The following is a 72089-nucleotide window of genomic DNA, read 5'->3' as shown; positions in this document are numbered from 1 at the left end:
CCCATCCCAAGGTTAGGTAGATGCAGGTTGAAGAAAGAAAGGTCTATCGTTAGACGAGGCTCAAAGTGGTTTATGAAGAAAGGATTGTATATTTGAAAGGTGAAATGTGATATGATGTGGCTACAAGGGGTGCCTCAAATCATTGGTATACCTTGTACTTAATTCGACATTTTTTTTTGTTTTTTTTTGTTTTTTTTTTGTTTTTTTATTTTTTTATTTATGCAATGCAATGAAATGATCATATGCAAGGAAATAAATGCTCATTTTTATTAAAAGAAAAATAAATAATGATCCTACAAAATAAATCTAAGGAGAATAAAAAGGTGCCTATGCTAGACTTATTGGGGAAAGGAAAGAATGAAAAAGAAATAGAAAATAGAGGTCACGAAATCTTGTCGTTGAAGCTCGCCTCTTGTCTTGTGTCATTCGCTTCATCATCACCCAGTCTTCTCGTTAGCTAGAGGCAATAGGATCTTATTTGCCTCTATGAGATCTTGAATGAGGTTTTGAAACCTGTAGCATTCATCAGTAGTATGACCGCGCCCTCGATGGTACTTGCAGTAGGAGTTTGGATTCCATCTCGAAGATCGATTTTCTGGTGTTGGATCCTCGGTAGGGCCAATAGGTTTGATTAATCCTCGATCATAGAGACGATCGAAAGCAACATCGTAGGTCATTCCAATGGGTGTGAACTCTCGCCTGGGTTTCCTTTTAGATCCTTGATTGTCCATGGCTAAGACATCATTATGGTCAAAGGTACTAACATTATTACTAGAGTGGGCGTTTTCGGAAGAAGAAGGATTGTCAATCTTCTTTCCTTTCCAGCCACCGTGGTTACTATTGCTAGTAGCTTTTTGCTTTGCGAGGTCGTCTTCGATCTCGATACCTATGTCATAGATGGATCTGAAAGTATTCAAGTTGTGTTGATATTTTAAGTGCTTTGAATACTTTTCTTGGAGATTCTTAATAAACATCATCACAGACTCCTTTTCGGTGGGGACCTCAATCATCTTGGCGGAAGTTTCCCTCCATTTATTAAAGAAAGAAGTAAAGCCTTCATTCTCTTTTTGTCTTAGCATCTCAAGTTGTCTATGGTCGGTTTCAACTTGGATATTGCGCTTGTACCTATCAATGAAAGCATAACTATCAATTCCCAGGTAGAGGTTTTCTCCTTGTCAAGGGAGAAGTACCATTGTTAGCAAACGATTTCGAGAGATAGTGGGAACAGAGAGGGGAAAACCTTCTTATCGATACCCTTAATGCTCATTATAGTTTTAAAAGCTCTTAGATGGAAGTAAGGGTTATCTGTTGCCTTGAATTTAGGGATATCAGTGGCGTTGAACTTATGTGGAAGAAGTTCCTTGTCCAGCGAGACCCCTTGTGAACTCATTCCCTGAAATTTGTAGTCATTAGATAGCTTGCTCAAGCTTTCTTGCATGAGGTTCATTTGTTGTTGCTTCACATCATCATCGATCTTGAGTGCGAGTAGCTTCAGTGCCTCAGTCACGTTAGTCAATTGACTCCTAAGTTCATTAACTTCCTCTTGAGTTGCCATTATCTTCTTAGCCTTCCTCTTTTAACGAATTGGTTTATCAAAAAGTAAGACTTGAACAAAGGAGTTGTCCTTGATTAATCGCCCTTCTCTCCTCGACCAAGTACTGTGGAAAAGGAATTTGGGGATATTCATTGTTAATTATTTAACTCAGACTCTATTCAACATGCAATGGAAGGAGGATGTGAAGAAAAATGGAATAGAATGTGAAAAAGAATGATGGAGGTGGAGGGATATGAAGAATTAGGAATAGAATATACCCCCAACTTAAATGACGGAAAAAAACCGACTCATGCATGAACCTAAGACATGGTCATGGTGATGTGTACTCAAAGTGTGTGCTAAGAATAGTGAGTGTAGGTGACATGTTAGGACTCTTGTCGTGACCATGTGGCTAGACTATGTGACTAGACTCAAGCAAAGACTGAGTTAAGACTTCACGTATATGCATTAAACTGAACAGACTGTTGTATTTTAGTCATAACTTTTTATCTGTGACTCTGATTTAGATGAACCAACGCTAAATTAAAGAAACAACTCGGGGCTACAGATCCATAGGTTGTACGACTCGTAGTTCTTTCTAGAACTCCAACTATGACCAAAACAAGTTGACGCTTGTGCAGTATACGGGAATAAAAATCCGGGTTGACTTAAAGGAACTATAACTCGATTTTAAGTTTATTTTTTAGCTCAAATTAATTAATTAATTAATTATACAAAGTCCTTTAGTCATTAATCAGTTTATTAAGCCTTAACACAAGTCAAACAAACGGTTAGGAAAAAACCACATAGAGTATGCAAAACAAATAATGCATAATTAGTCAAGTAGACACAATATGGTGCAATGAATTTGCAACCTAACCATGGCTCTAGTTCTCTAAAGTTCAGGATATGGTTTAGTCAATAGAGGGTCCATGGTTAATTGTCCGGATGCACCGCGCGGAAGCCTAACCGTGAAGGGTTGGCGCGAGTGGATGGGACACCGCGAGTTTTAGAAAAAACTCGCTTCCATGGTTTGGTGAATTCAACATCTCGGATGTACCCTTTGTTGCACAGAGCGTTCAATCGGGTAGATGGAGCATGAATTCCCAGAGGGTTATGTCCATATGTAGAACACATATGGGTTTCAGAAAAGTGAGAAAAAATTCAATCAGGAAGTAGGATCGAGCAAACAATACGAAAAACCGATCGAAATTAGAACGCATATTTCTGGCTCGGCATTGGGGGAGGTTGGCGCCAGCAAACAGAGACTGGCGCCAGCTTTTAGCTGTAGCGCCTGGCGCCAATACTGGAGTCTGGCGCTACGGTTAAAATACTGGGGCCAATGCTCTGGCCCCTGACGCTACTTTCCACATGCCTCAGCAGCTTTCTGTGCTCGATAAAATTTTCCAGTTTCGCGCAGTGATATTTCAGTCCTAGTTGTGAAAGATATTTCTCAAATTTCCTACGTGTAAAATCCTATGTTTTTAACTCATTACGGATGGTCTTTCCAATGAGATCTTTTTTATGCATATGACAATAATGTTAATCAAAATTACGCACATGAAATACTTAGAAAGTTTCGAGTCTCATCCACTCATTCTAAATCATTGCCGAAACAAATTCAGGAATTAAAATAGAAATCCTCCCCAGTGGAGTCGCCAAAAAAATGTAGGGAATATTTTCAAGCTTTAATCCCACTAGCTTGAACCCCACTGTGATCATACACTAAAGTACGGTGGCGTCCAAAAGGGAAGAAGATAGAGCAAAAGAGTTGCCAACAAGTTTTTAGGAACTTGTAAAACGTTCATAGGATGAAGGTTACACCCCTTAACGATCCAAGAGATCGTCAACTCCATAAGGTCTAGAACCAAATAAGGGTTCGGGGATGAAGGTACAAATCCAACCTAAAAGAGATTGAACCTGCCCTAATAATAGGCCTCTACTTTATTCTGATCGTATTCATGTGCGCTTTCTGACTAACATGCAATCAATAAGTTTAACCCTAAACCTGTTTATCTATGTTGGTTGAATTTAAATGCACAAATGAATCTATTATTGGCGATCACTTAAATTATAATCACGTTAACCCTAAACAAGATTATTAATTATCTTATTAAGCGTGATTACAAGTACCAAATTCCCTTTAAACATGCAATAAAAGGCGTGATCAAGCAATAACAATAAATAAGCATCAAGCAACATAATAATAATCAATCATGAATAATAATTATAATAATCATAATAATAAATTATAATAATGATAATATCATCATAAATAAAATAATCATCATCAAAATAATAATAATAATAATAATAATAATAATAATAATAATAATAATAATAATAAATTATAACAATTATAATCATAATCATGTTCATGTTAATATTAAAGCATAATAATAGCAAGATCCTAGGCATGATACTAACAAGATTAATTACAAACCCTAGCACGTCACTAAGCAATAAAAATCAAATCTTTAGCCCTAACATGATACTAACAATCACAAATATTAGGAAGAACATAGGAAGCATCATAGCAATCATATTTAATATTAAAGTTACCCTAGACATGATACTAGGAATATCATAATAACAATATAAACATGATGTCTACATCATAATATCAATTAAAACCATTAAAGTACTTACTTTGATGCCTCGTACCTCTTTCTAATAACAAAATACACACGTTAGTAACTTCAAGGAAAATAATAAATCAAACAATTAAATTAAATAATTGAAATAGAGATTTGGGACCAAACCCTCAGAAATTAAAACCTTTCACGTCTAGGGCAAAGGCAACTTCGAATATGGCTAGGTGTTTCTAGATCTTGCGAATGCGGAATTTTGTATATGAAAACAAAGTTTAGAGAAAGAAAGAAAGAAAGATGAAATAATCAAGAAAACTTGATGAGAATTGGTGATGAATCATTCCAGAAAACGGAGTTTTTAATACGATATTTATAGAGAAAATCAGCCAAAAAGATAAATTAAACAAAACAGAGTCTGACGCACAAAAAAACAGAGCTTGCGCCAACCCTAGCTAGCTGGCGCCAGGCACCAACACTAGCGCCAGGCGCCAATGGCTAGCGCTAGGCGCCAGGCCTGGTTCCAGGCGCCAAGCCTAAATTTTAACGCGTTTTCGAAAATCCGATAAGTTTGTCGTACTGGAGGATAAAATCATATAATTTCCTCGAAAATGCTATTTGATTTTGATTAAAACTCTGAAAAGTCAACAAAAGTCAATTTATCAATGCTAATTGAATTAGGAATGAAAAGAACCTTCTAGAAGAATCTAGAAGACTAAAACCATTCCTAATTGCATTAGGAATGATAAATCATATTAGGCCCTCCCCTAGATCATTGGGCCGTGCATAAAGCTCAAACCGGGCCTAGTTTAGTAAATTGGCCATAACTTCCTCAATATTCATCGGAATTGGGCTCATAATATATCGTTGGAAAGGTCTTTGCAAGCCCCATCCAACTACACTAATATTGGACCCATATCATGAACCAACCAAACTGGATTGGCTGTTTTCTTAAAATAAGTTTTCAAAAACAGAGAGAAGAGAAAAGAAAATAAAAAACTTTCCGCAACACTAGACTTTCCACACTTTCACTTCATTCGATTATGATTCGACGTGAAAGGTACTCATCACCGGGTTTGGTTTTGGGGAGACACATTTGGGTGTCTACACATATGCACCAGAAAATTTTGAACAATTAGCACTTAGCCTTTTCCACTGACATCTAAGTGGATCCAAAGCCCTTATTCTTAGCAAGTCATCCTTATTAATTTAATCTCTTCAGTACCTTTTTCAAATTTCCTCTCTCTCTATATAATCTAACATTATTAAACATCGCCTCAACTTTTGCCCAGAATTCATTCCCCTTTTGGTTGGTATTAGTTTTTTTTTATCTTTACTTACCTCAAGCCAAGCTCTCACAAGGACCTCATCTTCAGCGTGCGACCAAAAATTCCTTCGATATGTATTGCCTCTACCTCCGCCTCCTACATCCCCACCTTCATTTTCTTCAGCTTCGTCATCATTATCGTCATCAGAGGCAGCAGTTGATCTATATGACCAATTGAAATTTGAATTTGCACATTCACCTTCTGACATGTCAAAGTGTTGTGATATAGGGAAGGATGTTTCATTTTAAGCAAATTGACAATTTTGAAAAGGTGAGTGTCCTTTATGGAAGAACATTTTAAGAATAGGAGAAGTTAAGAACTTGTTGTGGTCGTAAAGGGAATAGTGAGATAGAACTTGGATTTGTGAAATTGATGTTATTCATTCCATAATTTGGAAACTGTGGAAAATTTTGTGAGTTTGGTTCCACTTGAGGGTTGAAATCTATTTGATAATCAGAAAATGAAGGTTTAGTATTTGAATCTTTTTTCGATTTTGAAGAATTTTTTTTCCCGATTGGATTTATCCATATTCAATAGTCTTTTGTATTTATCCATATACAATACTTTAAAGGAATGCATTGAGCTAAATGGAGAAATTGAGCTACATGAAGGAATTGAGCTTAATGAGAAGTTGTTCAAAAATACCTCAATATTGGTCTCTTTTTATAGAGAAGAAAAAAAAAGACATTGGTGATTTTTTTATTTATTATTTGTATTTTTCAAATTATTACCGTTGCAAAAATTTACAACGATAATAATTCTAGCCGTTGAATTGCATGCGTGGTCATCCAACAATATTATTATTGGTGCCTTTCATTTGTTTCTAATACATGCAAGTTTGTCTTTTTCTTCTTCCAATAATACACTTCCACTCGTCATTTACATCTTCATGACCAAATTTTCAGCTTGGTCATCTTCAAGACTAGGTCATTAATCTTCATCCAATTTTTTCTTTGTTTAATTTTTTAAATATAAAAACTCCTCTCTCTCTCTCCTCATGACCAATGACTTGGTCATCCAATGGCCACACTCTAAGAGATTTGTCAACAAACTTCAAAATTGTTCCCACAAACCCAATGACAAACCTCTTATTGTGGATGCCCTTATATATCATAATCCTTACATGTAAGATTATCTAGATATACAAATTTGTTTATTTCTTTAATTATAATTGGTTAAGAATGACACTCTTACGTGGTCTAACACCCTTACATGACATGACTAATGTGCGTGTATTTAGTACTCTTAAATTTGTAATTTATAAAGAGTTCAACTTGATTAGGAGCACTTGTTATTGTTATTATTATAATTACTCTTCTTTTTTTAAGTGTTACCTTTAAATTCTTTTCCAATTTTTACGTAGGGTGTAATATTTTCACGGTATTGGACTTGAACTTATTAGAACTTATTAGACCTTATTGAACTTATTAGACCTAATTGAACTTATTAGAACTTATTGGATCTTATTATTAGACTTGATTAGAACTTATTAGATTTTAATTTGACTTATTGGAACTTATTAAATTAATTTATTAGACCTTATTAAACTTATTGGACCTTATAAGCTTATAGTAACTTATTTGTACTAATCTGAATTTATTTGAAGTTATTAGATCTCAAACTTATTTTTATAAGGTGAAGTCGTTAAAAGAACAAGCTTGAACTAATTTGAATTTTTGACTAATTAATCAATGGTAGGAATTATATATATGAAACAATAATATTATAATAACTCTTGGCAATAATAACAATGATGTTGACACATAGATTTATACGAAGTATTTCTTATTAAAAACAATAGTAATAATAATAATAACAATAATAAATTTCACTATTTGTGATGCCTTGACCCAAAGTTTCGACCCAAATATGACCCGACTATAACTTGACTCAAAAACTGTACTTGAAGATTGACCCGACCCAAATTGACCCGACTTGAACTTGACCCAACATTTGGACCCAAAGTTGACCCAACCTGAACTAACCCAACCCAAAGTGACTCGACTTTTATTTTGACTACTAAATTAATTACTCTACTTGTTTATAAGAGTCATCTCATATTTCTATTGTGGTAACCCACTAACCCCTTATCCAAAAAAAAAAAAAAAAACACTTGATCATTAAAGTGACCACATTACTTATTGTAGACACCCATTTGTGTATCCCCAAAACCAAACCCAGTGATGAGTACCTTTCACCTCGAATCATAATCGAATGAAACGAAAGTGTGGAAAGGTCTAGTGTTGCGGAAAGTTTTAATTTCTTTTCTCTTCTCTCTGTTTTTGAAAACTTATTTTAAGAAAACAGCCAATCCAGTTTGGTTGGTCCATGATATGGGTCCAATAGTAGTATAGTTGGATGGGGCTTGCAAAGACCTTTCTAACGACATATTATAAGCCCAATTTCGATGAATATTGAGGAAGTTATGGCCAATTTACCAAACTGGGCCCGGTTTGAGCTCTATGTACGGCCCAATGATCTAGGGGAGGGCCTAATATGATTTATCATTCCTAATGCAATTAGGAATGGTTTTAGTCTTCTAGAATCTTCTAGAAGGTTCTTTTCATTCCTAATCCAATTAGCATTGATAAATTGACTTTTGTTGACTTTTCAGAGTTTTAATCAAAATCAAATATCATTTTTGAGGAAATTATATTATTTTATCCTCCAGTACGGTAAACTTATCGGATTTTCGAAAACGCGTTGGTATTAGGCTTGGCGCCTAACCCCAGGCCTTGGCGCCTGGAACCAGGCCTGGCGCCTGGCGCTAGTGGTGGTGCTTGACGCCAGCTAGCCAGGGTTGGCGCCAACCCTGTTTTCTGAGCGTCAGACTCTGTTTTGTTAATTTATCTTTTTAGGCTGATTTTCTCTATAAATATCGTATTAAAAACTCCGTTTTCATTCACCAATTCTCATCATTCACGAGTTCTCATCTACAATCAGTTTTAATTAGCATTCTTTAATCTTTCAATTCTTTCTTTCTAAACCTTTGTTTTTTCATACAAAATTCCGCATTCACAAGATCTAGAAACACCTAGCCATATTCGAAGTTGCCTTCGCCCTAGGCGTGAAAGGTTTAATTTCTGAGGGTTTGGTCCCAAATCTCTCTTTCAATTATTTAATTTAATTGTTTTATTTTATTATTTTCCTTGAAGTTACTAACGTGTGTATTTTGTTATTAGAAAGAGGTACGAGGCATCAAAGTAAGTACTTTAATTGATTAATTGATGTTATGATGTAGAGATCGTGTTTATATTGTTATTATGATATTCCTAGTATCATGTCTAGGGTAATTTTAATATTAAATATTATTGTTGCGATGCTTCCTATGTTCTTCCTAATATTTATGATTGTTAGTATCATGTTAGGATTAAAGATTTGATTTTTATTGCTTAGTGACATGCTAGGGTTTGTTATTAATCTTGTTAGTATCATGCCTAGGATATTGCTTTTATTATGCTTTAATATTAACATGAACATGATTATGATTATAATCATTATTATTATGATCTGATGATTATTTTTATTATGATTATTATAATTATTATTCATGATTATTTATTGTGTTGCTTGATGCTTATTTATAATTATTGCTTGATCACACCTTTTATTGCATGTTTAAAAGGAATTTGGTACTTGTAATCACGCTTAATAAGATATTTAATAATCTTGTTAAGGATAATTGTGATTATAATTCAAGTGATCGCCAATAATAGATTTATTTGTGCATTAATATTCAACCAACATAGATAAACAGGTTTAGGGTTAATCCTATTGATTGCATATTAGTCAAAAAGCGCACATGAATACGATCAAAATAAAGTAGAGGCCTATTATTAGGGCAGGTTCAATCTCTTTTAGGTTGGATTTGTACATTCATCCCCGAACCCTTATTTGGTTCTAGACCTTATGGAGTTGACGATCTCTTGGATCGTTAAGGGGTGTAACCTTCACCCTGTGAACGGTTTACAAGTTCTTAAAACTTGTTGGCGACTCTTTTGCTCTATCTTCTTCCCTTTTGGACGCCACCGTACTTTAGTGTATGATCACAGTGGGGTTCAAGCTAGTGGGATTTAAAGGCTTGAAATTTATTCCCTACACTTATCTTATTGCTTATACTTTCTTTATATTTTCTTTACTTGCATCACTTTAGTTTTTACAACTCGTAGGCAATTTTCGGAGTAGGGAGAGGAGATAAATAGAGCCCGTGTGAATGTCATACGAGAGATAGAGATGGAGAGAATTTATTAGTTAAAAATAAAAGTAGTGCAACTAATTTGAAACTTTAATTTAAGAAAAGTGATGTAACTTGAATAAAGGATAAAGTATGTGAATTGGCTACACCATGTATAGCCTCATACTACATAAGGTTACATATTATTTTTGGGGGATAGGTCATGCCAAGCATTCTATACATTATTAGTTATTTTTTCACTTTTTTGGCCAGAAAATCCTCTTAGATCTATTCAAGTATCTCAAAATTTATGCTTTTGGAAAATAGACATCCCTCCTAAACTCTAAATTTTCTTTGGCAAATATTTCATAACAGTGTAGATGTTCGAGACACTCTTCACAAAAGAAACATTATCCTGTTCAACATATGCCCTTTGTGCAATCAGAAGGATGAAACAGTTGATCATCTTTTTCTCAACTGCACTAGAACCAAAGAAGTTTGGAACCTCCCATTATAAAAAAAAGTAGTTAGATTGCTCAACCTCGTTTCTAAAACTAACAGATACATTATTGTGCTTAAGAAAACACACAAACACTTTAAGGAAATTTATCTTCCTCATTTGGAGTATTTGGAAAGATCGACGGAATGCTATTATCTTCCATAGTGAAACCTTCGACGTCTTTAGGTTTTACCACCGAGAAAAATTTATGAGTAGCACCAAAGAAGTCTCATAGATATCTTTCCCTCCATGATATGGGATCTCCTATCCTGAAATCCACTTCGCATATTGCATATTGTAGAAGACACTCGTTCTCTCCTTTCTCAGTTTCGCAATTGGAGTATCTAGGACGTCTACCATGAGGCAAATCATGCAGCGGATTGGATAGCTAATGTGCGTCATTTAGTATGTAGTAGTATGGATATTGATGTTTGTAACAACTCTATTTTGTTTACTATTCTTTTTTCTAATACATTAAAAATTCCCCTAGTGAGGACTCTGAGTAAATTTACATCGTATACATGGTACACCTGGATAAAAATTGTCATTAAAAAAAAAGTCAGCTTCCTAAATTTATGCTCCTTAAATAAAGGATTTTTGCTATTTCCTTTCCATAATGTTAGATTCTCATATCCATAATTGTTCATAATCAATGTTTAGAAAATAGAGAATTTTTAGAGAGAAAATAAAATTTCAAGTGAAAGAAAAAAGTTTTTTAGAGAGGAAATGAAGGCTCATGGTGAATTTCGTCATGATCAATGATTGTCGATTTGCACTTGATGATCAACATAGTGATTTTTGACAATTGATATTTAATTATTTTTTTCAATTTATATTTCATAATTTTGTTGGTGATAATGATGTTTTTAGATTATTATATTTGTTCATGGATCATTGTTAACGAATTCATCACTGAAAGAAAATGTTTTTTTTTAGTTTTTTTTTTTTAAAAAAAAAATTGTGTTATTTTTGGAGGTTGAAGATGAAGTTCCTTTGAATATGTTCATTGGGTTTAATTAATTTCTGTTTTTTGGTCTAAACTATATGTTCTTTATAATCATAAATTATGTTCTTTGGATTTGAACTATGCGTTCTTTACGTTACAAAAACTATGTTCATCTAATTGCATATTTTTTCAAAAAAAAAAATCATCTAATTGTGCATATGTAAATGTTTGAAATTAGGATCATAAATGTCTACATACTTTTGGGACCTCTTCTATTGATGATTGATTTTCCGATAGATCTAAACAACATTTGCTATATTAAAAAAGAACATGGTAATATTATTTACCCAACATATTAAAATATAATTCAAAAAACATTTCACAATAAGTAATGAACATTATTTGACAATAAAGGTACATTAAAATTACAATCAAAGAACATGGACATTTAAAAATCATATAATGAACATCATAATTGATACAAATGACCAAGATGAATATTATAACAAAATATAAAAATATACAATTGGTTATTTAGAAAAAAATTTAAAAATGAAAGAGAATAGATTAAAACATATTGGAATTTGAATATGAATTTTAAATTTTACAAATTAAAATTTGAAAATGAAATCTTGACACAAATACTTTTAGAGAGAGAAATTATAGAAAACTTAATATTTTGAAATGATTTGACATTAAATGCGTGGTAAAATCAATTGGTAAATATCTTTTACCTTTTTAAAAAACTGTTTCACCAAAATTATCACGTTCTTTATATTTCAAGATTGTGCTCTTTTATAAAGTTGTGATGTTCTAGTATTTGTTATATACACCCGGGCGTACCATACATCTAACTAACCTAAGGTTAGTTTTTGCTCTTTATTTGATGATAAAATGAAAAACAATTATCAAAATAGGAAAAATTGCTTAGAATAATCCCACCTTTGCCTTATCCGCCCAAAATAATCCCACCTTTCGATTATTTTCTAATAATGCGACCTTTATATCCTATTCGCCCCCAATGGTCTCAAGTGAGTAGATACCGGCTAAAAAAGTTACCATTTGTGACTTGGAACTATTTGCACACGTGTCACCACTCAATTAGTCTAAAATTAAAAAAAATAATAACAATAAAAAAATAATTATTGAATTTTTTTTTACAAAAAAAAAAAAAACCCAACAGCCACCTTCTCTCTGGCAGAACCACCACCGAAGCCACCTCCTCTACCAATCCCACCCACCGAAATTGTCCCTCTCCCCTAAGAATGGCAATTGAGAGGGGTTTATTTTGCGATTTTGGGGTTGATTTGTGGGCATCGAAGCGGCTGCTCTAATGATGTCCTCTGGCGGTTGATGGTGCAGTTGTGGTGGGTGGAGACTGAGTGTGGTGGTGAGTTTGTTTGGTGTTTCCTGCGGGGAGAATGGTTGTGATGTTGTGGGTTTGTGGCCTGGGCGGTGCATTAGCGAAGGAGTAGCAGTAGCACTGCTATTTGGTGGTTTACGGGCTGCTGAAGTTGGGTTGGCCGGAAACTTGGAGGGAGTGGCCGGAATCGAGAAGGGGAAGGGAGTTGGTGGTCCGATTCGGGGAGGAGAAGAGAGATGGTGGCCGGAAATCCGGTGGCTGGGGCTGCCGGATTCTAGGTTTGGGATTTTTTTTATTTTTTCATTTTAAAATTTTTTTTACCAATCCTATACTGAAACGTGTTTAGTAACTTGTAAAAACAAGTTAGATGACCAGTTTGGACCATTTAAAGCGGAAGATGTATAAAGGTCGGATTATTAAAAAATAATCGACGGGTGGGATTATTTTGGGCGGATGAGGCAAAGGTCAGATTATTGAAGGCTATTTTCCCATAAAAATATGAATAAATACTCATGGGTGTACTGTACACCGGGTGTATATAACAACATCTTGTGATGTTCATTACAAATATAAGTAATATTCTTTGCGTTTTTTTTTAAAACTAGTTTTGATCCGGGTGTACCATGCGCATGGTACACCTAGGTGTACCAACCAACGATGAGGGTTTCTCAATGTTTATTTTTCTTATCTTTTCAAAAAAAAAAAAAAAAAAAAAAAAAAAACACAAAACAAAAGTTCAGCCCAATTTTTTAGCTATACCCCACAGCAAGGAACACTGCCTACACCCTCTCCACCCACTGCGCATGTTCTGCCCTCGCCTCTTTTCATTTACGAATTTTTTGCAAATTTTTATAAAATATTCATTTATGTAATGGTAAATGTTCATTTGTGTATCAAAAGATGTTCATTTTTATAACAAGAAGTTTGTTGTTCAAATTATTATATACTTTGAATTGAATTTTAAGAATTTTAAATAAAATTGAGAGCAAATTTATTTATAAGGATTACTGGGTTCAAATCATTTTTATTATAAGAAGTATTGCATCATCCAATGTTCATTTTTGTTTATTCTTGTTTTAACATATGTTCATTTTTGTATCATCAAATGTTCTTTTCAAGAGTTATATGTAAGTTTCATAGTAAGATGTATGCAAATACATATGTTTTAGATTTCTATTTATTTAAATAAAACGTTGTTAACAAATAATTTTCAATATAAAATAAATTTAACTAAATTGCATTAATTACACATTTCTATACAGCTATACTATTACATGTAATTGTTCCAGGACATAAACATGAAATTGAACTAAATGTATGTATGTGTATTGCTAAATGAACATTATTTGTTACATTTGATATAATAAAGTGTGTATATATATATCCTCTTTGTTGTTGCAACTCTAATCATACACGTGTGAGTTTCCCATGAAAAATATAATCTAAGCACAATGTATATATTGCCTTCAACCTCCTTACTTGATTATCTTGCACAATGAGATATCGATCAAGTTTTTCAAAAAATAATACGAGTAGTAGTAGTAGTAGTAGTAGTAGTAATAGTAGTAGTAGTAGTAGTAGTAGTAGTAGTAGTAGTAGTAGTAGTAGTAGTAGTAGTATAACCTATAGAAAATTAGTGGAAAGCCGAGATACAATCTGGGCCCCCACTCCTCTAGCTATAGAAAAGCCGATCCTAGTAAAGATATGAGCTGCAGCACGCGCCCCAATGTCCTGAGTCTTCGAGAACCTCTGGATCCGCTTCAGCAATGCAACAACTTCCTTTTCTAACTCCCCAAGAGAAGAGAAAGAGAAAGGAAGAAAGTCATATCCAATCGCACGACAACTGGATTCGTACTTGACCCGCTTCCGATTGGCCGCATCAGTCACTACCCGTCCAGGAACAAAGTGAGATAGTCCAGACTATGTCAATGGAGAAAACCCTGTCAAGTCAACACAGACATCGCAACCACGATCCCATGAATAAAGTAACACATCTGCAGGTCTGAGAGCTTCATCATTCCCTCCAGACAACCTAATAATAATAATAATAATAACACATACCAATCAAAAATTTGTGAAATTTAAGGATTCAAAATTGAATATTTACTCATGAATAACAATTAAAATTCAGAAATGAACACACTATAAAGATATAAAAAATCTATAAATACATGAGAATGAAAATTTATAAAATCTAAATGAACACGTTTTGTATTCTAATTGAACATTCAAATCACTTCCATTAAACAAAATATGACAATTAAATTATTCTTAAAAATAAATTTGAACGCATTGCTAGAAAATGAACAAATATTAATATCTAAATGAACATCTTTTAGCACAAAAATGAACATACACTAAAAGTCAAATGAACATCTTCAATACGAGAATGGACAAATAAAAAAAAAAATTGATTTAGCATTTTTTAATATATAATTACAAACAAGTAAGAGTATTAAAGAATGAAACAAATATCTATCTTTTAATATGAGAATGAAAAAGTATAAAACTAATGAATATGCTTAGATATAAAAATAAATATTGTATTATGCAAATGAACATCTTTCCATATGAGAACTAACATGTAATGCAAAGAGAATGAACATGTACCAAATTTAAATGAACATATATTAATACTAAAATGATCCTAAATGAATAGACAAATATTTAATAACATCCGATTTACACTAAATTAGTGTAAATCGGGATGGGCATGCAACTTCATCAACTCTAAGCAATGGAGTCACCGTCGAAATCAGCCGCACCAACGCCGAGAAAAATACTCACCGCCAAACCACCAACCTGTCGCCACTCTCAGTTGCCGACCGTCGAACTTCCTTAGCTTCTCCCAAGAATTCGGCGTCCCCCCCCCCCCGATTTCGACCTTGCTGACCACCTCCATCCCTCGATTCCGGCGTCGCTGACCTCCTTCAACCCCTGATTTGCGTCGAACTCCAATCCCTGCCACGATTTCGCGTCGAACCCAATGTCGGGTTGGGTAGGTTTTCGAATAGTCTTGATGTTGGCTTGGGTTAATGGGGTTTTGGCCGGGTTGGCTGGGTGGGTGGATGGGATTCCGATCTGAAAATTGAATTTTCAACAATGGTTAGGTGTCGTTGGTGATTTAATTAAATTGAAAGTTGACCAATATTTACATAATTTATTCATCATTAAGCATTATGTACTCTACCCAGCAAGTAAAAAGAAGGAGGAACTCCCTATTCAAGCCCCAATTTCAGAAACAAGCTAAGCTAATTGTTTGTTAAGCATACGACATCAATCAAGTATACTTTTGCATGCATTTGTGTTTATTTTTGTTGATTTTGATACTCTGTTTTTGGGAAAAAAAGGTCACTTTTGTGAAAAAATGGTCACTTTTGTGAAAAAAGGAGTCACTTTTGTGAAAAAAAAGGGTTACTTTTGTGAAAAAAAGGAGTCACTTTTGTGAAAAAAAAGGGTCACTTTTGTGAAAATAAGGGTCACGTTTGTATAAAAAAAGGGGTCACTTTTGTAAGAAAAAAGGGTCACTTTTGTGAAAAAAAAGGGTCACTTTTGTGAAAAATATGGGTCACTTTAGTAAAAAAAAAAAAAAGTCACTTTTGTAAGAAAAAAGGGTCACTTTAGTAAAAAAAAAAAAAGAGTTACTTTTGTAAGAAAAAAGGGTCACTTTTCGCAAAATGTTCGATGTACAATAAAATTATTGTAAACCGGGGGCATGCAAAAGTTTTTGAAATGAATATGAATTCCATTTTAAAATGTTGTATTTTTCCATCTAAAAGGAACATTTATGATGGATACTGGCCAAAATTTGTCAAATAACACTTTTTAGTGACAAAATAAGTAACATGGAGTATAAAGGGCATGTTCACGTTTACTGAACTGAGTTGAACTGAACTGAACTGATTGGAGCTGAACTGAACTGATTGGATCTGAACTGAACCTGAAATTAAGTAAATGTGAACAGACCCTAAATAATATTTGATGCTTCAATTTCATAAATCAAATTGATAATTTGTCTTTAACTTTAGTTATTATAAATTTATAATTTGTATTTTTTTTTGCACTTATAATTTGAACATTAATTGTTCTACAATTGAACATAAAGTCCATCTAAAATAAATTGTAACACCCCCGATTTACTAGCTAATAATAACCAATAAATAAAGGAAATATAGACAACCTTTAAATAAAATTTGCGGAAGCATACACTTAAATCGGAGGTATTACCGCCACACTCGACAATCTGTCAAGTGTTAAGGCTTACAAAATCCCAATAATTACAACCCAATAAACTAGGTGAGCTATTTATACAACTTTATAAAATCGTTATAGCATACTAATCGATCACTTAAGCTCCTCTAGCTACGATCACTTGATTAACCTGCTTAGACAAACTTGACTGCTCACCATTAAGGACAAATTCCAAAATAGATCGTCGCAGGGCCACCATAAGAAAAAGACATGGCCTCAAACACAAGTAGCACACCAAAACAACACACACGTCAGCAAAAGCTGAGTAATCACCACATATCAGAATATAGAGTATAATATAATAATTAACATTACTAGACCAATTAAACAATGTAGTTCGAAACTACATTACACATTGTACTCTGAAAATAACCTTTAACAACTCAACCTCGAATAATAGTACGAACCTTTACTCAACTTATAGCCAATAGTGTGCCATGCTCTTTGTTTTATACCTAGCCTTGGACATGGGTAATTCGAATAAAACCAACAAGTATAAAAACTTGAATACTCCCAATAACTAGAAAACACCTTGAACCAGACCACATACGGGTCAATTTCCACTGTAGGGGACCATAAAAAAAATAAATAATAAAGATTGTACCTAATTCTTAACTCATGATTACCATCTCCTTACCAACATGCCAAGGACTAAGGTTTATAACGCCGAGCCTCAAACCAAGAATAAAATAATAATTCTCAACCTTTTGATCTCATACTTGATCAAATAATCATAAACTTGATAATAAATAGTATCTCAATAATGGCACGAGTTCCCAAATAACATGACAATTCGATCACAATATCTCAACTCTTAAAAAAAATACTAATAACCCAAATATAATCAAATCTCAACCCAAAAACAATACTCTGCATTAACAACCTAAAACCTTGATAAAACAATACTCCCTATAACAACAACATTAAAACCCTAGCAATAATTGTACAATCAATATATACAACAAAAATAAATAATACGATATTCAAATCTAATCAAATCATATAATACCATAATAATTAATCATATATACAAAGAGTACAAATAATAAATCATATCACACATAACAATACGAAAATACAAACATCTCAAAAATATAGTGTGATTACCTTTCCGACGAATACCAAAACAATGAGACACAATTGAGAACGAAATATAAGACAAATACTCCAACACTTCAAGTAGAATGACACGCAAATTCCACAGTGAGTGACGAGCAAAATAATTGAATCAAATAGTTGTACGCTACTCGAAACTCACGTCCAACAATTGATGAGTAAATAAAAGGCTTGATGATAAAAGTTTGGGTGAAATCATAAATCATGATGATAATCACTATAGCTTGAGGTATTTTTTGATAATAAAATCAAGATTCTGAATGTTCAAAAGTGACGAGATGAGCAAGCACAAAAAAAAAAAAAAAAAAAAAAAAAAAAAAACAAAAGTGACGAGCAAACGGCAAAAGAATAAAAACAATTAAAATAATAAGGGTTTATTAATATTTATAGGTGTTAATAAAAGAGTCTATTTAAACAATATCGGGTTTTAAAACTTTCCGAACTCTAAAATAAAAAAAAATATGAGATTAGGAAAGTTATTTAATAAATAAAAATAACTATTTTTTTATAAAATATAATATATAAAATTACAAAATATTCGGGTATTACAATCTACCCTCCTTAAAACAAGTTTCGTCCTCGAAACTTAAAATAGAAAAATTTTAGGGTATTACAATCTACCCTCCTTAAAACAAGTTTCGTTCTCGAAACTTAAAGTAGAAAAATAATTTGTAAATTTGAAAGAGAGTAAAACTAAACAAAACTTTTCTTTGTAAAATATATAGATAGAGTACTAAAATATTAGGGGTATTACATATTTTCGACAGAATAAATGTACTAGTTGAAATTCACCAAATAACAATTTCAATTAAATTATAATATAATTATGGAAAATTCTTATAACATAATTCAATTATTATAATAAGAATCATTTCTACTAAAAACTATGAGAAATCACAAAATCTAATTGAAATTCTTATTAGATATGTGAAGAATTCTAATGATTGTTTATTAATAAGTAAATGATCATATACTAGTATATAAATGAACATTTAGTAAAATAAAAATGAACATTCATTAAAAAAAATCCATTACGAACGAAATTTACATTTCTATAATTCTACGAAATAAATCAAATTTATATGGGAAATTCTCTTTGGTAACATTGCAGTTTTTAATTTTCTTAGTGGAAATTGCAAACTTTTTTATTATCCTTGGTAAACTCCAATTAGCTATAATAGTCAAATGGTAACATCAATGATGTTTATATGCAATTATAAGCCTAACCATGGTTAATTATTTATTTTTAAATAAAATTATTAAAAAATTTAAAAAATTTCCTTTCCCCCACTCACCCAGCCACCACCTGACCCCCTCTTCGGCCGGCGACACCAAGCTCCGACGATCCCCTACCCCTCAACTCCCTCCCTTCCGACGACCCCCAACCCTCCCTCACTCTCGATTCCCACCTTCCCTCTCCCACTCCCACTCCCCCACCCCGATTCCCATCCCTTCTCACTCGATCCCTAACGAAAATTCGACCACTCCGGCCTCCCTTTCCCCGAAAACGCTCGCTTCTCCTGTTCCCTACCACCTTGAATGGTTGAATGCCACAAATCTGCCCATTTCACGCACAAAATTCCTACAAAACAACCTCTTTTCTTGTGAAATTATTTGAACAACCTTAATATAATGTAGTGAAATTGAGATGGTCTTGGGGTTCAAAGGCAAAAAGAACTGATTCCTAGGAAAATTAGGAAGGAGGAGATGAAGGTAAAGGTTGAAAACGACGTCGACGAAATTGAAGGTGAAGGTGTAGGCGAGGGTGAAGGTTAAAATTGCAGAGCTGAGTTTTGGAGGTTCAAATTCGGGAAATTTCTAGGGATTGTTTGGGGAAGGGGATTCGAGGCTGAATTGAGGCCGACGGTGGGCGGTGGTGGCTGCTGTCGGATTGGGGGAGTGGGAGGTCGGTGCGCCGGTGACAGAGAGGTTGAGCATCGGTGTCAGTGGGGCCGATAGTGGTGGGCGGTTGGAGGGGTAAAAGGTGGGTTTTTTAAAAAAAAATTTTGTATAATTTTTTTTTAAAAGTAATAAATCTATAGTAACATATAAAGTGAAAGGGGGTTTTGGGTGATAAATTTGTATTTTCCCAAAATGCCCTTCTCTATTTCCTAATTTACTTTTTTTTTTATTTAGATTTTTTTAAAAAAATTGACCAGTAAAACCACGTTTTAGTTGGTTACTTGAAAAAAAAATGGATTTTTTTTAACTTATCCACATTTTACTTCATTGACTGTTGTCAAAAACAAAACAAAATTGTTGCGATAATAAAGTCCTACGTAGTCTATTGCTCCCAGTACATCTTCATACAGTTTGAATGAAATTATACTCCACTTACAAAAAAAGTTAAGCCTATTGCTCAATCTTTTATGGTTAAAACTCAACGATTATATTTTTGAGGTTTACCTACAATATGTCTACACCATATGCACCTTTTATATATTTACATCCATATTCTCGAAAGTGGAATGTGAAAGCCCGGCTTATCAGATCGTTTGACATTCAAAATACGAAACATGGTCGAAAAATATGGAAAATGATTTTAATTGACGCTACGGTAAACCATTATTTCTCTATACTTTTTGTGTTAATCATACTTTTTATTACTGACAAAACTTACTAACTCCTATAATTTTATTTTATTTTATTTTATTTTTTTTCCTGTTGTTAGGGAGAGCCAATTCAATGTGTCATATTCTCAAATGATGTCGATCAGTTTGTTGGAAAATTACAGGAGGGATTGGTATATTTGTTTGAAGGTGCACATGTAATTGATGCCGATGATTGGTTAAGGTTAATACCAAATCAATACCAATTGAATATAACTTGAGAAACAAAGGTGTCAGTTATTGATACAAATGATGACGAATTCCCAAAAAGTTTCTACAATTTAGTTTCCCTACATGGTGTAAATTCCTTAAAAAATTTCGCAAAAAATTTGATAGGTATTTTATTCTTCTTATAATACTACTTAAAATTTGATGTTTTTTAAGTAGTCAGTTGATGATTATATAGATTCTTTTTCTTAAATGTATTACTTTAACTCTACAATTTTTTGTTTATTTATAATGTAGATGTCATGGGAATTATTATTTATTCAACTGGAACTATCGCGATTGACAATGGAGAAAGTATTAAACAAGACATTGTTATACTCGACCAAAGGTAATTATAGATTTTTATTTTAATCTATCCAAATATTGTATATATTCATTACTAACATAATAAATTTTATTTTAGCAGTTGCTTTGCTATGAGATTGACCATATGGAATTATTTTGTGAATGAAATCGGCAAACACCTTTTGGAAAACATTCACCAAAATAACATCTTGCTAGGGTGTGGGCTACAAATTAAATACTTTAATGGTGATTTATTTATTTTACATTTTTCTTTGTGTTGTCTACTGTATCATTGTTACTTTTTACCTTAACTTCATTATATTTTTCAGGGTCATTATTTTTAACAACAGGAAAATACACAAGGTTGTATATAAACCACAATGATCCTACTTCTTCTAGCTTGATGCAGTGGTGAGTATTTTTTCTTTACTTTTAAAAACTTTCGTTTCTTTGATGAGCATTTTTTTTTCTTTAGCGTGTGAGTGTGTGACTCTTAAAATTTAATGTTTTTAATTTTATTTATTTTTGACAGAAAAATTTGTTGTTTATTAATATTACTATACATAATTATAGTGTAGTCCAATAATTTCCTATTGCCTCTCCATTATAAATTGTTTACGTTTGTTCATGTGATTAAGATTATTAATGTAGTAGTTATTTTTCCTTTTCCTTTTTCTATTTTATCAAAAAAAAAATTTAAAACCACAGTCATCCCAAAAACGTGTAGATAATTATATACTTTAATTATTTGATATATGTTATCACCTACAAAATTATTTGACATTAAAAAGGATAAGAATTGAAATGTCACCATAACAACTAGATACTCTTGATAGGCTTAAAATGATGACACCCATTACATAATATAAAGTAAACGTAATGTATGTGATACTATCCTTCTTTTTTTTCCACTCACTACTGTATCATATGTATTTATCTCAGGTTTCACAATGATCATTTTGCACAATTAAAAGTCAAGTGGATACAAACATGTGACCTTTCACTGGATAAGACACTTACAACATCAAATGCATGACGTACAACAATATCTCAATTTCCATCAATGCCAAAAGTAATTTCATCTCAATTTTACCTACATTTTTATTATGATTTTTACCTTACATTACTATATCACTTAGCTATTTTTAAATGTCTATTAAATATTTTTTTTAAACGTGTCATTTATTTCAGGGGAAAATTTACAGAATAATTGGAATGTTGATAGATATAAATTAAAAAAAATTTCAATTGGTATGATGTGTGCTCTATTTGCAACAATAAGGTGTACTACAATGTTGGTCAAGTAATATGTTATAAGTGTCACAAAAATGATGTTCAAATTATTCAAGGGTGAGTTATTTATTTAATTTTTATTTAAAGTTTTTGCAACATTATATTTTTTTAGTCGTAGGTTTCTTATTCATTTATATTTTGTTTGGGTTGCTCTTACAATTACTATCAGAGACTCAAGTGGGTCAATGCGTCTAATATTGTTCAACAAACAAATTGAGTATCTTCTTCGTTCTACAATATCTGAAGTTAAGGAATGGATTGAATCGGTATACACTAATACATTTACATGAATATTTACAATATTTATTATTGATTTCAACTATTTTAATTTATATATTTAATTTAATTCATTTTTTAACTATTGTCCCACTATATCATTATAGGTAAATGAGGGATCAAAACTTAAGGAGAAGTGTCAATTGAGTTTGTACAATGCATATGTTTTCACAATAATTTCTCCAAGTACGCATTCTCCTCTACTACCCTACAAAGTCAATTTTGTGACATCCGTCAGTTGGAAAGAAGAATGTGCACATTTACTCCAAAGGTTTGTACTACCTTTATCATTTAATTATTAATAATTTTTACATTGTAGAATACATAATAATTTTTTTTTTCTAAATTTTCACTACCTCTAATTCAATCTTCTACATTGCAGGATACATAATGATATCAACAACTCAGTGGAAAAATCATAAGATGGGCGAAAGTCTATCTTCAACAATTTCTTAGGAACTTTTTATGTGTATATGTGTTTGCTTACTTAGATTGTACATATTTTAGAAAATCTCCACACTTTTTCTATTAGTACTCTTTTAAGTACTTTAGTTGATGAGTTCCTTTATGTAAATATTATATTCTAAAGGTTTTAACAGATATATGTGTATTGTATAGATTTTATTAGATATATATGTATAGTACTTTATTAGATGAATTTTAAATACTTTATTTATTTTATTTTATTTTTAAATAAGATGACAAAAAACAAAGATTGTACATAATCCATAAAAAAAAAAAAGAAAAGAAAAACATGACAACAAATCTCTTTGCTCTACGCTTTTAAAAAAAAAAAAATTAAATTAATTAATAAGTATATGAATGTGAGTTTTAGAGTATGCAGCTATAATACAACTTATATTGTTCTTAATAGTTTAAGCATAATAATTTGGACTATCTTACATTATAAGAGGATTAAGTTAATACTATACAAATAAAGAATTAAGTTAATAATGTATACGGAGTATTAAAAAAAATTCCAGCTTGGCAAAAAGTTATCTTATTCCTATTGAGGCGACTAATAGATGATTATCGATCAGACTATATGTAAATTAACTTTCTATACTCAAATAGATTTTAATTCTTTCTCCCTTAATTCATCTCCATAGTCATTACCACCTTAACATTTGTTTCTTTTATTTTGACAAGGGTGTAAGGTCATATAAATGAGAGATGGCATTGATTTGTTTGATGACATAATATCAAGAAATAGATAAGAGGACAGAAAATGAAATTTGATTAACTTAGTGCATTTAATTGAAGTACATACGAGTTCTATAAATATCTTGAAGTCATAAACTATACAAAGTTTTTTTTTTTTTTTTTTTTTTTTTTTTTTGGAAGAAATAAAAAATACAATTTTTTTTTTTTGGAGAGAATAAAATATACAAAGTTAAACATTGTAAACCTATTCAAAAAAAAAATTAAAAATTGTAAACCACTTCCTTATTTCATGAAACAACTAACGACAACATGATAATAAGATACTTTGACTAAGCAAAACTCCACTAAAACAAAAGTGTATGTGTATCGTGGTTTATGTGGAATTATTTTTAAAGTAAAAATAAATAATTTACTCTTTTTAATTTTTTTTTAATGTATTAACTACTATAATTTATCCTTTTTAAAGGCTATTTAAAATCTACTGTAAAACATTAAAAATCCTTCAGTTATCTTTTTTCAAAACAAAGTCTGCAAGGGTACTATAGTAAAGTTAAATAAACATTAAAAAAAATGAAAAAAGGATACTAAACTAACATGTAAGCAGTTACGTTTAAGATTTGATCATCTAACTTGATGGTTACATTTTCCTTTTTTTCAACCTCTTTCTTTTCTATCTCATTATCTATTCGCAAAAGATACCATAGTTAATTTATTGCATTGATAAACTTATAGAAAAAGTTGATTGACATTAATATTACCAACAAAAACATACTATCATAATGCTTAAAAAGGACCACTACATGGCTTGATTGGTGTTGACAGTAAACAAAAGTGGGCAATCTCGGCTAGCGGCCAAGTACTACGAGTATACCTTGGGGTTGTGATTTTTTAGGTCCCGCTCGATCGACTGCATCAATTTATTTGTAGATCCTTTCTTTCTTTCTTCTTTTTTACTTTTATTAACTATTGTTAATCATCTAATTGAAAGAGTAAAGTGTTTTTCATATATTCAAGAAGTTAAGAGTACAATATTTATACACAAGAGTTCTCCTAAATTAAAGAATGAAATAATATCTAATGTAATAATATCTTTGACAAGATATTGAGAAAAGGTAATTATACAATATTAGAAGATCACAAAGTAATTGCATGATCAAAAGATATGATATTGATGTGTCTATTTTATATAGTATTTTACCCCCATCCCTTGGTCGTAATTAGTAGTATTTTTGGCTCTTTAGAGCCACTTTTATTACTAATTGGTGTTTTCTAGTGTTTTCGTAGATTTGGTTAACTTTTGCAGGGATTTATGCTTTTGGAGTATTTTCCCGAGATATTTTGGAGCAATCACGAACATTGGAGAAGCACGACCAGATTCTATAGCCCAGGCCGGTTAGAGCCATCGAACCGGTGATTAAGGGCTCGGTATAGGTGATACCGGGGCATTTGGTCCGAGTATTCAAGACCGGAAGAGGAAACTCAGATTGGCCCGAAGAATTGGAGCCCAATCGTAGACCAAATAGTGGCCCAAGTGAGCCGCCCGGCCAAAGAGGCTGGCGCCCGGAAGCGTGCCCGGCCGGGAGAAGCTAATTTTGGCGCCCGGTGACGCGCCCGGCCGGGCGCGAGATTAGTATTAGGGAGAAAAAAAAGGCGCCTCCGATCGGGCGGTGCCTCGCCCGATCGGGCGCGTGTATTTATTAGGAGACGATTAACGTCGTTTTAGTTTGTTTTAGTTTAGGATTTGTACGGAGTATAAATACTCCTCCGTAATACGATTTTATCTCTCTCTCTTCTTCCTTTTACTCTTTCTTTTACTCCCTTAATTGTTTTCTTAGATTCTCTCCCTCTTAAAACCTTTACTCTTAATCCATTCTTAATTCCAGATTTGTTTGGTAACTATTTCTTTTCTCTTTATCTTAGTTATTTATTCTATTCCTTTAATTATGTCTTTCTTTATTGCTTTGATTAATTTAGTTTCTATTATGTGTGAGTAGTATTATTTCTAAGGTTTATGGGGATCCTTAAATAATATGAAGGGGTAATTTATTGTTGTTGATTGTCAATGCTAGATTAATTTCCTATTGATTGATTTAATGCTCTGTGACTAGATTAGGCCTGATCTTTTATGCATGAGTTTGACAATATTGATTCGAGATTCGACAGATGAGAATTGATGTTTAGGTCTAGTTTCAATAGGCAGATTAATTTATAAATGGTTAAGTCGAGATTCGAGAGATGAGATCTAATACCGGTAGATTAATTATGTGATTGTAATACGTAGCGAAATCCCTTTACAATCTGGTTAATTGATGCATTGATGATTGACTATTATTGGTTTTTGATATTGCATGATAATTTCTTATTGAATTTTTTTAACGCTTTACAATTATGGCTTGTAAAAGTATAGCAATATTGAATTGATGAATCGAGCAGATGTTAATTTGATATTAAAGGTTATTTTCAATAGGAACTTAGATCTAATAAATTGCGAGAGCCTGTTAGATCTATGTTGATTAATAAATTGCGAGAGCCTGTTAATCATGTTATTTATGCAATGTCAATGATTGATTATTATGTTTTACCCTGGAGTATTATTTATTGGTGAACCTATCCCCTAGATCCTTTTATATATTGTTTTCTCTTTATTCTCATTCTTCGTAGTTTAGTTTCATATTCAACTTATATATTGGTTACTTCATAATCTAGATTATATTAGTTAATTAGGAATAGAAAGATCCGTTTCTCTGTGGATTCGACCCTACTTCCCTATCTGCTTTAGTTAGAGGACTTAGATATTTATTTTTGATTAGGGATACGACTTTACCTTGTCAAAATTTGGCGCCGTTGCCGGGGAAACGGTTTTATTTTTATTTCCGATTGTTTTTGTAGTCTACATTATTTTCCTTTTGTCTCAAAGAGCGTTAGTTCTTTGAGGCAAATCTCACATTTGCTTCTAGTTTTTGTTTATGCCCAGGTGTTCCAGATCAGGGTACATCCCATTCGATCCTGAGATCGAACGTTCCTTCCATAGACAGAAAAATCTCTACAAGCAAATTCTGGCGGATTCTGGTGATAATAATAATCACCGCGATCCTCCAACTGGTTCTAGCGATTCATAGGCATCATCAGACGCAGAATCAGAGATGGCGGTTCTAAAAAAGCTTAGTGATTACTCACAACCAAAGCTTACAGATTTTCCACATCTCACCCCTACTCCGGCTCTTGATGGGGTTCAATTCGAAATTAAACCTCAGTTTATAACGATGATAGAGAGGAAGCAATTTAGTGGGGCCAAGGGTGAAGTCCCAAATCTTCACATTGCCGACTATTGTCAATATTGTAATACAATCAGGCAAGCCGGGGTCACTTAAGACCAAATCAGGGAGATTCTCTTTCCCTTCTCTTTAACTGGAAAAGCTAAATTATGGTTTAATGGCTTAAATAGAACTGCACTTGGTATAACTGACTGGGAAACTCTTGTTTTGAATTTCTATAACAAGTATTATCCTGCAGAGAGAACAGCCGTACTACGGAGTGCGATTCAGAACTTTGCCCAAGAAGCCGATGAATCTTTATATGAGGCTTGGGAGAGGTTCAAGGATCTACAAAGAGGCTGCCCCCACCATAATTTAGCACAATTGCAGTTAATCCAAGCCATTTATAATGGCCTTGGAAATTCTTCTCGAATAATTTTAGATTCTGCAGCTAGTGGGAGATTTATGAATCTTGATGTTGAAGATGCAGGTCAGGTTATTGAAGACATGGCGATACACAATTCCCAATATGGGAATCCTAGAGGATTTTCTAACAAGGGGAAGCACAGTGTTGACTCTGTATCCTTTTTACAAGCTCAACTGACCTCTATATGCCAAAAATTAGATAATCTGAGCACTGCTAATGTAGCTAATGTTTCTGCGATTAATAATAATTCTAATGAGGCTTTCTGTGAAAATTGTGGTATTATAGGTCATTGGGAACAAGATTGCAGGAGTTCCGTGGAGCAATTTAATGCCTTTCAAGCCTATAGGCAGAATAACCCATACTCTAACACCTACAATCCTGGGTATCGGAATCATCCGTACCTTTCCTACCGGAGTACTAATGTTCAAAATCCACCACCACAAGAACCACAGGCGCCACAGCAATAGCAGCAGAAATATTACCATCCCAATGCTGGCCAGAAGAACCAACCACAACAACCCTCCTCATCTTCTGACCCTTCTCTGGTGGAAATTAGAGCAATGTTGGTTAATACGCAAAAGCGCATGGAGAGTAGAGATGCGACAATTGATCAAATTCTAGCACATAATAAAATTGTAGATAATCAAATTGCGCAACTTTCCGCTACTCTACAAGCCCGCCAACAGGGAGCTCTGCCGGCACAGCCGACCAGGCCTACGGATCAAGCATTTGCAATTACTCTAAGGAGTGGTTCAAACTATGAAGGGCCTTCTATGCCCAAAGTTGATGAACCTGATTTATTAAATAATGCTAATCTTGATTCCGTTAAACCAAACAATGTAGTTGATAGCCCTGCAGGGCTAAAGGATAATACTAACATATCTAATTCTACATTGCAGGGTACGACTCCAGAGAAGGTGGCTACTCCAGACAAGAGCATCAATGCTCAAAAGCCAATTATCAAACTTCCATTCCCCAATCGTCAATTGAAGACAAACTTGGATAAGCAGTTTGGTAAGTTCCTGGAGGTGGTAAAATATTTGAAGGTAACAGTTCCCTTCACTGAATTAATCACACAAATTCCTTCATATGCAAAATTTATGAAAGAAATATTGACGAGGAAAAGGTCTATTAGTGAGGTAGAGACAATAGCTTTCACTGCAAAGTGTAGTGTCGTACTTCAAAATAAGTCTCCGCCTAAATTAAAAGATTCGGGTAGTTTTTCTATCCCTTGTCATATAGGCAATATCTTGATTGATAATGCATTGTGTGATTTAGGTGCTAGCGTTAGTGTCATGCCGTTATCTGTGTGTTCCAAGTTAAATATGGGTAAATTAAAAGCTACCAATATAACTCTACAAATGGTCGACCGCTCTTTCAAATACCCCTTAGGTGTTTTAGAGGATGTCCCCGTTAGAGTAGGTAAATTTTATATACCTGTTGATTATGTTGTTCTTGATATGGCTGAGGATGTGCAAACCCCAATTATTTTGGGTAGACCATTCCTTAACACTGCAGGAGCAATCATAGATGTGAGAAGTGGTAAGTTAACACTATCAGTAGGGGATGATAAAGTTATTTTTAATCTTAATAATACCCCTAAAAGCTCCATGACTGAGGAGAAATGTTTTAGTGTTAATGTGGTTGAGAATTATTCTAACAAGCCCCAAGCTCTTGAAAAAGATCCCTTGGAGGCGGTATCTTGTGTTGCATCCCTTTCAGATGAGGTAGACAAATGGCAAAAGGAAGTCGATGCAATAGAAAGAGCACTTTACACTGTTGGTCTTGGTTTCGAGGATGAAAAGGTGGAACCGATCAAGCAAGTTGTGCGAATTGAGCCTACGGTAAGTGTTCCGCCAGATCGAGTTGCAAGTGTTGAATGCAATGACAATTTGAAGCAACCTTCGATCGAAGAAGGATTTTTAGTTCGTAGCATTGAAGATCCCCCAGTCCAAGTCAAGGAGTATCCACCAGATAAGGTGATTTGGCGTCCCACAAGGTATGTCAGGAAGCCGCATCGCAGCCTAAACACCGCTAGACCGGGTGAGAAACCACCCGATCAAGCGTTAGGCTAAAGGTCCTAGTTATTGTACTTGGTAAGAAGGTCGTGCGGGACCTAGATAAACCAGCGCTTTGCGGGAGGCAACCCGTATTTTTAATGTTTTTAGACTAGTTTTTCTTTCCTTTTTTTTTCTTATGAGAGGAGAGATGAGGGAATTTAATGAGTTTTATGAGTGTTTGTACAGGTTTGAAGGAAAAGAGTTAGCCAAAATTTGGAATAAGAAGAAAATAAAAAAATCGACATTTAGCCTCGGGCCCGACCAGGCGAAGCTCGCCCGATCGGGCACGAGAGCAACTCTCCAAAAATACGCATTTTCGCCCGATCGGGCGACGGCGCCTGACCGGGCGCGAGAAGCGTCGTATACGGACAATTTTGTCCGCCCGATCGGGCAAGCCCCGCCCGACCGGGCGCGAGAAGGGGCGAAATTTTGGAGCTATCGATCGCCCGGCCGGGCGAAGGGCGCCGATCGGGTGCGAGAGTTGAAGAAATTGGGCATTTATATCGCCCGACCGGGCGACTGCCGCTCGACTGGACGCGAGAACGAGACATCTAAAATAACTCAGATCGCCCGACTGGGCGACAGACCGCCCAACCGGGCGCGAGGGTCGTCCGCCCCTTTCTTCTTCTTTCTTTCCTTCTTTCTTCCTTCTTTCATCCTTTATTTCTTCTTACCTTCATAACTTTCTCTCTCTAAAACTCAAATTCTCTCTACCTTCTCTCTAAGATTTCTCCTTCATCCCTCATCCAAATTCAAAACTTTTTACATATTTGTAATCCCCTCTTCATCCTCTACATTTCCATATAAAAATTTTCAGATTTTATTCAAATAAATTTTCAAACCCATTTTCTAACACGGCTTCAAAGAGGGCTAGGTCCATTTTCGGTAGGAGCTCCAGTTCGAGGGAGGAATACGACCCAGATTTGCAACTTCCATACTGGCCGACGATCCGTATTGCTAGCCGAGAGCAAAAGGAGCGGCTAGAACACTTAATCGGTCGTGAGGTAATTCCTTCTCGCTGGTTTCACCGCCCTACTCTAGAATCATTTGGTTTGTATGATTTTGTAAAACGATTTTTAAATGACATTGGCATGAGAAAATTTGTTGATATGCACTATCCTACTTTCCAAGAACTTACTTGTGAATTCCTGTCTTCTTTACATGTTGTTAGTAGTAGAAATGGGCCAAATTTATTTTTTTTGGGTTGAACAATAGGAATATTAGTTTAACTTTTGTAGAATTTTGTAAATTATTTGAATTAAATTCTAAACTATCTCACTAATGGCATGCGAACTATAAAATGGGTGATATATATCATGCTTTGACTGGTTTTCCTACTCCCGACCCTCAACATGCTAGTACCAAACCTATTCACCACCCTGTCCCAAAAATCTAGCAAAGATTTGCGGATTTGTGTTTTTTAGGTAGGTACGAGCCCCATAATGCCCAATCTAACGAACTAGCTGTCATAGGACACTATGTGTATGGGTACGGGAAATTGAACATAGGTAGGTTTATTGTTCACCATTTAAGTAGGCATGCCACGGCTAGCACCACATAAAAAACCCCCATCCGTTTAGGAGGCCTTATCACTCGGATAGCAGTGAAAAAGGCCGGTTTTGTAGTGGATGGACCCCACCAGCTGACCAACTGTGGACCAGATATCTATATGTCTGCTAGGTATTTTGAGGAGTTGGGGTGGGTTCGACCGGATAGCGAGCAGACACCCTTTTGGTGTATTAGGACTGGGAGCGAGCAACCTTTGCCCATTTTCCCCTTACCCAGTCCTGACTTGACCGCCTTTCCCCTAGAGCAACCTTCTTACACATATGATGTTTTAGTTGCCAACGCTAGGGGGCAAGCACCACCACCACCAGTTCCACCACTTCAGCCTCAGCCCGAGGTGGCATTCTCTCCACCTCGCATGTCTCACTCCGTCTTTCATGTTGACTCTGACCCAGTTTGGGACCTTCAGAGTATAGGTCAGGCCCTGGGACGTATCGAGCATTCCCATACTGACCTTAGGCGGATGGTTGGCTCCATAGACCATAGGTTAGGGTACCTAGAGAGGAACCAGGGTAGAGCTCTCTACCCTATGTATGATGACTATGCTCGTCGGGGCAACATTCCCGACGACGCTATTCACCCTGACTGGTTTCAGCCTCCACCCCAGGGATACGATAGAGATCCCACTGCCAGTGGTATTTACACTGACTATTCTTCCTTCTACGGGTACGACTAGGACATTCCTTTCGGGGGACCGGCGGGGGGGAGTTTTCATGCTGATTATTTTGGTGGTAGCTCTTCTGGTGCAGGTGGCAGTGGAGGTGCGGGTTTCGGCTCGATGGATGAGGGTGATCAGGACTAGCTAGGCTGGGCTTGTTCCCGAGCCAATGAGGACATTGTCTGATTCTGGCTTGGGGGAGATTTTGGTTTGGTATCTTTCTTTTTCCTCTTTTCTTTTATTTTTGGTGTGTTTTCTTAGGTTAGATTTCTTGCTTTCTAGGTTAGTTTTATTGCTTTCTTATATATGAAAAATACAAAAAAATTGAAAATAAAAAAAATTCAAAAATACGTTCCAATGAATTGTAAATTATGCTTCCCTGTGCCCCTTACTTGAGAAAATTGTTTTGATTCTTGGTATTTGATGATAAGCATTGTGGATTAGTTAATCATGATTTGATGTTTGATTGCCTTGAAACCTTAACATGCGTCAATTTTGTCCAACTACTTGTGAATATAGTGCTTGACTAGTTGATTTGGTTAGGATTGTGTGATAGTTCCATAGTTCCTAGTATGTCAATGAATTTGAGTATTGGTTTGCAACTATTAGTAATATTTATATGATTCATTATTATGCACATTGTGGAGGACGAAGGCACTTGTTGTTTTAGGTAGCCTCCAGATATTGTAGATACATTTGTTCCCTTCTTGCTACCCATGTTGTTGCCTTGACTTTTTGTTGTTTTATTAGCCATATTACAAGCCTATTTTGCCCCATTGGTTACTAGTCCCAAGCTTGGCGGGGAGTTATTAGTGAGTGAGGTGAGGGAGTTTGTAGTGTGCTTATTATTTGCACAGCTTGGGTGGGCTTTTGAGAAGTTGTTTTGTTGTTGTTCATGTTTATTTTTGATGAGTTCGAGAGTTATATTTTCTTGAAAAAAAATAAAGCATGATGTTATGAAAAAAAAGAGAAGTTCAAGGAAAAAAAAATATATGTTGAAAAATAAGTGAACTTCAAAAGAAAAGAAAAGTGTTCAATGTTCAAATGTTCTAGTTTGAGGTTGATCAAAGAAAAATAGAGCTTCAATGAAAAAATTCAAGTTTGGAAATAAAGTTTGTTTATTCACTCCGATTCTTCATTATTATATTTTATGAGTGATATGTAAGAGTTGGGATTGTTTATTATGATTGGAGTATATTTGGTTGATGTTAGAGTTGGTTATGTAGGAGATGTTGATCATTATTTATTTTGATCATGGGTTTTGACAGGATTTGCTCCTTTAAGCATAGCTTTTCTCTCACTTATTCCCAAATTTATCCTACTCTTTACCCTAGCCTTACATTACAAGCTTTAAAGACCTTCCAACCTTTGTTCATAGAATTGTATGAATGTGAAAGTGTTGTTTATCAATGCAAGTTATGATTTGGCATATTTCGAGTCGACTAGTAGGATTGAGCGTTCATTGTTTTATACACGCGAGAGTGTGAGTTGGGTGGGCATTGTTCACAATTAAAGGGGTTGGATGGAGAGCGATCGAGTACATCTTTTACTCGCCACAAAAATGAGAGTTGAGTGCGTGAGCACTAGTCTTGAATTCTATATGCTCTTGTGGTTTGCTCTGTTTGACAATTGTTAGGGAAGATTGGTAATTAGATGGATTTGATTGGTTGATTTTGAAGAATGTTTATTTGATTTACCCTGGATCGTTTGTGCTTGATTTTTACTTTTTGGGGTGAAGCATATTTATTAATTCATTGATGAGATCTTTGCTTAGGGACAAGCAAAGGTTTGGCTTGGGGGAGTTTGATGTGTCTATTTTATATATTATTTTACCCCCGTCCCTTGGTCGTAATTAGTAGTGTTTTTGGCTCTTTAGAGCCACTTTTATTACTAATTGGTGTTTTATAGTGTTTTCGTAGATTTGGTTGACTTTTGTAGGGATTTATGCTTTTGGAGTATTTTCCCGAGATATTTTGGAGCAATCACGAACATTGGAGAAGCACGACCAGATTCTATAGCCCAGGGCCGGTTAGAGCCATCGAACCGGTGATTAAGGGCTCGGTATAGGTGATACCGGGGCATTTGGACCGAGTATTCAAGACTGGAAGAGGAAACCCAGATTGGCCCAAAGAATTGGATCCCAATCGTAGTCCAAATAGTGGCCCAAGAGAGCCGCCTGGCCAAAGACGATTAACGTCGTTTTAGTTTGATTTAGTTTAGGATTTGTATGGAGTATAAATACTCCTCCATAATACGATTTTATCTCTCTCTCTTCTTCCTTTTACTCTTTCTTTTACTCCCTTAATTGTTTTCTTAGATTCTCTCCCTCTTAAAACCTTTACACTTAATCCATTCTTAATTCCAGATTTGTTTGGTAACTATTTCTTTTCTCTTTATCTTAGTTATTTATTCTATTCCTTTAATTATGTATTACTTTATTGCTTTGATTAATTTAGTTTCTATTATGTGTGAGTAGTATTATTTCTAGGGTTTATGGGGATCCTTAAATAATATGAAGGTGTAGGGAATAAATTTCAAGCTTTAAATCCCACTAGCTTGAACCCCACTGTGAACATACACTAAAGTACGGTGGCGTCCAAAAGGGAAGAAGATAGAGCAAAAGAGTCGCCAACAAGTTTTCTTAGGAACTTGTAAACCGTTCACAGGGTGAAGGTTACACCCCTTAACGATCCAAGAGATCGTCAAATCCATAAGGTCTAGAACCAAATAAGGGTTCGGGGATGAAGGTACAAATCCAACCTAAAAGAGATTGAACCTGCCCTAATAATAGGTCTCTACTTTATTCTGATCGTATTCATGTGCGCTTTCTAACTAACATACAATCAATAGGTTTAACCCTAAACCTGTTTATCTATGTTGGTTGAATTAAATGCACAAATAAATCTATTATTGGCGATCACTTGAAATTATAATCAAATTAACCCTAACAAGATTATCAATTATCTTATTAAGCGTGATTATAAGTACCAATTCCCTTTAAACATGCATAAAGGTGTGATCAAGCAATAAATATCATCAAGCAACATAATAAAAATAATCAACATCATGATAAATAATGAATAATAATCATCATGAATTATAACAATTATAATCATAATCATGTTCATGTTAATATTAAAGCATAATAATAATAGCAAGATCCTAGGCATGATACTAACAAGATTAATAACAAACCCTAGCATGTCACTAAACAATAAAAATCAAATCTTTAACCCTAACATGATACTAACAATCATAAATATTAGGAAGAACATAGGAAGCATCGTAGGAATCATATTTGATATTAAAATTACCCTAGACATGATACTAGGAATATCATAATAACAATGTAAACATGATTTCTACATCATAATATCAATTAAAACCATTAAAGTACTTACTTTGATGCCTCGTACCTCTTTCTAATAACAAAATACACACGTTAGTAACTTCAAGGAAAATAATAAACAAAACAATTAAATTAAATAATTGAAAGAGAGATTTGGGACAAAACCCTCAGAAATTAAACCTTTCACGTCTAGGGCGAAGGCAACTTCGAATATGGCTAGGTGTTTCTAGATCTTGAATGCGGAATTTTGTATTTGAGAAAGCAAAGGTTAGAAAGAGAGAAAGAGAGATGAATGAATTAAGAGAGAATTAGAGAATTAATGATTGCGAATGAAAACTGATTGTTGATGAGAATTCGTGAGAATTGGTGATGAATGATTCCCGAAAACGGAGTTTTGAATACGATATTTATAGAGAAAATCAGCCAAAAAGATAAATTAAACAAAACAGAGTCTGACGCACAAAAAACAGAGCTGGCGCTAGGCGCCAAGGCCTGGGGTCAGGCGCCAAGCCTAATTTTAACGCGTTTTCGAAAATCCGATAAGTTTGCCGTACTGGAGGATAAAATCATATAATTTCCTCGAAAATGCTATTTGATTTTGATTAAAACTCTGAAAAGTCAACAAAAGTCAATTTATCAATGCTAATTGAATTAGGAATGAAAAGAACCTTCTAGAAGAATCTAGAAGACTAAAACCATTCCTAATTGCATTAGGAATGATAAATCATATTAGGCCCTCCCCTAGATCATTGGGCCGTACATAAAGCTCAAACCGGGCCTAGTTTAGTAAATTGGCCATAACCTCCTCAATATTCATCGGAATTGGGCTCATAATATATCGTTGGAAAGGTCTTTGCAAGCCCCATCCAACTACACTACTATTGGACCCATATCATGGACCAAACAAAATGGATTGGCTGTTTTCTTAAAATAAGTTTTCAAAAACAGAGAGAAGAGAAAAGAAAATAAAAAACTTTCCGCAACACTAGACTTTCCACACTTTCACTTCATTCGATTATGATTCGACGTGAAAGGTACTCATCACCGGGTTTGGTTTTGGGGAGACACATTTGGGTGTCTACAAAAGGGGTAATTTATTGTTGTTGATTGTCAATGCTAGATTAATTTCCTATTGATTGATTTAATGCTCTGTGACTAGATTAGTCCTGATCTTTTATGCATGAGTTTGACAATATTGATTCGAGATTCGACAGATGAGAATTGATGTTTAGGTCTAGTTTCTATAGGCAGATTAATTTATATGTGGTTAAGTCGAGATTCGAGAGATGAGATTTAATACCGGTAGATTAATTCTGTGATTGTAATACGTAGCGAAAGCCCTTTACAATCTGGTTAATTGATGCATTGATGATTGACTATTTTTGGTTTTTGATATTGCATGATAATTTCTTATTGAATTGTTTTAACGCTTTACAATTATGGCTTGTAAAAGTATAGCAATATTGAATTGATGAATCGAGCAGATGTTAATTTGATATTAAAGGTTATTTTCAATAGGAACTTAGATCTAATACATTGCGAGAGCCTGTTAGATCTATGTTGATTAATAAATTGCGAGAGCCTGTTAATCATGTTATTTATGCAATGTCAATGATTGATTATTATGTTTTACCCTGGAGTATTATTTATTGGTGAACCTATCCCCTAGATCCTTTTATATATTGTTTTCTCCTTATTCTCATTCTTCGTAGTTTAGTTTCATATTCAACTTATATATTGGTTACTTCATAATCTAGATTATATTAGTTAATTAGGAATAGAAAGATCCGTTTCTCTGTGGATTCAACCCTACTTCCCTATCTGCTTTAGTTAGAGGACTTAGGTATTTATTTTTTATTAGGGATACGACTTTACCCTGTCAGATATGTAGTAGGACAGTAGCTTAATACGGGAGTGATATATGCTAGAAGATAATATCAAGATATTTCCTTGATATTATCTCCTATACTAATAAGAGCCATTAGTAACTAATAATCACCTTTCATACCTTAATTGGGGTATCGGTGAATTGCAATTACTAAGTTGTATGATATGATATTGTAGAGTTGTCAAAATAGTACTCCGTATGTCTTTCATACAAGTCCGTTAATCCTAAGTCTCTTTCCTATGGCATTGAATGGCTAATATATAAGTCTTGATGTTTGGATTTTTCTATGTTTAAGGTCCCATTACTCGAATTAGTCTTCCTTTAAGTGAGCAAAAATTAAATGTCCAAGCACCTTTTACTACAAATCGTGGGTTAACAAAAGAAACTGAGTTATTCTTGCATATGCTATAGACAAGATACATGTGAATTATTAATACCAGAGTAATAATTCGTATTATTGTTGTCTCAATTTTGAGAATGTGGATTATTGCCAAATATTTTTAATAAAAGTGAATAAAATACTGTAGTATTTATGTTCCACATTATGTACATAGCAGTGCTAATGAATTGTACAAATTTGAAAATAAATTTTCAATGCAACACTCATCTTAATGCCAAAAACTCGAGCAAAAGTTATTAATCTAGATAGGATATAGACACGGAGCATCTACAGTTTGACAATTTCGGATATTTAAATTGTAATATTGGCAATCAAAATTTATCAAATCTTTATGAAATACTTCATACTTTATTTCTTGATCAAGTGTATAAATTTTTTTCCCTTAAATGAATGGTTGTAGGTACCAATATATGGAAAATCAAAGGCCAAATTCATCAAATTATCGGAGATTAAGGCGAGAAAGAATGACTCATGAACAACTTACACAAGAGGCTAATACAAGAAATGCTCAAATGCGCATGTCATATAATTCAAGGAGGGATTCTCGACAAAATGCTACGGCAAGTTCTCTAAGAGACATTACCAATCAAATTAACTCCAATGTTAGAGACAATCTTGCAGACCCTATCTCAAGACTTACGTGTGAGTTTATTACTTAGTTTGATATAGTCTCACTTTTAAGACTTTTAAAATGTTCACATTACTTAATGACAATGTTATACACAAGCTTATTGATTAATTACTTCTTTATTTATCTATCAGTGTACGACACCAACCGAATATTATTATTAAATTAAGATTACTATTTATTTATTATCATAAAAACATATCATCATGTACAAAAATTAATTGTTGCGTTATTTCATGCAATACAACTGATTTGCTAGCATTTTTAATAAAAGTAATAGTAATTTTAATTAACAAAAAGCAAAAAAAATTGCAAAGATTTAATTTGTTAAGCTATAATAAATATATTAATTAAAAAAACACACATAGCTCACATTCATCATCAATATCATTATTTCACACCCGTCTTTTAGAAAGGTTAAATGTGCCTATGTTTACTATAAGATCTAAGATAAGATTTTAAAAATGCTCACAACTTATTATAAATTGAATTTTCATACAGCAATGGGCAACTGTCAAAATAGTGTCCGAGAAATTGGCGAAAGTAGTGGAACTTCTAACACTAACCATCATAATGTCATGCATGTAAACACTGTTGATGAACGAATAATTAGGCAAAGAGTGAATCCTCGATCTGCAATAAATTTTCACGAGCAAAGAGGAGTCCCAAATGTCCAACTTTGTCCTCCAAGACTATGTTCACAATGTCAAGCTCGACTTTTTCATAAAAAATCATCACAGATTTGTTGTATGTCCGGAAAGATAATCTTGCCAACTATACCAGTTCCTGCAGAATTGTTATCATTATACACTGATCAAACACCTATTGGAGTGGATTTTAGGCATAATCTTAGAAAACTAAATCACATACATGCCTTCACTTCCATGGGTGTTCACATAGATGAGAGTTTAGCAAATGCCCAACAAGGAGTATATACCTTTCGAGCTCAAGGTTCCATATATCATAAGATAGGTGGTTTACTCCCTAATGGGTCAGATTGTCGGCCACGATTCCTTTAGTTGTACATATACGACACTGAACATGAGATTGAGAATCGATTAGCAGAGAATAGCACGCTGCGACGAGACATTATACAAAGAATCAAGGCTATTCTGGATCAATGCAGACCATTTGTCCATACTCTTCGATCTCTAGTACAGCGTGAAGACATACAACAATGTGCACTTCACATTCGCGAACAACCCTCAAATCGGCCACAATATTGTTTACCATCTGCTTCCCAAGTTGCTGCAGTGATTGTCGGTGGAGAAGAAGTTGCAAACTTGAATCCGAGAGATATTTTAGTCCAGTCAAATTCTGGTGAATTAATGACTATCATGGACACAACAAGATATTATGATCCCCTACAATATCCATTACTTTTTCCATATGGTTCTTATGGATGGTCGATTAATAGTGTTGACAATAATGGAAGAACAATTCTGTGCCGAGCTTTCTACGCTTATTACTTCCAAGTAATGTTACTACACTCACATATATGTGTTGATAAATTGATTTTCGTAATTATTTCTAATCCATGTAGATGATTTTTATTGCAGATACGTCCACATTCTATTTCAATCATCTTGCTTGCACAACGGCTGTTCCAACAATTTGTTGTTGACAATTTTGTCAAAATTGAGGCTAATAAGCTAAGATGGATCCGAGACCATCAACATACCATAAGAGCTGAACTATACCAAGGCTTACAAGATTGTTTGGCTGCTGAAGAACTAAATCCAGGTATTTTTTTAAAAATTTACATATATAATTTAAAACATTATGGTTACTACAAATTTCTTTATTAGTTTGCTAATATACTTACCCTAAATCACTAACAGTAAATGTTGGGAAAACAACCGTCTTACCTTCTTCATTTGTTGGAAGTCTAAGAGACTTGAATGAAAGATATCAAGATGCAATGGCCTTAGTTCTAAATTATGGAAAGCCGAACCTTTTCATCACTATGACATGCAACCCATCATGGAAAGAAATTGTGGAAGAGTTATTACCCGGTCAAACAGCACAAGACCGACCTGATTTAATCACTAGGATATTTCATGCAAAATTTGAAGAGTTCAAGAGTGATGTTGTTGATAAAGGCGTCCTTGGGAATGTTGTGGCGTATGTCTATGTCGTCGAGTTTCAAAAAAGAGGTTTGCCACATGTTCACATGTTACTCATTTTGGATGAAAACGACAAACTAAGATCACCTGAAGAATATGACAAAATCGTGAAAGCTGAAATACCAGATAGAGATGAGGAGCCACGATTGTATAGTATTGTTCTCAAACACATGATCCATAACCCATGCGGTGTTGGACACCGAAATTCATCTTGCATGGAAATGGAGTTTGTAAGCGAAAATTCCCAAAACCATTTTTTGCAAGCAATATTCAAGGTGATAACTCCTACCCTGTTTACCGTCGTCGCGGTGATCGTGCTGCTGTGCCTTTGCATGAGAATAGCTCAACCTATGTTGATAATAGTTGGGTTGTTCCCTATAATCCATGGTTACTACTAAAGTTTGATTGTCATATAAATGTTGAGATTTGTAGCAGCATCAAGAGTGTCAATTATCTGTACAAATATGTGCACAAGGGTGTTGATCGTGTTTCCATGGAAGTACGAGCAGGAGCAGATAACAATGAGATTTAACAATTTGTGGATGCTAGGTGGGTTTGTGCACTCGAGGCCTTATGGAGAATTTATCAGTTTCCAAGCACTCGAATGTATCCTTCTGTGGAACGATTACAACTCCATCTTCCAGATAGACACCAGGTATGATTTAATACAAATCAATCTATCGAAGATATCCTTCAAATGCCAGAAAACTCCCAAACCATGCTCACAGAATTCTTTAAGATGAATGCCATTGATCCTGAGGCAAGATCTTATCTCTATAAAGACTTTCCTCGGCATTACCGATGGATGACATCAACAAAAACATGGAGGAAGAGGAGGAATAACCTGAAAGTGATTGGAAGAATATACACAGCATCATCAATGGAAGGAGAGAGATTTTTCTTGCGACAGGTACTTAATCATATCAAAGGCCCTGAATCATTCCAGCATCTACGAACCGTCAATGGAGTTACCTATCCCACTTTTAGAGAAGCAGCTGAAAAATTAGGTCTTATGGAGAATGATGCGAGCATTCATGATTGTTTACAAGAAGCATCAAACTCTAAAATGCCATCTTCATTGAGAAGATTATTTTCCACGATATTGGTTTATTGCCAACCAAGTGGTGTTCGTGCTTTATGGGATGAATTCTTCCATTTTATGGTTGAAGATTATACTTTATCCAATCCTCCAAGTACATCATTTGTTTGTGACTCCGTTCTTTACGACATAGATCGCATGTTGAAGCAGTTGGGCAGCACTATTAGTGACTTCGACCTCCCTGACATAAGCATGCAACTAGATGAAAACGTACAATTAGCCAGGGCTATACATGAAGAAATCTCTGCTCCCATTCCACCAAAAGATGTGCATTGCGCTGAGCATCTTAATGATGACCAAGCCATTCATTTAATGTCATAATGGAAGCTATAGATGGAGATAAAAATCAAATTTTCTTCGTAGATGGTCCAGGTGGTACAGGTAAGACCTTCTTATATCGTGCCATTCTTGCAACTGTTAAGCTTAGAGGGAAATTTGGTCTTGCTGTAGCTAGCTCAGGTATTGCTGCCACGTTATTACATCGAGGTAAAACAACTCATAAAACTTTGGGGATTCCAGTAACATTGCATGCTTCATCAACGTGGAAATTTAGCAAACAAGATGTTGAACCACAATCGGTAAAGCATGCAGCTGTTATTATATGGGATGAAGCTACTATGACTCACCGACATGCATATAAGGCTGTAGGTCGCAGCTTGAGAGATCTAATGGAGGTTGACTTTCCGTTTGGTGGCAAGGTTGTAGTATTTGGTGGAGATTTTAGGCAAATTCTTCCAGTTGTGACTAAAGGAACAAAAGCTCAAACCATTGATGCATGTTTAGTTAAATCAACACTTTGGAGGCATGTTCAACAACTTCACCTCACTCAAAATATGAGATCCAGACATGATGCAGAATTTGCAGCATTTCTTTTAAGAGTTGGTGATGGAAGGGAGCCTGTAGTTAATGAAGACATGATTAAATTACCATCTTCATTATGCATCCCAAATGGCAACCAGAACTTGATTGATAACTTAATCCATCAGGTATTCCCAAACTTACCTGAACATGAAGGGGATGTGACATATATGGTAGAGAGGGCTATAATAACTCCGACAAATGATGAGGTTGATATGCTCAATGAGAAGATACTAAATGATTTTGTCGGAGGTGAAAAAATATATTATTCCTTTGACTCCGTGCCAGAAGACCGTCAAAATCTTTACCAACAAGAGTTCTTAAATTCATTGTCATTTGGTGGTTTGCCACCACATCTTTTGAGGTTGAAAGTTGGATCACCCATAATGCTTTTGCGAAATATTGATACAAGTAGCGGCCTATGCAACAGGACAAGGTTAATATGTTGTCAATTAATGAATCATGTTATAGAGGCTGAAATCATGACTGGACATTGCAAAGGTACACGGGTATTCATTCCACGCATTCCTTTAATAACAGCTGAAGATGCAAAGTTACCATTTGAAATGATTCGAAAACAATTTCCAGTGAAATTGTGCTTTGCCTTGACCCAAGGTCAAACCATTCCTCATGTTGGTATTTATCTTCCCACACACGTTTTTAGTCATGGCCAATTGTATGTTGCACTATCAAGAGGGACTTCCCAACAAACGACCAAGATCTTGGTTACTAATGACAACATTCAAGGAAAAGATTATGGTGTGTTCACTAAAAACGTTATTTATAAAGAAGTTCTCCTGCCTCATTTTACTTAGCAGTTTAGAAACACGGTACTATTTTTTTTCCAAGTATTATCTTTTGCAATTGTTATATACATCTTATAACTAGATTCTAATATATATTTTTTTAACATGGTGCAGGATAGACAAATTGTGACGAGCATATTGTATGAACCAAATTATTGCGCCCGGTGTTTCTAATGACTAATGTTTGTAAAGTTAATTTCATGTAGTAATTTCTGTTTTTCCAATCATGTATGTATTGCTACTACTAATTGTAATAATTTCAACCTTTTATTTTATAACTTTCACTACTATAATATTACATACATATTTCTTATATTGTGCACGCATGGCGTGCACTATCTTAGCTTGTATCAATAAAATAAATAAAAAAATTAACTATAGTTAAATATTTAACTACAATTATCACTAATGTTATGGTTAGCTTAATATAAAAAATTCAAGTTTACCGAGGATATTAAGAATTTTCGTAGTTTACCACTGATAAAACTAAAAACTTCAGTGTTACCAAAGAGAATTTCTCAATTTATATTAATTAGGGAAATTAATCTCTATTTTAAATTTTTTGTCCAGTAATTGTATAAGCTAATAACACACACCACAATTTAAATCAAATTTAAATAGAGTATATTAAACATCATTCTACTATAATATATCATTATTACCAAGTAAAATTATAAGAAATCATGAACTACTACTATTGAAATTTCATATTATTGAAGAATAAGGCAAATAAAATGTTAGAGTTTGATTTTATTTCAAAAAAATAAACAAAATCATTAACTTACAATTTGGGAAATTTTTCCAACAACTACCTTTTAAATGACCACTTTTGAGAACAACTACCATTTAAAATTTTCTTTTAAAAAAACTACCACAAAGTCACAAAAACTTTGAGTAGCACTACCACGTTTTATTTTCCGGAAAGAATTTTCGGTTGAGAAAACCTAGTTTATAAAATTTCAATCAATTGTGGTATAGAAAACAAGAGATTTCGATAGTAAAACACAATTATAGGTCAATTATCTTTAATTTTGCATTATAATTTATTTAATTTCTCAATTAAATCTTAAAATTTAGGGTTTATGGTCAAAAAATTGAATTAAGGGCTTTACGAAATTGGGGGATTTGGGGCAATTGAAGTGTATAATCCAATTAAGGGTTAATGTAGTGCAATATTATCATTTAATTTGGGTTTTTTAGGGAAATTTTTAAAATATGCCCAAAAAACGGAGATTATTGCCGGAAACAATAAATGTGGTAGTGGTACTCAAAATTTTTGTGTTTTTGTGGTTGTTTTTTCAAAAGAAAATTTTAAATGGTAGTTGTTCTCAAAAGTGGTCATTTAAATGCTAGTTATTCGCAAAATTTCCTACAATTTGGTTGATAGTCGTTCTTTTGTAGAAATTTTCTTCGATTTCTTGATTTTTTCTTTTACAAGTATAGATCTAAGAGCATTTTGATTTATTTTTCAAGAAATATTTAAAAGATTTTAGTAGTTTAGGAGAAAGAAAGTGGTAAAATTATGAGAAGAGAGAATTTTTAAATGTTAGTAAAGAAAACTAATTTATATGAGGAGAGAGAAAATATAGAAAACTAAAGGGAAGGGGTTGTAGGTATTACGGTAATTTTGTGGGGGGTGTCCAGCCCGAACCCGGTCCACCGAATGATCACCTCTCCTGAGGAATGGTAAATTACTGCTACACTACACAACTCATTCAACAATTAGAAGAAAACCAAATCCGACACTGATCAAAAGCCGCCGTGAATCAATGACCGGCGTCGGAAGACAACGGTGGAAGAACAAACAAGCGTCGAAACGCTCAATCTTAATTTTCTCTCTCCTCATTCTCTCTCTCATCTTCTTCATCTTTTACCAAGAGATCTCCACTTTCATTCTTCCACTCTCCTCCAAATCTCTCTCCTCTCAATTCCCACAATGCGTCGCAAAAAGCGTCGAGAAATTCTTATGGTACGCCCCTCACAGCGGATTCAGCAATCAGCTATCCGAGTTCAAAAACGCTGTTTTAATGGCGGCGATTCTTAATCGGACTTTGGTTGTTCCTCCTGTTTTGGATCATCATGCTGTTGCGCTTGGTAGTTGTCCTAAGTTTAGGGTTTTGGAACCGAAGGAGCTTCGACTTGAGGTTTGGGATCATGCTATTGATTTGATTAAGGAAGGAAGGTTAGTTACATTGATCTTTGTTACTGATTTTGATGTTAGATTTGAATGTGATTTGTTGTTGTAGTTTTCAAGTTTACAAATGAAATTCAATGAATGTGAGTTCATAGGTTTTATTTGGTTGCATTTTTAACTTGTTTATTGTAATTATCAATAAAATTAGGCATAATTGATGATTTATAGGGGTTTCTGTAGTGTTAATATGCATAAGTTGATATATTTGCCGCAAATTCATGAATCACTAGCCTTGACTTGTTGTATTAGAGGCTTATGGATGATTCCAGGTTGTCGGTCTCCAATTATAGGCTCTCGCGGAATTATGGCATTAGGAATGTCTTAATTGAAGCATGTTTGGAATATGGTAATGGATGATGGTGATGAGAATGAATCAAGTGTAACTTTGCGGGGAATGTATCGGTTAAATGTCCATGTTAATGGAATCTCATGCCAAAACTTGTGGTTTTTTCATATAAATATTCATGACTATCCAGTGACACCTTCAATTGCTAATTGATGGTAATGAACATTATGAAGAAAAAGAAATAATTTAGGATGAACAAATTGGCAAAGGACTTCCTTTGCAATTCTAAATATAGATTAATTATCTTTAGTTATTACTTATTAATTCATATCCTTAATTGAATTTTGATGAGAGACAATTGCATGTGTTTTTTTTTATTTATAGCCATCTTTGAGCAGTTGATATGAGAGACATGAGTTGGTGTACCTAGGGTTTGGCCAAAAAAGAAGCAATGCTGGATACCATGACCGGTCACCATCGATAAAAAAGAATCTTTCTAAATCACTTCGAGTCAGTGGGAGATTTGGGGAAAACCGAACCAAATGAGCCTGACCAACTTCTTAGCTTGGAAGATGGAATTATATGCCCGAAACCAAACTACCCAAATTTGACCAACATTGCACACTTTATTTGGGATAATAAGTGCTTAGGCCTACATAAAATTATCTTAGAAATGGCTTCCTTCCTGCCTCCCATATAAACGGACAGCTGCCATCACTATTTATTTTATGGCTGAAACCAAATTACTTAAATTTGACCAGCATTGCACACTTTGGGATAATAAGCGTTTAGGCCTACCTAAAATTATCTTCCTGCCTCCCATATAAATGTACAGCTGCATCTCTATTTCCTTAAGAACAAATATGCTCACTTCTTTCTCTGATACCTACCAAATGAAACCTATGCAGGGGAAACTTAAAGGATATTTTGCACAAAATTACTGAACCCATTTGAGTTAGGGTTACATTCTTCCAAAGTTTACTTTTTTTTTTGGCCATATAGATTTAATCCAAATTAATCTAGTTGGATTAGATTAAGATCTGATCTATAACAGTCAAATAAGCTATTTAGCTGATATTATTTTTTCAGTTTTTGTATTAATGGATTGGTTCAAAGTAGGCTTAAACATTGGAATCCTATTTTCGTATCCCATATACAAACCATAAAATAGTTTTTTTTGGAATTTTTTTTCTGCAAATGGCTCCCTGATCTACCCTTTTCAAACAATATATTGGAAAAGCCTAAAAGTTATTAACACTTTCCTTAAGTTTGTCTCTATTACCATCAAATTTTCTTGCATAAAGTTCTGATTCTTTTCTGAAGTAGTTATTATGGAAAATGGCCAAAAAAAGTGGCTTTATTTTTATCAGAGTATTTAGGTCTAAAATTAAGTACAGAGTATAGGATTGCATTACTCAGTATCTAAATGGGATAAATCTGGATCCAGAATATCTATCATTGGCTTTGGATTGATAATAACCCTGTCTTGGTTTTACCTGCACATCTACCCCAGGAAAGTTCTTGTTCTGATTAATTAGAACATGACATTATGATAAACAAGGAATGGAAGCTTGAAGCTAGATTACCTGATTGTTTTTCCCTATAGAGTTATTAATTGAGTGCGGGAAAATTTATTGAGAGGGAGGATCAGAAATCCTATAAACGATAAAAGGATATTTTATGCTATGACATAAATTTCACGCACTTTGTTTATCTGATTAGGACATTTAAGGGAAAAGCTATGGAAGTAACGGAGCCACAAGTTTTCTCTTTCCGTTTGCCTTTTCTGAGTAAACACCTAGACAAGCCCACTCTAATCCTATATAAAACATAACAATATGAGATGGCAATTAGTTCATACACTTCATAGTGTATAAAACAAATGACTGCCAGTATCTTCAATAGTGAAATGCATGACATGATCATCAGGAATACTTTATCTTTCTGTGTATATTTGTTAGGTAAGAGCAATAGGAGAGTACAAAACAGTCTTCTTTTTCAACAGGATTATAGGGTCACTCTTTTTGTAACTGATAAGTGATAACCTTTTCTGGCTTCAAGAATAAGTGAATATGTACAACTTTCGTAGTATTGTACTGAAGAGTTGGTCATAGATGCCTTCTTTGTGCCCATGCTCTCCATGATGCATATTATGCTCAAAGGAGTTGCTTCACTTTGTCAGATCTGCCTAGCTGCCAATCAAACATTTGGAGTTGCTTCACTTTGTCAGACCTGTCTATGTTGTGCTGTATGATAGGTAATCACTATTATTGTTTTTCTTCTCTAGTTTATGCTCACGTTCGAGATATAGAAATCTGAATTTTCCAGGTTGCTCTGCTGAAAGTACAAAGTGTTAAAATGCTAGTGGAACTCTCATGTCTTATCATCTAATCTGCTTGATGGATTTTCTGTGTACTGATAGATCTAGTTCCTGTTCTACATTAACGAAGACTATGAATATTAATTTTACATGCTTTTGATAAGAACATCTGTTTCTATTTTTGGTTGGTTTGGTATTCTGTTATAGGGAACAATTTCTTGCAGCAAATGAAATACTGTCTTATATCTGAAATAAGCCGGATTTCATAGCTGGATTTGTAGCTATTGTTGTTGCAGATTAATTCTCCTTATTATCTTTTTAGAAAAAACCTAATTTTGTCATGTACACCTGCAGGTATGTATCCATGGCAGAGATTATTGATCTTTCTTCAGTATCTACTGTGGTTAAAACAATAGATATCAGACATTTCATATCAATGTGGTGTGGTGTGGGCTTAGATTCTCTTTGCTCAGATGACCCCAATATCCAGACATCTTTGATGAGTGATCTGAAGAAATGTGGGTCTTTTCTATCTGGATTTCATGGTAATGTAGATACATGTTTGCATGCTATTGATGTAGATTGCAGAACTACAGTCTGGACATATCAAGAGAATGATTCAGATGGGGATTTGGATTCCTTTCAGCCTGATGAACAACTCAAAATAAAAAAGAAAATTTCATATGTTAGGCATCGACGAGATGTGTATAAAAGTCTTGGGCCTGGTTCTGAAGCTTATTTTTCAACTGTGCTAGCGTTTGGAAGTTTATTCACTGCTCCATATAGAGGTTCACAGCTCTACATTGACATTAAAGAATCTCCAAGAGACCATAAAATTCAAACTTTGATTGGTAAGATTGATTTTATGCCATTTTCTCCAGAAATCATTAATGCAGGAAAGAAGTTTGTCCAAAAGAACATCAGAAAACCGTTTCTTTGTGCACAACTAAGGTTGTTAGATGGGCAATTTAAGAATCACTGGAAGGAAACCTTTTCAGTGCTTAAGCAGAAGGTTGAAGCTTTAAAACAGAAGGGCTCTCTCCCTATTCATATCTTTGTGATGACTGATCTTCCCAGAAGTAATTGGAGCAGCTGTTACCTGGGAGACTTGGCCAGCAATGCAAAGTTGTTTAAACTTCATGTCTTGAGTGATGGAGAGGAGGTTGTGAAAAGAACTGCAAGTAAAATTGCAGCTACATTCGATGGCACTAAGGTTAGCCATTGCTCTCGTCAGCCACTTGATGTTCTTCTTTACATAGAGGAGACTGTTTGTAGCTGTGCTTCCCTGGGTTTTGTTGGGACAGCTGGGTCTACAATTGCAGAAAACATAGAGATGATGAGAAAGAACAGCGTCTGTTTAAATTCTGATGAGATTGCAGTGTGATTCCATATATTGAGAAACAATCTTTAATTGTTGAACATTGCCTATCAAATTGATTCACTCTCGCATGAGACTCTAGTCTCAGTGGCTACTGCAAGCTGACTAGCCTGTGTCTCTCTTTGCTGGATTCCTGGAAATTAAGCATGGTGTGCTACAGATAAATTCATGAAGCCTGGTGATTGCTGCAATGGTTGCTGGAATTGTTATTTGCAGCCTTCCTGCTACATTCTTATGCGGGACTGACGTGTTTAATGCATTGTATGGCATGCAGCAAGGTCACATACTTTGGATGGCTGTGGAGTGGATAAGTGTTAAAATATAATATGTTCATATCTGTCATATGCACAAGGTATGCCTGGCACAATTGGTGAGATGGATGCCAATGAAGTTATAATAAAACTCTATAAGTGCTATTAGGTTAAAAAAACTCTGCAAGTGCAATAAAGTTGTGGGTTTGATACTCGCTTTGCTACTTTCTTTTTGCTACCCTTTCAGTTTTTTTGATTCAGGAATTTCTTGATTTCCTTTGTTTTAAATCAAGCCTGTTTTGACGTCAAATTATAAAAAATATTGTGCTCTTTAAGGCCATCTACCATTGATTAGAAACCTTTCTTGGAAAATGTTTGCTGCCAAATAAAACACAGCATAATCGGATAACAATAATAATGTAACAAGGTCATTGGTTAAATAATTTCCTTTTAACTTGTGACAAAACACCTTCCATCTGGTGAAGAGGATCTTGTAAACTATTTAACTACTTGATAGAGAAGAAGATTATTAAGAGTGAATAAGGAGCTTGAAGAAATTCGTGTTGGATAATCATAAAAATATATGTTGGGGTTTGGTGAGTCCGACACACCGCGGAAACAAACCCAAAAACAAGACCGCACTCGCAATAAATAAAACCATAAACATAATTATATTAATCACAAGATTAAGATAAGCTAATTACCTTTGACGCGTGCTTCGCTCCAAAATGAGCTCTTACTTAAAAGCCTCAAGTCCCGCTCACACGGAGACCTCCAACAAAGTCCACCCGCACCAACAAAACCGACTAGGTCCAATGTCTTGGGGTTAGCAAGACCCGACCAATAAAACCCGAGTAATTATATTGAGTTCAAAGGTTTTCACTAATTGTGATGCCTTTTCCAACTCTTACTCAAGCATCATTCCCAATGCCCATACTTGGGTATTTATAGGAAATGATGGGAGTATCATTTACTCTCCCATCAATGTGGGATAGTATGATTTTTCCATTTTATTTTAAAGCTAAAATAAAATTAATAATCAAGCTAGTAATAAATCAACAAGTGGCAAGCTCATGTGAGTGGTTAGGTGAGGACCACTTGGAGAAGGGGGGGACCAAACTTGCTCCCCACTCCCTCTCCCATAACCGGCCACCTCACTCCACACACACTCAAGGACCACAAGCCACATGGCACCACCCTTGGGCACCAAGGCAGCCAAGGTGGGCAGCCACGCCTAGCAAGCCCAGCAGGCCCAGCACTCGCATGCGGTCTGCCAGGCGCTGCTGGCCAGCAAGCCCAGCATGCTTGTGCGGGCTGCTGTTGGCCTTGGCCAGCGCTGCTAGGCAACAAGCAATGGCCTAGCCATGCTGCTGCTAGCTGTGGCGAGCTGGCGCGCCTAGCGTGCTAACTGCTGCAGCTTGTTGCGGCATGGCTTGCTAGCCATTGCGCGCACGAGGCTGCGCCTAGCATGCTAGCACGCACTAGGCAGCGCCTAGCCTTGCGATGCTAGCATGGGTGCGCTAGCACGCACCAGCCAGCCTAGGCTCGGCTTGCTGCGCATGCCATGCTAGGTCATTCGCCCTTAGCACTCGGTTTGCTTGGGCATTCCGATGCTAGGGGTATTTTGGTCTTTTGTTGATATATTACTATTTCTCGTCTCGTCTTTCACTATTTTTCGACTCGACTTCCGACGCTCTAAGCTCGAATTTCCGATGTCTAAATAAATATTACTCGGTCGACTCATTAATTCCTTCCGAATTAATTCGTCGGTTCGGTTTGTTGAATGCTTGGGTGTGACCCGAAGGGTTCAGTCAAGATTAAGCTGTAATATTAATTATTCATTAATATTACTGATCGAAAGCGGCCTCCACCCAGGCATTCCGATCACTTGACCTCACTGAATATATTAGCTTTCTAATAATTCTGAACCCACTAACGGAATAGTACACTTGTTCGAAGGACACCATTCCTTTCAATCTCCCACTTGTCCTTCCGGACAAGTGCGCATTTTGTGTACAACCTTTTTCCTATGTCGCTTAATGTCTCTTCATGAACTATAAGGTAAGATTTATTTTGTCATCCTTATTACGTCCAGAAGTGTTTCCCGATTCCGAGTCTGACTGTCAATAAACAGATGATTTCTAAAATCCATCCGAGCACGGCCATGCATTTTACAGTCTCGCTCTACGAGAGGCCTTGTATACAACAAAGACATCTTCCCTATTTTAGTAGGGGGACATTCCCAGTCTTGTAATGTAGCTCCTCTTACTGAGAGGACCTAGTCGCCCGAGTGTTGCCGTTATAATCCCCTATTACGGCAGACCTTTGACAACATCAAAGCGAACTAGTACTCAAACAAGAGAACTCACAATACTCATGGTCGAGGAAATAGGTTCCGATAGCCATAATGAGAAGTACACTTATGACAAATTTTTTAATTTCTTAAAGTATTCTCATAGGTCGATACAATATGGTTCTAAACCAATACCTGTGCAAATGATTTATGACAATCATGTCCTTGTAGCACATGAAACGGTGCTATAAATCAAACTACACACTAATCTTAATCGGTCATTAATCGTCCATCATTTAAATGACCTTGATTAGGGATAATTTTCGATTATAATATTCAATGTTCACTTAATAGGTGTTTCCTTACCAAGACTGGTCTTGATACCCTATTTTGAATATTCTCATAATCGAATGGACTCATTATTTAATCCTAAACCACAATTAAATAGCATAACGGAGTAATAAAATATTGCATGAAATTTTATATTACTCCAAAACTTGAATGGTTTTCCTTAGCGTCTTACATTAATTTTTCTCAAAATTAACTAAAACACTAAACAAGGAAATCAAAGCCAGTCTCCTACATGCTTGATTCCCATTGCCTCAACGTGCTTGTTGTGCTTCACTTGAGGCAAAGGTTTAGCAAGTGGATCGGCTACATTGTCATCCGTTCCAACTTTGCAAATTCTGATTTCACCCTCTGATTTCCATTCTCGAATCATGTGAAATCGCCGCTTGACATGTTTGACCTTCTAATGTTCCCTAGGCTCTCTGGCCTGAGCAATAGCTCCATTGTTGTCACAATAGAGGGCTATTGGACCCTTTATAGAGGGTACAACATCAAGTTCACCAACGAACTTACGAATCCAAACAGCCTCCTTAGCTGCTTCAGCAGATGCTAAGTATTCGGCTTCAGTTGTAGAATCTGCAGTTGTACTCTGCTTTGCGCTCTTCCAACTAAACGCCCCTCCATTTAGACAGAACACATATCCAGATTGCGATTTGAAATCGTCTCTGTCTGTCTGGAAGATTGCGTCGGTATAACCTTCCACAACTAAATCCTCTGCACCACCATACACCAGGAATTTATCCTTGTTCCTTTTCAGGTACTTTAGGATATTTTTGGCCGCAGTCCAATGCGCCTTTCCTGGGTCTGATTGGTAACGGCTCGTAGCACTCAAGGCATAAGATACATCTGGCCTAGTACATATCATGGCATACATGATCGATCCAATAAGCGAAGCATATGGAATCTGATTCATTCTTACCCCGCTCATCAGGTGTCTGTGGACACTGCTTCTTGCTCAGGGTTATGCCATGTGACATTGGCAGGTGACCTCTCTTGGCCTCCTCCATGCCAAATCGAGCAAGTAACTTATCAATAAAAGTACTCTGACTCAATCCAATCATCCTTTTTGATCTATCCCTATAGATCTTGATGCCTAGTATGTACTGAGCCTCTCCCAAGTCTTTCATTGAGAAGCACTTTCCAAGCCAGGCCTTTACAGACTCTAACAACGGAATGCTGTTTCCAATGAGCAATATGTCATCGACATATAAGACTAGGAAGGCGATGTCACTCCCACTGACCTTCTTGTAAACACAAGATTCATCTGGATTCTTGATAAAACCAAACTTACTGATGGCTTCATCGAATCGCAGATTCCAACTTCTGCTTGCTTGCTTTAATCCATAAATGGACTTCTTAAGCTTACAAACTTTCCTAGCATTGTTTTGGTCGACAAAACCTTCAGGCTGTGTCATATACACAGTTTCTTCCAAATAACCATTAAGGAAGGCGGTTTTGACGTCCATCTGCCATATTTCATAATTGTAATATGCAACAATCACTAGGAGGATCCGAACGGATTTAAGCATTGCGACTGGTGAAAAGGTTTCATCGTAATCAATACCATGAACTTGTCTGTAACCTTTTTCCACCAATCTAGCTTTATAAATGAATACATTTCCATCTTTGTCGGTTTTCAACTTGAAAATCCACTTACATCCGATAGGTGTATAACCTTCGGGTAAGTTAACCAAGTCCCAGACTTGATTTTCAAACATGGAATCCATTTTAGATCTCATGGCCTCTTGCCATTTAGCAGAGTCGGTGCTTGCCATCGCTTGCTTGTAGGTTGCCGGTTCATCTCCATCCATAATCAGGATGTCCTGATTCTCGGTTAATACTAAACCAAGATATCTATCAGGTTGAGATCTCGGCCTCTGAGACCTACGTAGGGTAATGGATTGAGCATTTGCATTGTCGGTTCGACTTTGCACATTTTGATCATTTTGACTTGCGTCAACAGATGCTGTTTGAGCACTTTGACTGTCATTATGATTTTGTTGCTCATCCTCACGAACTTCGTCGAGTTCGATTTTCCTCCCACTTGTAATTTTGGAAAGGTGCTCCTTCTCCAAAAAGACACCATCGCGAGCAACAAACACTTTGTTCTCCGATTTGTTGTAGAAGTAATACCCTTTGGTTTCTTTTGGGTAGCCCACAAAGTAAACCTTGTCAGATTTGGGATGAAGTTTGTCAGAAATCAATTTCTTGACATATGCTTCGCATCCCCATATCTTTAGAAAAGATAACCTAGGAGGTTTCTTCGTCCATAATTCATATGGAGTCTTTTCTACAGCTTTTGATGGAGCACAGTTCAGTGTTAGTGCCGCAGTTAGAAGTGCGTGTCCCCAGAAAGAGATAGGAAGATCACTAAGACCCATTGTTGATTGTACCATGTCTAACAAGGTCCGATTTCTCCTTTCGGATAATCCGTTCCATTGTGGAGTTCCTGGAGGTGTCAATTCTGAAAGTATACCCTTTTCTTTCAGATGGTCATTGAATTCTTGGCTCAAGTATTCACCACCTCAATCCGATCGAAGGGCTTTGATTTTCTTTCCAAGCTGATTTTCAACTTCACTCTGAAATTCTTTGAACTTTTCAAATGATTCAGATTTATGCGACATGAGGTAGACATAGCCATATCTACTATAGTCGTCTGTGAAAGTGATGAAATATCGATGTCCATTTCTTGTGGTTGAGCTCATTGGTCCACATACATCGGTATGTATAAGACCCAATAAGTTACTTGCCCTTTCTCCCAACTTGGAGAATGGCTGATTAATCATCTTGCCTAATAGACATCCCTCGCAATTCTCAAACGATTCTAAATCGAAAGAGTCAAGAACACCTTCTTGTAGAAGTTTCTTGATGCGTTTGATGTTGATGTGGCCAAGACGACAATGCCACAAGTAAGTCTGATTTGACTCTATGGTCTTAGCTCTTTTGGTATCATTATAAACAATTTGTCCAAAGACACAAACGTGTCATTCCATAAATATAAACAAGATGATATGTCTTGTGATCAAGTTCAAAATGACGTCCAACGCCACAAGATCAAAATATGGTAGATAAAACTAAACAAGTTTTAAATCTAGACAAAATATGAGATTACAAGCTTTCTTTGAAAGATTATCTTCTTCTTCCACTTGTGTACTCATATCCACTTGAAAAGCACCGCTCACTTTGTTCCTGAAACAGGAGCATATAGTGAGCCAATTTTCCGGTATATAATACCTTATAAATGGCTTATGTTCAAGTGTAAAGATGATACCTGAGATTGAGGTTACTTTTCTTTTTGCCTCATCTTCTAGATACATGCTACATTTTCTTTTTTAGTGTCCGGGTCTACTACAATAGAAGCAGCGCATCTTAGCTTTGTTCTTGAACTCCTTCTTCTCTGGTCTCAGAGCAACCTTAGCCTTCTTGCAAGAATAGGTTTTCTGGAGCTCTTGAACAACTTCCATCAAGGGCAGCTTGTTCCGCTTGGCCGTAAGTCGCATCTTTAATGCAGCATACCCCGAATGGAGTGAGCTTAGTAGCATGGGAGCCGCTTGCTCATCGTCCACTGGTTTGCCAATTAGCTCCAGATGGGTGAATAGCCTTGTCATGTTGAGCACATGAGCTTGAAGTGGCATCCCGGGTCTAAGTCTTGCATTATAGACCTTAGCCCATACTTCTTGTCTCTCTTTCGTGAGACACCCATCTTGCGGTGGCTTGATTCTCATGTTCGAGAGTGACCTAGTCACATCTTCCACAAGTCCATCATAGTTGCCTCTGGTACTTTTGGTGAATCTCAAATTGACTACATCTTCTAGAGCTTTGAGCATCATGTTCGGAAAATAGTTGAAGAAATTCCCCTTCCATTGTACCGGGATGGAGTTTGCCATGAGTCTGGAAACTCTTTTACAATCCACACTCCATACCTCATGTGCCTCATCACTCATAATCCCCTTTGAGTAGAAACTCGGGATTTGAGTGTCCAGAATGTGTTCTAGGTAGCAATTTCGGAGGGTCTTTCGGAGTTCCTCTTCCCATTCCTTAAAGTTTACCAAGTTCAGAGAAATTGGCAACTTTTCGGGCAATTCGGGGAGCATAAGGTCGTTGACATTAGTTGAAGACATGATTCTACAATTGAAAGAATTTGAAATAAAAAACCATTCATTATACTTAAATAAGATTGAATTCATGCATTTTAATCAAACTTATTTAAAACGTCTTATTCACACATTAAAGATTGTCCCCATATAGGCGAGAATAAGTCGATTCCAAGATCCAAAGAAACAAAGAGTGGTTAAGCATGCTTTGGCTTGTCTTAACACTCAATCTCCTAAGGTAAGCAACGCTTTGCTAATGGCTCCAAGCCACTCTTGGTTGAATAAATCGTCGCATCCAATGCTCTCTAAAAAATTTATTCACTTTGCCACGACATGTTAGGACTCCATCACTCATATCGTTGAGTATAACCAAAACCACCTTGCATACCCGGTATGCCTTACGTTCCTTGGAGAAGTAGTGATGCCTCGCTTTGGCGTAGCTCACCACTACCCTCGTTCGGTTGGTAAGTGTGTTTTGGAATGGCAATTTTTACTCAATATTTTAGGGATCTAGGGTTTCTATGTTGGTTGATTTAAGTAAACTTAATTAATCATCTCAACATTCGAAATCCTAAACATGCATCTAACATATAATTCATATATATATAAACATAAATATATATCGAAAACATAAATAGAGATGCATTTGGCAACTAGCATGACCCCTTGAGATCTTCAAGTCTTCAAAAGGTCTTCATTTGCAACTTCATGGCATTGTCTTCTAAGAACCCCGTCTTCAAGACTTGACCAAAATATTACAATTGCTAGTATCTACGATTAGGACTAATCTAAATATTAAGGTACAAAAATACTCAACGGTTCGCAGACCGTATTTAGATTTACAAAAAATACATCACGGATCACAGTTCGTATTTTCTATCCTAATCGGGCCCCACTAGTTGCCATTTCATAAAACCTGTGAGAGAATTTTACATTCCATTCATCCATTCACTATCTGTGAATGGCCCATTGTAGACGCCCATTTGTGTCTCCCCAAAACCAAACCCAGTGATGAGTGCCTGTAGGCGTCGTTCGAAGTGCGCCTACGTTAAAGCATGTTGTGAATATGCTTGGCACTCATAGGAAGTGGGAATTGACATAATACGATTAGGGACAAGGAAAGTAGGGAGCCGCCAACAAGTTTTTAAGGAACTTGTAAACCGTTCACGGATCATAAAAGGCAACCACGATAAAGGGACAACGAAGGCAACAACGATTGACCCGTGAAGGTTACACCCCATTCATAATCCATGAGATTACTAACTCCATATGGTTCGGAACCACGAAAGGAGGATCGGGGATGATGGTACGAACTGAGTCATGGAGTCACATTCGCCCGTATTGGCCTCTACTCGATTCTTATATTGAAAAGCATTCCTGTGATCTCAAAGGCATACAAACAATGATTCAATTCGCTCCAAACTATTATTTAACTAAATTGGTTTAAGATTAATGCACACATAATTCTAAAAATTTGGTGATCACTTCAATTAACAATAAGATTAAAAGGGAACCTAAACCGGTTGTCCAAATTATCTTATTAGGCGTGATTTTCAATTACATATTCCCCTTAAACATGCAATATGGTGATCAATAAAAATAATGGAATCAATATTAATATAAAAACCAATCTGATCATAATTCCAACAATATAAAAATTGTTAGAAAAATAATAATAATAAAAAGAGCATGATCCTTACTTTGAATCTGTTTGTTTGCAACTATAAAATAATAAACGAGTTAGTAACTTCAAGGAAATAATAAAACAATAACTAAATTAAATTAAATTAAATAAGGTTGATTTTGGGGCCAAACCCTCAAACGATTCTACCTTTCACGCCTTGGCTTAAGGACGGAACCTCGAGTAAAATATGGACTCCTTTGAGTGCTTGAAGAAGGAATTTTGAAGTGAAAAGGGTAGGCTAGTGTTTAGGTTAAGAGCATAGAAGAGAGAAAAATAAGAATAATCGAATTCTGGTTGCCCCGTACATCAGAAATGAGGGGGTATTTATAGGGAAATGTGCTGAGGGAGCACACGGAACCCTAAAATGATAAAAACCCTAAAAATGTATCCCGTGACACGGTCAGACTGTACCGTGACACGGTTAGACTGTACCGTCAGACAGTACAAGTTCCCGTGACACGGTCAGTTTTGGAGTGACGCGGGAAATTTTTAGAAAACGGAACAGAAAACGCGTTAAGGGTTTACGCGGAAAGGACACGGAACTTCCCGTGTCACAGCAGACCTCGCGTGTCACGGGAAGTCCTACCGTCAGACGGGAACAGTTCCCGTGACACGGTCAAGCTGTACCGTGACACGGTCAGTTCCAGTCCATTTTTCCGTCTAAATTCATTTTTAACCCTAATTTCTTTCGGCTTTTTAAGTGCCGATTGATAATTTCGGGCTTTTTTCTGACTTTATTATTTGGGCTAAAATAAGAAAATAATAAAATAAAAATAAATAAAATATTTGGGCCAAAAATAAATAATAAAATAATAAAATAAAATGGTTTGGGCTTAAAATTAATTAACAAGTTTGGGCTAAAATTAAAACTATGCTTTTACCAAACACCAAGACTGATCCATGGACTTTTCAAAGGTATGAATTTAATACGATTTTTCAAGCACTCTCGGGATTAAATACTAAACCCGACCAACAGTGGCGGTGAAAGGTTATTTATCATCGGGTTTGGTTTTGGGGAGACATTTTTAGGTGTCTACAGAAGCCCCCACTTTGACTGAGTTTGCAGAAACGCCAGTTTCGAAAACGATAGTCAAAGTAGCCGATAGGGACGGAGAATAATTTAGGACGTTCTGCGATCCTAAATCACTTTGTATACGCCGATACCTGCAGAAAATTGTTAATTCCACAAATAAAAGAGTAAAAGGATAGAATACATATCTGGCACCAGTGTGTCGGTGACAAACGAGTTTGGTATTTTCCTATGCTTGAAGGAATCTACCGAGTGACATTTTCACGCTTCCCATGCTTGAGGAAAGCCGACTGAAGAGTTTGGTACCTTTCTAAGCCTGAAGAAAGCTACCGGATAATACTTTCCATGCCTGAGGAAAGTCGACGAACAAATTTGGTGTCATTCTATGCTTGAAGAAATCCACCGCTAATGCCTTCCATACTTGAGGAAAGCCGACAAAGGAATTTTGTGGTTTTCTATACTTGAAGAAAAAATCCACTGATGATGCTTTCCATGCCCGAGGAAAGCCGACTTGGCGGTTTTCTATACTTGAAGAAAAATCCACCGATTACGCTTTCCAAGCCTGAGGAAAGCCGACTTGGTGGTTTTCTATACTTGAAGAAAAATCCACCGATAACGCTTTCCAAGCCTGAGGAAAGCCGACGGTTGCTGAAAATTGATAAGTGTATGGTGGTTCGATTATCCCCGAACGTGGGTCGCAGATGATTCACAATTTTAAGCCGATTATCCGACCATATTAAATGTTTAAAGCCCCCCCTTAAATATCAGTTGGGATTTTCTGCATAACCGTAGCGAAAAATCATCGCCCAATAAACTCGGAAAGTCAACCAAACTGGTCAAAAAGCTAAGAATATTCCCTGTCCAGGCTCAGATTTGCCGCGTCACGTCAGCAGGTTCCCGTGACATGGTCAGGGATTCCCGTCTGACGGGACTAGTATCCCGTGTCACGGGACACCTATTTTTCTTTTTTTTTTTCTTTTTTTTTTTCCTTTTTTGTTGTTTGAATCAGTCAACAACGGCTCTTTTTTGTCTTTTTCTGCCTTTAAATCCGCGTGCACCATTCCACCATTTCACATTTCACATTTTTCTTGCTTTTACCATTTTAGCTTCTCTCTTCCAAAAAGCTGCCGCGCCACGCCTGGGGTTAACCGCCGGCCGTTCGAAACTCGCCGTGACACGGTACGGCGACCGTGACACGGTTAGTCTCTTTTTTTTTTTTCCCTTCTCCTTTTTGCTTTGCTGCGGTTGTTTGGCTACTGTAGTGCGCTGTTGCTGTTTCCGTTGCTGCTTCTGTTTCCGTTCTGGTACTGCCGCCCAATTCACCGGAGCTCCGTCAAGCTTGAAAGTTGTCGTGACACGGTTACTCTTGACCATGACACGGTTAGTCTCGCCCGTGTCGCGGCAGTTGCTCTGGTAGCCGGAACACATTTTCAAGTTTTGGAGTTCGAACTTCACCAATTTTGTTGTAATTTCTCGATCTTCTCCTCATTTTCAACCCTTTACAAACATCCATGTAAGCTCCCTTTGATTTTTGCTTTGAATTTGCTTCACATAAACAATTTCATGACAAACCCTAAAAAAATCAATTTGGGGGTTTTTGATTTTGACGTTTTATGTTGAAATTCTTGCCATGATTTTACTTGTATATGTGTACATGTGTGTTTGTGAAAAATTGCATGATTTGATGGATAATTGAGGAAATCACCATTTTTGGGTGCTACTTTGTGAAATAATGTTCATGCTTTGAAATGGTGAAAAAATGGTGGTGAATCTTGTGAAATGATGTGTTGATTCATATTTTGCATATGTACTATATTGTCATGGAGAACATAGTATCATGCGGCTAGGAGAACTGTTGTATTAGTTTGTCGTGGAGAAACTAAATACCATAATTTTGCCAATTTTTAGCCTTGAGGTAAAAATTAGCATATAATTCAATAAACAACTAAATAACTTAGGAAATGATGCTAAGTATTCAGATTGTTATTGTAAATATGCGACTTGAATTAAATGTTTAAGAAATGATGCTAAACATTTAAATATGCAACTTGAATTAAATGTTTAGGAAATGATGCTAAACATTTAGATAAAATTTAGCATATAATTCAATAAACAACTAAATAGCTTAGGAAAGGATGCTAAGTATTTAGATATTTATTTTTCATTATAAATATGCAATTTAAAAATGTTTAGGAAATGATGCTAAACATTTAGATTTTTATAATAGCATGCCTAGACGACGAGGTTGCGACCTTTCTACCCGCGGCCGGCGTCGGGCTTTTCGGGAGGACACTCCCGCTGTCCCTGAGGGCGTGGACGACGACATTTTGGAGTCCGAGCCTCGGACTTCTACGAGTAGGGGTAGGTGGGTTCCACCTCAGTGGACCCCAGAACAGTTGGTTTTCTGCCGTGAGAACCACGTTTCTCATCGCGCACTCTCCGGCATAGTCGATGGCACACTTCACCAGCATGGTTCCGGGGCCGGTGATTTGATCCCTCGACTTTACCAGGTCATTACGGGGGATCCTGCTACGAGCGTCCTTTGGGAGTCGTCTGGCTTGGTCGATTTCTACGCGGCAGTTGTAGGGTTTCGCAGCCCCCGGGGTTGCGGCGCAACGGTCGTTCGCGCATTGTTGGAGTACTTCTGGGATACTACCAACACGTTTCACTTTGCTTGGGGGGAGATGACGGTGACCCCCCTGGACTTCAGCATGATCAGCGGGCTGCGTTTTACTGACCGGGCAGTAGGCCAGATGTCTGATCTATCTTGGACATCGACTGAGGTTGCTGATTTGTTGGGTCCGGTCGTTCAGCACATCAGGACCCGACTGGTGTCTCGAGGTGTTCCTAGGAGTGGACGATCGGAGTCGGCTTCAGTTCTTGCTTGCGGCTTTGATATGGAGGATACGACGGCCGAGCAGCGGGTGCAGATCTTCATCTTGATCCTGATCTCTATGACCCTCTCTCCCGACAGGAGTTCATGCGTGCTCCTCTGCTACCTCCCTTCTTTGGCCAGGATTCCCGAGATAGGATCCTACAGTTAGGCCAGTCTTGGATACGCAGATCTTCTTCTATCTCTACGTCATGGCTGCCGTCAGCTGAATGACGAGTCCCCTATCACCGTTTACGGCCTGTGGAGAGTCGTAGAGGTGATGATCTTTTCCCTTCTTGTTTCATTTCGGCTTGTTCGATTCGTGTGCTGAATGTTATTTTTGTTGTAGTTATGGTTCTACGAGTACTTCCCAGGCTTGGCTCCTCGCCGACGTCGGGGAGTGGTCCATGACTTCCCCGTCGGAGCCAGCTGGCGTGACCGGGGAGAGTCACGGGTGGAGTCTGTTCCGGCGCTTCGTGGGCTACTACGCCGAGGCACCTCTTCCGTTGGCGTAAGGATTAGCTTTGTTGCGTTTTTTCCTTCTGATGTTGTTTCTGTCGTTTCCCGCCTAACTTTTTATGGTTTCCAGGTTCCCATCGATGTCCAGTATCGTCCTTGGGCCGGGATGACTGATCTACCCGAGGCCCTACGTCTTTCAGTGTACCGTACTACGGGCGCTTCGTCTGGTATTTAGGGGAGCGAGTCGTCCGTCAGCATAGCGGCGATCGTTTCGTGGTGCCTTCATCCCCGCCAGAGTTGATGCTGGACTCCCGCTTGATCAGAGGGTTGATTAACAGGGGAGAGCGCTACACTCTTCCGTGGCAGGAGCTCATTCACATGGAGAGCGACTATGCGCGGGATCTGCTTCCCTCTCTGGCTCCTCCACCCCGTCTTCCCGAGGTATGATTTCTTTCGAGAATCTTCTGTGCTAGTCTCTGTTTTAAATAGTCGAATAACTTGATTATTTGATCATATTTCCAGACGACCATCCACCCTGTGGGGAGGATTCAGATTCCTCCTCAGTCAGTCCGTTACCCTGGGCCGATCGGTATCACGGAGGACCATATTTCCGACGCGCCGGAGGGTTATAGACAGGCGCAGGAGTCAGTTCCCGAGGTTTTTGAGCCGGTGAGTTTTCTTCGACGCATTATCCACTCTTTTAATGCTGCTTATTACTGATTTTTCTTTGTTTTCTCTTCAGCCTAACCGCCCGGAGGTGATGGGAGTCATGAAGCTGGTGGATGCGCTGAAGTATTGCATCATCAAGCTTCGGCGTGGTGCGAGTTGTCGGAGCTCTAGCGACGTCCTTGAGGTATCACTTATTATTTTTTCATTTCTACCATTTGTTTTATTTTGCATCGTTGACACCTTTTGATTTTGTGTTTTTCAGGAGCGACAGAGGTCCCGCTCGCGCTCAAGGTCCAGAGGCTCGGACGAGGAGGAGCTTGGTCGTGGTAGACGATCTCCTGAGGCTCACCGGCGTTCTCAGCGAGAGCCGCAGACTACTCAGCCGTTCCAGGAGGCTCAGTGGCAGCAGGGTCAATCTTCTCAGCATTTGTCATTTTCACAGCCTCCAGTTCTTGAGTTTGGGTCTCCTTTGGATCCTGGTTCATTCTCGGCCCCATTATCCGGGATTCCTCCACCACTGTTGGGCTTGTTCTCGGTTCCGCTGTATGGGACGATGCCTTCGCCGACGATTCCAGTATCTTTGGGCCAGTCTACTCCGTTCTCCGGCTGGATGGGTCCTGCTTTGAGTTTGACTACTACTAGGCCTACGAGGACTAGTAGGGATGCTACTCCCCGTACTCGGATGGTCGAGGGACTCTTTGGTTCGCCGTTCCCATACACACAGGGAGGTCCACATGCACAGGGTCAAGATGAGACTGATTCTGATTCTAGAGATTTTTGACCGAGGGTTTTTGTGCATAATGTGATGACACTTGACACATTTATATATTACGACTCTTTGTACATTATTTACAGTTTATATATCTACTATTGTGTGTGTTTGAGACTCTTTGTGTGTGATTGTGTACTTATTAATGACACGACGAAAAAACATAAGTGGAGTACTGGAGGGTACCGACCTTCCCCAAAAGAAAAGAAATAATAAAAAAAAACACTCAAAATAAAATTACTTTCCCCAAAAGAAAAGAAAAGAAATAAAAATAAAATGATAAAAAAATATCTTCCCCAAAAGAAAAATAAAATAAAAAAACAAAAGAAATAAAATCTTAAAATAAAAGAAAGATAAAAATAAAACAAAGGTGAGAATTTTATTAGAAATAAAACTCTCACAAAAGACTGAAAAATAAACGTTAAAGATAAGAAAATACAAAAAAAAATCCGGATAGATACGGAAAAGATGAAAAAAAATAGCGCGCAAGGTGCCGTGTCACAGCACTGTTCACCGTGTCACGGCAAAATTCTGTCGTGTCACGGCAAAGATTCCCGTGACACGGTGGAATTTCCCGTGTCACGGGACGCGTATTATTCCGCGGTTTGTTGTACGCGTGCGAAAAGATAAATTCTGGGCAATTTCGAGCGCTTTTGCTATAAAATAAGACCATATTATTCATGATGTGCATAATTACGAAACACAAAATAATTTAGAATTTCATATTTCAATAATCATGTCTCAGAATTTTGATAATACATTGCGCGACTGGTCTTATTCGTTGACCAATGCTGAAAAAAGAGAGTTAGAATTATTTCATGTCAGGGGTTTGCTAGCCCTGCGACATGTAGCTATTGAACATGATTTTCTTAGAGCAACATTAGACTATTGGTGTCCAGAAACGCATTGTTTCAAATTTGATTATGATGAAATCTGTCCTCTGCCGGAGGAATTTGGTGCAATCTTTGGATTTCCTGCTAGAAATCTTGTTGCCATGCCTACCTTACGTGAATATTATTACCAAGACTTTGAACGCCATCTGAATCTAACAGATCCAGATTTAAATAGAATTGTTTGTGGTAATGAAGTAGACTTAGAAAAACTTGCTAATTTATATTTTAATCGCCCTATCTCTGAGTCTTATCATGTGTATCGTAGAAGGGCATATATTTTAAGCATGTAGAATCCGGGAGATCTCCAATGCCAACGTGCCTTGGAGAAACATTTCGTGGCCTTGACGAGGAAAAATCTGACCGGAAATCCATCAGGAAGGGCTCTCTGGTACTATTACAGGTAAAAATACGCTCTGAATAGCCCTCGTGACACAAAACAGTCACCGTGTCACGGTTAGGGTCTGCCGTGACACGGTCAAAACTGCCGTGTCACGGGAATCTGCAGTTTTTTTTTTGTTTTTTTAATTAATATTCTTCTTTTTTTTTTTTTTTTTTTTTTCTTTTTGTTTTGCAGATTTGGTTGATGGAGCGTTTGGAATTATTTAAAGCCCCCGACGATATTGAAAAATATGGCCCTAACGACTTAGTCCGTAGGAAAAAGAATTATTCTGCGAACATGTCGTATGAAGATTGGAAAAATTTCTATGCAAAGAGAGAATTTTCCATTCGTTGGGTGGTGCCTTGGTGGAGGCTTACTAGGATGGTTGGCACGAATGAAACTCCCTATTGTCGTGTTCCTAGTATCTCCAAACTAACTTTTTACTGTCCCTCTCGACTGATGCGGCAGTATGGACTTGAACAAGTAATTCCACGCTATAACGATAGTCCTCGTGAAGTATCGTTGCATGAAAGTAACGTTCACAAGTACGAGGCTTATTGGATTGGAAGACCTTTGTGGACCGTTTCTGCAAGTGACTAAGCTCCTCCTCCCTTATCTAGTGCATACAAGGCATGGTTGAACCCTAGAAGCAGGAGGGAACGATTCGGATCACGCAAGTCTGATGTAAAGAGTCGTCTTGGAGATAAGAAAGCTCCTCTTAAAGATCGCCTAGGTCCGAGAACACAAGGAATTGAGTTTAAGACTCCTAAGATGCCAAGAAAGAAGACCTATGTGAAAGGAAAGGGTAAAGAAAAGATGGTATATAGGGAGAAACAACCAAAAAAGTTCAAGAAAGGTGAAAGGGGCGAAAGTTCGACTAGGGGTGTGACGGTTCGGGCTACAAAAGACACACTAATGGTGAAGGCCGACCTAATTGAGCAAGAGAAGGATGTTCCTAAAGAGAAGAGAGATTAGATCAATAGTGCTTTGCATTTTATTATTTATAATAAGGCGTATGATGCCAATATTGTAGTCGCATTTATTTTAATAATAATAGCGCATTTATTTCTTAAAATAAAAATTACAATGACTTTTATTTATTATCCGAGTCAAGGAGTCGAACGCAATGGAAGAACGAAAACAAAACTCGAACAGGAAATTCGCAACGAATGCGCCAATAAATAAAACGGGAAACTGAAAATCTGCCGTGTCACGGTCAAAGAGTCCCGTGACACGGTTAAAGTTCCCGCGTCACGACAAACTTTTTTTTTTTTTTTTTTTTTTTTGCAGACAGGGTGACGTGGCACGGAATAGTTCTCCCGTCAGACGGGAATAAATCCCGTGTCACGGGAGGCACTCTGTCCTTTTTTGCCGTTCAGAGTTTGCCGTGACACGGGATTTTCTCCCGTCAGACGGGAATATCTCCCGTGTCGCGGCATATTTACCCCCCCTTTTTTTTTTTTGAAGTGGCCGGGCCCCCTTAAGGGGTTGCCTACGTATCCTAAAAAGGAATCAGGCCAGACGTAGCTCTATTGGGTCATGAACCCATGCGAATAGGCGTAGAATTTTTTGAGTTGATCCAAGTTGGTTAAATTATGGAAGTCGTTGCCGTCCATGTCTACCAATTGTGCCGCTCCGCCAGACAGGATGGCTTTAACAATGTACGGGCCTGACCAGTTCGGTCAGAATTTTCCTCTTGGATCTAACACATTTTTGCGAAGTGCCTTAAGCACTAGGTCACCCTCTTTGATATTCCTGGTCTTGACTTTTTTATTAAAATGTCGTGCCATACGCTGTTGGTAGGTTTGGACATGATGCAAAGCTGCCAAGCGTTTTTTCATCAAGCAAGACCAGTTCGTCGTATCTTGCTCTAATCCAGTCGACTTCATCTAGTTGGCTTTCCAATGCGATTCGGAGAGAAGGTATCTCGAGCTCGATTGGTTGTACAGCTTCGACGCCATAGACCAAGGAGAAGGGGGTAGCCCCTGTCGATGTACGAACAGAGGTTCGATAACCCCAAAGGGCAAAATGTAGCTTACTTGGCCAATCTTTATCATTTTCCGTCATCTTTTCGATGATGGTCTTCACGTTTTTGTTGGCCGATTCGACTGCTCCGTTTGTTTGTGGTCTGTAAGGTGATGATCGATGATGTTTGATATCATATTTCTGCAACAATTCCGCGCATTCGGCTTGGAAATGTGTTCCATTGTCACTGATCATCTCATGTGGTACCCCATAGCGGCATACAATATTTTTCTCAATGAATTGAGCTACATGTTTTGCCGTCAGCTTGGCATATAAGGCTGCCTCAACCCATTTGGTGAAGTAGTCGATTGCTACGAGAATGAATTCATGCCCCCCTTGTCCTGGTGGTGTGATTTTCCCAATGATGTCAATACCCCAAGTGGAGAAAGGCCATGGAGAAGTATACGTGTAGAGAAGTGAAGGTGGAACATGTTGTAAGTTTGCATAGATTTGACACTTCATACATTTTTTGACGTACTCGTGACAATCTCGCTCCATAGTAGTCCAATAGTAACCTTGTCGTTGAAATTTTTGGATTAACATCTTTGCATTCATGTGAGTTCCACATATACCAGCATGAAGGTTTTCCATGGTTTTATGTGCTTCTTTCTTGGTTATACATAAGAGATTCCTTCCTGTTGCGGTTCTTTTGTGGAGTTCTCCCCGGATGAGCACATACTGTGAGGCCAGGAGCCTCAAAGCACGGCGTGCCCTTTTATCAGTATTAGGAGGATATTCTGCTCTTGTCACATAATTAAGGATGTCTGTATACCATGGTTCTTCATCTTCCTCCTGTGATTCTTGTTCATCATCAAGTGCATGAACATAAGCTGGTTCATACCTTCTCTCTATGGTCAATGGCATTCTGATCGTGTCAGCTGGAATTCGCACCATTGATGCTATCTTAGCTAGAGCGTCAGCGAACTGGTTTTCTTCTCTTGGCAGATACGTATATTCCACTTCATCTAGTTGCTCCGTGAGAGTTTCCAGATGAGCTTAATATGTAGCGAGACTTTCACTCCTCACTTTCCATCTCTTAGAGATTTGGTTAATGATTAGTGAAGAGTCACCGTAGATTCTGAGTTTCTTGATTCCCAAGGCGACAGCTGTTTCTAATCCTAAAATGCATGCTTCATATTCTGCGGCATTGTTGGTGACATCAAAGTCAAGCTTCATGGAAATTGGGATGTGTTCTTCATTGGGTGATACGAGCAAGACTCCCACACCACATCCCTTTTGGTTTGAAGCTCCATCGAAATAGAGCGTCCAACTATCGTATTCGGTCATGAGTAAATCTTCGTCAGGGAAATCATACTCATCTTCTTCTTTTTCAGCTTCTTCTAGTGGAAAGTCTGCTAAGAAGTCAGAAACTGCAGAACCTTTGATGGCCTTTTGTGGCACAAATCTCAAATCAAATTGAGCTAGATTGACTATCCATCTTGATAATCTGCCGTTGAGTGTTGCTTTCTCGAACAGATATTTGAGAGGATCCATCTTAGACACGACATGCACTGTATGAGTGAGCATGTAATGTCTCAGTTTTTGTGCGGCCCATACAAGTGCGAGACACAATTTCTCGAGTGGCGTGTATCGCGTCTCATATTCTTGGAGTTTCTTGCTCAAGTAATAGATTGCATTCTCCTTGCTTTTGATCTCTTGTGCTAGCATTGGTCCCATCGTTTCTCTTGTGACTGTAAGGTAGAGTCGAAGAGGAAAGTCAGGTATTGCTGGCGCTAGCACGGGTGGGTTTGCCAAATACTCTTTGATTTTGTCGAAAGCCTTTTGGCAGTCATCATCCCATGTGACTGGGACATTCTTCTTAAGCTTCTTGAATATAGGTTCGCATATCGCTGTGAGATTTTTTATGAACCTACTTATGTACTACAACCTTCCAATGAAGCCTCGAATCTCCTTCTCATTTTTGGGTGGTGGCATGGCCATGATCGCTTTTACTTTTGAAGGATCTATTTCAATCCCTCGAGAACTGATCACATATCCAAGTAATTTGCCTGACGTGACTCCGAATGCACATTTTGCTGGATTTAATCTCATGTTGTACTTACGGAGTCTTGCAAAAAATTTGCGAAGTGCGACAATATGGCCTGGGCGATCTTTAGACTTGACAATCATATCATCAACATAGACCTCCACCTCTTTGTGCATCATGTCATGTAAAAGTGCTGTAGCTGCTCTTTGGTAGGTGGCACCTGCGTTTTTCAACCCGAATGGCATTACCGTATAGCAATATGTACCCCACTGTGTGATGAATGTGGTTTTCTCCATGTCTTCTTCGGCCATCAATACTTGATTATATTTGGCGTAACCATCCATGAATGACAGGAGTGCATGGTTTGCTGTATTATCGACCAGAATGTCAATGTGAGGTAGAGGGAACCTATCTTTTGGGCTTGCTTTATTGAGATCCCTGTAATCAACACACATTCTGACCCTTCCATCCTTCTTTGGAACTGGGACCACATTTGCTATCCATTCCGGATACTTGGATACTCTGATGAAACCTGCGGCCAATTGCTTCCTGATTTCTTCTTTGATTTTGAGAGCCACATCTGGTTTCATTCGGCGCATCTTTTGTTTGACATGCTTCATACCTGGAATGAGTGATATCGTATGCTGAGCTATATCCCTGTCAATTCCTGGCATATCTTGGTATGACCAAGCAAATACATCAACAAATTCACTAAGCAAGTTAATTAGCTCTTTGCGTTCATCTTGACTTAGTGTTAATCCAATTTTTACTTCTTTAACAGTCGTATCATTGGAAATGTTAACTGTTTCCGTATCTTCAATAACTGCTGTTTTATTTTCGTGTTCTTCCATTGCTTTTATTATTTCTTTGTCATTTTTATCATTAGCAAAGCAATATTGATCAGGACTAGGGAAATGGCACACATCGTAAGCAAAGGTATTCATTTTATTGAATTCACTGGCTAATACATCAAGAGAGGCAAGGTCAGCTGCGACCTCACCAGAATTATTAAGACTAGAAGGATAAGGCTCAACAAGAGACTCAGGGCTGAACTCTATAGCAGAAAGAGGGTCGGCCTCAAACTCTAAGGACTCATCTACAAACTTAGACTCAGACTCGGACTCGGACCCAGACGATTCAGACTCATCAAACATAGGACCCTCGCCAGCGGTTATTTCCAACTTCTCTCCACTTGGCGTAGCGATCCTCAATGTCTTGCGCCATCCCCTTGAAATGTTGTCAGCTTGGACGATTAACTCGGAGGGATCAAACTCCTTGTTTGCTATGACCGCTTGAACGAGCTCAGAGTTATCATTGCAGACCGGCTTGGATTCATTTTTCTCCATTCCAAAAAGAAGGTTAATTCCCAGATCATCAGAGTTCAGGCTGGCTGACTTCTCGACTGTGGAGAGTTCTTCATCGATGAAGTCACAATCGAGGAATACCTCGAATCCTGGTTCACGGATCCCATCATGGACAAATGGTTCGGGGAATTCATAGCATGGGAAGTCATCCCCTTCTTTGATGTACTGGCCGTTGAGAGTGAACGGATATGGATCCATGGCCATTTCTGTCTTCGTGATTCGAGCATTGTTGCGAGCCTTCAATTTCAACGCAGCCCGTTTCAGGTCTTCCTTTGTCGGCTCGAATCCTAAGCCGAAAGTATCCTTCTTGACTGCACCAGGATGGCCCCAAGATTTAGCCATTTTCTTCTTGAGCCCAAGGGTCATTCCAGGAAAGTGACCTTGCTTCTTCAGAATGGCGTTGATACTAGTGTTTGAATAAGGATCAAAGTCGAGATGACACTTTTCCTCTTCTTCGATCGCAAGAACATCATCTAAAAAAAACCCCCACAGATCTTCATCTTCCTCGTCGTGTTCAACATGGACGATAGGGGTATCAATAACTTGAATGCGCATAGGAGAAGCATCGATAGTAATCGGAATCCCTCCCACTATGGCTTTCACTTTCTGGTGAAGCGACGACGGAATCGCCTTTAGCTCATGAAGCCAAGGGCGTCCTAATAACAGATTGAAAGAGGCCTTAATGTCCACCACCTGAAACTTGGTGCGACGTTTAATAGCCCCAGTAGTTATATTCAGTACGATAGTACCCACGGCTTGACGGCGAGTATTATCGTAAGCTCGAATCCCTTGAGTGGAGGGAGTCAACTCTTCGTTCTTTATACCCAACTTCCTTGCAGTACGGAGTGGGCACACATTGATTGCAGAGCCATTATCAACCAGGCTCATAGGAACATTCATCTGCCTACACACTACAGTGAGGTGTAAGGCCTTATTATGTTGGTCCCCTTCCGGGGGTAGATCCTTATCAGAAAAGGAGATCAGATTGCTGGTACTCGGCAGCTCAGTAGTGAGAAAGTTGACCAATCCTTGAGGAGTCATGTCATCATCAACTCCTATCTTCACCAGAGCATTCATTACAGCCTTTCGATGCTCGTGGGAAGTGGCCAAAAGCTTCCATACATTCATCTCCACCTTGGTCTTTTGCAGCTGTTTGACCACATCGCTATTCACAGGGTCCACGGGATCAACTATCGGATTTGATTGTGGTGGAGGTGGAGGTGGGTTAGGTTGTTGCAACCGTCCACTTCTGGTGAGAACCTTGACCTCAAGGTCCCCCCAAACATCTTCACTGATGCCGAGAGATGAACAGGCTATGTCTTTGAGATAGACGTCTTCATCATCACTATCCCAAATCCCATTCACTTCTTTAGTGTTTGAGATAAATACAACTTCCGGCAGAGGTTTATTCACAGGTTGAATGAGTATTGACGGATCAAAGGAGACTTCATCTCCCATGATAGCCAAAGCATCAGAAAGAGGACCTGTTTGAATGATAGGCTTCTTGTCCCCTGGAGGGACAAGAAGTTGGTTAGCACCAATCAGGTCTTGGATTGCGTCTTTCAGCCTCCAACACTTCTCAGTGTTATGACCCTTGCCTTGATGATACTTGCAATAAGCATTGGGGTCATAGTTAGCGGTTCTATTCTCAGGTCGAGGTTCTGGAAATGGTCCGATTGGCATAATCAGTCCCTGACCATGAAGACGGTCATAAGCAGCATCATAAGTCATTCCCAAAGGCGTATAAACCCTCCTTTGCCTTTGGAATCTTTGAGGAGGAGCATTAAGGGCCAGCACATCATTGATGTTGATATTGTTGGTAGCATTATTGGGCTTAGAAGACGAAGAAGAAGGAGTGTCGTTCTTCTTGTTTTTCCAAGTGCTGTTGTTATTGTTGCTACCAACAGACTTCATCAATTCATCTTCGATATTGATTCCAATATCGTATACAGCATCAAAGGTACTTAGAGGCAGAAACTTCAGGTGTTTCTTGTATTTATGCGTCAGATTGGCAATGAACA

General features: G+C 36.9%; 3 protein-coding genes and 1 long non-coding RNA gene across 5 annotated transcripts; all 4 read left to right on the top strand.

The window, feature by feature from the left end:
- The first annotated feature begins 18946 nt into the window (after positions 1-18946).
- On the top strand, positions 18947-23205 carry LOC110709063. Of its 2 annotated transcripts, XR_002508826.1 has the most exons (8): positions 18947-20356; positions 20471-20744; positions 20874-20964; positions 21043-21167; positions 21251-21332; positions 21864-21993; positions 22384-22761; positions 22873-23205. It is a non-coding gene; the product is annotated as an uncharacterized LOC110709063 (long non-coding RNA). The 2 variants fall into 2 exon arrangements; XR_002508825.1 differs by having other exon boundaries at positions 21864-22761.
- A 15182-nt stretch (positions 23206-38387) lies between these two features.
- LOC110709046 lies at positions 38388-40542 on the top strand. Its single transcript, XM_021887257.1, has 5 exons — positions 38388-38875; positions 39011-39359; positions 39444-39627; positions 39726-40158; positions 40275-40542. Exons 1-5 carry the CDS (start codon positions 38388-38390, stop codon positions 40540-40542), a joined length of 1722 nt encoding a protein of 573 aa, XP_021742949.1.
- An 887-nt stretch (positions 40543-41429) lies between these two features.
- On the top strand, positions 41430-42782 carry LOC110709045 (ATP-dependent DNA helicase PIF1-like). Its single transcript, XM_021887256.1, has one exon. It carries the CDS (start codon positions 41430-41432, stop codon positions 42780-42782), a length of 1353 nt encoding a protein of 450 aa, XP_021742948.1.
- Positions 42783-44345: 1563 nt separating this feature from the next.
- LOC110709062 lies at positions 44346-49426 on the top strand. Its single transcript, XM_021887272.1, has 2 exons — positions 44346-44955; positions 47928-49426. The coding sequence occupies exons 1-2, from the start codon at positions 44543-44545 to the stop codon at positions 48955-48957; spliced, it is 1443 nt and encodes a 480-aa protein (XP_021742964.1). The 5' UTR covers positions 44346-44542; the 3' UTR covers positions 48958-49426.
- Positions 49427-72089: the final 22663 nt, after the last annotated feature.

Source organism: Chenopodium quinoa, unplaced genomic scaffold (genome assembly GCF_001683475.1).
Source record: "Chenopodium quinoa cultivar QQ74 unplaced genomic scaffold, ASM168347v1, whole genome shotgun sequence".
In the NCBI taxonomy this organism is placed as follows: domain Eukaryota; kingdom Viridiplantae; phylum Streptophyta; class Magnoliopsida; order Caryophyllales; family Amaranthaceae; genus Chenopodium; species Chenopodium quinoa.
Note: the sequence above shows the minus strand (reverse complement) of the source record. Positions and strands in the feature narration are given on the sequence as shown.

Excerpts from the sequence above, each read along its gene's own strand:
- LOC110709046 (XM_021887257.1), top strand. The coding sequence starts at position 38,388 with ATGGGCAACTGTCAAAATAGTGTCCGAGAAATTGGCGAAAGTAGTGGA. Across the intron at positions 39,360-39,443 it reads TCTACGCTTATTACTTCCAA|ATACGTCCACATTCTATTTC; the intron begins GTAATGTTACTA and ends TTTTTATTGCAG. Across the intron at positions 39,628-39,725 it reads TGCTGAAGAACTAAATCCAG|TAAATGTTGGGAAAACAACC; the intron begins GTATTTTTTTAA and ends AATCACTAACAG.
- LOC110709045 (XM_021887256.1), top strand. The coding sequence starts at position 41,430 with ATGGAAGCTATAGATGGAGATAAAAATCAAATTTTCTTCGTAGATGGT.
- LOC110709062 (XM_021887272.1), top strand. The coding sequence starts at position 44,543 with ATGACCGGCGTCGGAAGACAACGGTGGAAGAACAAACAAGCGTCGAAA. Across the intron at positions 44,956-47,927 it reads GATTTGATTAAGGAAGGAAG|GTATGTATCCATGGCAGAGA; the intron begins GTTAGTTACATT and ends GTACACCTGCAG.